Source organism: Azolla caroliniana, unplaced genomic scaffold, assembly GCF_043228905.1.
Source record: "Azolla caroliniana isolate FFs.n. ecotype wild unplaced genomic scaffold, voAzoCaro1.0.p SCAF_17, whole genome shotgun sequence".
Lineage (NCBI taxonomy): Eukaryota > Viridiplantae > Streptophyta > Polypodiopsida > Salviniales > Salviniaceae > Azolla > Azolla caroliniana.
In genome coordinates this window covers 14236022-14307709 of record NW_028230452.1, presented here as the reverse complement: position 1 = coordinate 14307709, position 71688 = coordinate 14236022, and the positions used below count along the sequence as shown (strand labels likewise).

The window sequence follows — 71688 nt, the reverse complement described above, 5'->3', positions numbered from 1 at the left end:
ACGGTGTCGACGTGTCCTTCGCTTCCCTTTTCTCCGCTTGGCCTTTAGTTGATTTGGCGTATCCAAATCGAACGCTTCTGATTCAATTCCGCTCTCATCCGAATTGGTTGTTGCAATTCGTCTCCTATCTTTAGGCCTTTGACTACATCAGACCACGTCTTGGTCTTGGCCTTTATGCCCTTCTTGGCTATATCTCCCCCTGAGTTGGCTGTCCTCGGCTCTTCCCTACGATTGTGGCCCTTGCTTTCTTCTTTGGCTTCTTTAGCCGGTCCAAAATCGAATTCCCCGTCTGATTCCCGATCACGATCACTTCGGCTGTGATGAACACCTCCGCTCCTTTCACGCTCTTGTTCCTGTTCATCGTGATCCTTTCTCCCCGTCAAGTTCGGCATGTCGAGGTGACACAACCCTAGCTCACCCAAGAAATGTCGTAACTTGTCGAGGCCAAGAGGCTTGGTGAAGATGTCGACAACTTGCCGATCAATCGGAACATGCACCAGTCCGATTTCACCTGAAAGGACCTGCTCGCGGACAAAATAGTAATGCACCTCAATGTGCTTGGTCCGGGCGTGGAAAACGGGGTTCTTCTCATGGTGGATACTGTTGAGGTTGTCACAAAAGATCATCGTCGGATCAAACACCTCTACTAGCAAATCCCGTAATAGCCATTTCAGCCAAATGACTTCGCACGTAGCAATTGTCGCCCCTCAATATTTGGTCTTCGTGCTCGACAGTGCCATTGTCGACTGCTTTTTGATGCATAATGTGATCGCCGCACTTCCTAACGAGAAGGTGTATCTAGATGTGGATCTATGATCGCTGGTGTTTCCGGCCCAATCGGCATCCGTGTAGCCGACTAACGGTTCCATTGCGCGCACTGAAAGTGTTCGGCCGTAGGCTGCGACATGAATTGACTAATTAGCCTAACTGGATAACTAAGATCCGGCCGAGTAAGCGTCAGATAGATAAGGCTTCCGACAATCTATCGGAACCGTGTCGGGTCGCGTGCCTTTCCCGAATCTCAGCGAAGCTTTGCGTTTCTATCTAGAGGGGTCGAGATGGGCTTACAGTTTGCTATCCCAAACCTGAAGAGCATATTCAACGCGTAATGACATTGGCTGATCAAGATGCCTTCGGGGTTCGGATCACTTCGATCCCAAGGAAGTAATGAAGGTCTCCAAGATCCTTCATTTCAAACGATGCCGCAAGTTGAGACTTTACGCGGCGGATTTCTTCTAGATCGGCACCGGTGATGACTAAATCATCAACATACAATAGAAGTCTTAGCAAGCCATGTCGACTTTGCCGAACAAATAATGAAGAGTTAGACTTTGATGTCGAAAAGCCCATCCTACGCAGCTATTGTGTAATCTTCGCGTTCCAGGATCGCGGGGCTTGCTTAAGTCCGTACAAGGACTTCTTCAATCGGCAAACTGCCGAGGTGTTTTGTTCGGATAGAAATCCGGGGTGTTGTACCATATACACCTGTTCCTCAAGATCACCTTGCAGGAACATGTTCTTTACATCAATCTGATGTAAGTGCCACCCCTTTCCCGCTGCTACGACTAGGAGGACTCGCACAATAGTCATCTTTGCGACAGCTACAAAGGTTTCGTCATAGTCCACGCCGTGCTTTTGCGCGTAGCCTTTCGCTACTAAACGGGCCTTGTAACGGTCAATAGAGCCATCGCCTTATACACTCATCTGCATCCGATCGGCTTTACACCCTTCGGTGCGTCAACTAGGTTCCAGATTTCATTCTTCGATAATGCGCGCATCTCTTCCTCCATTGCGGCATGCCAATTCGCATCTTTCGCCGCTTTTGCGTAGCTCTCCAGCTCACCCACTTCCACCACTCGCGTCATGTATGCGTAATGGTGCGCCATGTACTCATTATACCCATACCTCTTTACGGGGTTCTTCTGGCGGGTAGATCGGCATAATTCATGATTACTCGATTTTGTGACCTTGTCGGCTGATTTCGACCTCTTCCATGGAGGTTCCTTCTCGACTGGCTCGAGTTCAGATTCGCTTCGAACCGACTCGGCACTACCGAAATCGTATTCCGGCGTCTTCTTCTTCCCTTTCTCCTTGCGCGTAAACCGTCTCCTCGGTTCTTTACGCGGGAACATCACGGCTGAGTCTCCACTGCTCGGCGTCTCATCATCTGGTTGGCCATCTCGGCCCAACCCATCATTAGGCCCACTCAGTCGGAATGAGATCGGACTCTCTCTCAGAGCTCCGATGTCCTCATCATACAGAGGCATCTCAGCCTCGCTGACTTCGTCTTCAGAAATCGGAATGGAGTCGTGAGGTAATGGAGGAGAAGGCAAGTACCACGAAGCGGACTCGTCAAATCCGACATCGCGGCTTACGCGTACTTCCTTTGTTTGGGGGTTATAGCACTTATACCCCTTTTTCTCATCTGAATAGCCGACCAAGATACATTTCTCAGCCTTGCCATCTAGTTTCCTCCTTTTCTCCTTCGGTACGTGCACATACGCGATGCTGCCAAAAATCCTCAAATGTGCCAAGTTCGGCTTCTTCCTGAAATACAGCTCATGTGGCGACACTTCTCCATTAGCAGAATTCTGATTCTGCAAGTAGACAGCCGTCTTCACGACTTCAGCCCAATAGAATTTCAGCATATGCTTCTCTTCAAGCATTGCCCTGGCCGCTTCTTCAATCGTCCGATTCTTCCGCTCAGCCACGTTGTTCTACTGCGGTGCATATCTACATGAGAATTCGTGTCAAATTCCCTCCTTCTGTACATAACTTGTGAACTGGTCGGAGAAGTACTCCTTCCCGCCATCGAACCATAGGCATTTAATCTTACGCCATGTTCCCCTTTCCGCAAGGCTCTTCACCTTCAGGAAACATGCGAAGACTTCGCTCTTCTTCTCAATCAGGCATGCCCACGTGTGCCGAGTGAAGTCATCGATTCATGTTACAAAGTAACTGTTTCCACTGAGACTCACGTTCTATGCCGGACCCCACACATCCGAATGGATCAAATCCAGCAGACTTCGACTATCATTACGCTCATTGGGGAATGGAAGTCGGTGTTGTTTTCCCATCTGACAGGCTTCGCAGACTTGGGCATTCCGACCCCAAAACTTCGGCAAGCCGAAAACAATGTTCTTCTTCTGCATCTAACGAAGCCGTGGGAAATTTACATGGCCAAACCGCTTGTGCCATAGGTCGATATCCGATTCAGCCTTTTGTCCTTTCGCGTACAACGCAGTTCTGGCTTGAATAGTGTCGAGGATAAACATCCTCCCTTCACGGCGCCCTTGCGCGATCACTTTGCCTTCCTCTTCTATGAAGCAGTCGAGGTACGTGAATCGAACTTGCATACCTTGGTCAACGATCTGACCGACCGACAACAGGTTCTTGGTTATATTCGGGACATGTAGCACGTTCATTAGCTTCCCTTTCTACCCGACGTGGCTGAGGGGAACTTCGCCGACATGTTCGATGGTATGCGGGGTGTCATCTCCCGTTTCGAAAACCCCTCGTGATTCCGGCTTCTCCAAGTACGAGAACCATTCCTCGTGATTCGTTAGATGATTTGACGCTCTGGAATCGATATACCACACCTTGCTTGATTTCGAGGTGTTCACGGCCATTGAGTTGGTGTTATGCTTCATTACGAAGGCAGAGCCCGCTCCATTTCCAGCTCGTTCCGAGCCTTCCATGTACTGCAACTTCTGATGCCTTCCTGCGCCTCTTCTGCTCGATCCAGCTTAGTTTGTATCAACTTGTTTCTTCCAGCACTCGCTCTCCTTGTGGAATTTCTTGTCATAGTACCAACATTCTGACGCGGCCTTCTCTTGCCGTCTTCCGGCGCCACCATGATTCCCCTTGCTTCCGGAGGGTTCGGAATTGCTTCCGGCATCTTAATTATGCCGTCCATTCTTCTCTTTTCGGCCGCCTCCATTACGCGCCGATCCGCCTCGTTCACCACGACCACGGGGCCTATCATCCTCTGTGTAGAGCATCTTGCCATCGGCTTGCACACTCGTTGATGCACCCGCGTGGTTTTCTTCTACGAGCAACATTGACTGAAGCTCGAAAACCGAGGGCGTATTCTCCCTCGTGTAGACCGCCATTCAGAAAGCTCCGAACTTAGACGCTAACCCGCCAAGACAAACCTGCACCATCTCTTCCTCCTCAACGTTCACGTTGACAGAGTCGAGTGAGTCGCACATTTCTTTGATCTTGGTGGTGTAGTCAGCCACCCACATATCTCATTGTCGTACATTGCTCAACTCTTGCTTGAGTTGAAGCTTCATGGCTGTACTGCTTGCGGTGAAGAGCTTTTTGAGATTCGCCCATGCGTCCTTTGGTGTCTTAGCATCCCGAATACAGCTCAATAGTTGGTCGCTCACACAGGATGCAAAGCAGTAGAGAACTCTGCTTGCTGCTTGTTCCCAAGCCGAAAAATCTTTGTGTGTCGAATCAGGTGCTACATCATTAGCTCCTTCGACGTAACTGACGAGAACTGGACGTTCCTTATGCGCAACGCTCGGCCACAACCAAGATTCTTTTCATACACAGAAAACGGGAAATAGAACACGACACAAAGACGAGAAAGATACACCGGAGGTTAACGTGGAAAACCCCAAACTAGGGGAAAAAACCACGGCAGCCCACAGGCTGCAAACTGTCACTATGTATGAATGTACAAAACAATGAGTTCACAGAGGCAACGACCTCGGACTCACGATCTTCGCCACAAGTGGCGGTTACAACAGAGGCAACGACCTCGTCTCTCTCTCTCTCTGTGTACAGTTACGCACTCTCTCTTCTTCTTGCACCAACAAGGAAAAATAACAACAACATAATATTAGTTTGCCCTAAGTCATATTTATACTAATATGACTTTTCGGCTATTTACAAATATAGCCACAATGGGCTCTCAGAAACATATTTACAAATATGTCTCTTCCTCTGGTTCATACCGGGTCTGCACCATCCGGCTCTCCGTAACCAGGTATTCCTCATCCGGTTCATATCGGGCCTGCACCATCCGGCTCTCTGTAGCCGGGTACTCCTCATCCGGTTCATACCGGGCCTGCACCATCCGGAGGGACCTGTCTCCCAACAAACTCCCCCTTCACTCCGGCATGGGGTGTCTTACCAGTCTGATCCTCTTCCGGCATGCGTCCAGCTTGTCGGCATGCGTCCACTTTGGTCAGCATATCTGACCCGTTCTCGGCCGTGTGGATCTTCGTCAGTGCGAACTCCTGGTCATCTACTCTTTCCCGGATCCAGTGATACCTCCGCTGGATATGCTTTGTCCGGGAATGGTAGGTCGCATTCTTAGCAAGGTGGATGGCACTTTGACTGTCGCAGTGGAGTCGATATTCCTCTTGCCGGATACCGAGCTCTCCGATGAAGTCCTTCATCCATAATATTTCCTTGCCGGCTTCCACAACCGCCATGTACTCAACCTCTGTGGTTGACAATGCAACCGTCTTCTGCAGTCTCGACTACCACGAAACAGCTCCCCCTGCATATGTCATCACATACCCGGATGTAGACCGGCCGGTATCCACATCAGCCGACATGTCCGAATCGGTGAAACCATCCAGTTGAGGTTTTCCGGAGCCGAATCGGAGACACATATTTGAAGTGCCCTTCAAATACTGGAGAATCCACTTGACCGCGTTCCAATGCTCCTTGCCGGGATTGCTCATAAACCGGCTCACTACTCCGATTGCGTATCCTATGTTTGGTCGGGTACAAACAATTGCGTACATCAAGCTCCCGACGGTAGAGGCATATGGGATCTTCATCATATCCGCCTTCTCTGCTTTCGTCTTCCGGCTTTGCTTACCGGATAGCCTGCAGTTTGCCGGAAGTGTCGATCTGACCTGTTTCGCTTCTGACATGTTGAACCGGTGAAGCACCTTTGTCACGTACTTCTCCTATGATTGTTAACTCTTCGGGCTGGACAATGGCCTAACACAGGGTGTCTACGTGAGACACTTCACCAAAGGGTGTTACGGCAACCGGATTAGACTTCAACGCTTAATCCGACTTAGTTAAGTTACTTATTAGGATCGTCTTCATAACACACGTAAGATATACAATTAAGACAGAACGGCAATTGACAGAGATATAACAACGCTTAAGCTTTCATTAATTAACCGCTAACTATTACATTGTATCTGGGCCTTTAAATAGGTTTCCGGTCTGTATTACAAAACGGTGCCATCCGCACCTGTTCGGGATCGGTCCGGATCCAGAACGGCATACCGATTCCGGTCCGTCCGTCCACACTCATAGCTTAATTACAACCACATTCCTACTACTTAATTAGCTCTCCGTTTCCCACTCTGGACTCCTTTGCCGGCCGGTGACACATGGCACGCCCGTGGGACAGTACCTTGTACGTCGAATCCACAACCGACCCTTGCTATTCTTCGTCCAAAATGTCCAGAATGCTCTGTTCGAGAGGCTCCAATGGTTCACCTGGAAGTGGTTGTTGTTGTTGTTGCTGTTGCTGCTCTGTTATTGTCTACTGCGGCGGGTCCGTTGGTGGTTGCTGCGGCTGCTCCTCTGTTTGTGGCTCTGACCCCGGCGTCTCCGTCGTTGCTCCCTGCGTCGTGGTGGTCTCCGGTTGACTGGTTCCCGGCTGGCCCTCAACCGACGACGGTTCCTCATCACTAAGGTTAACCGTTGTCGCTTCCTGTGCTTTTTCTTCCCGTACCCGGGACCGCTCGTAGCTTTCAAACTAGATTTGAGCGTCCAGCCTATCATCGTCCAGCTGAGCTACGAGCTGTCTGACCTGCGCTAGCTGTTCATCTGCCAGGACTTGGAAGTCGTCGGCCAGCTTGTCCCGTGTGGCGGTGAAGTCCTCGGAAGTCAGCTTATAACAGTCATCTCCTTCCTTCCGCTGGTTTGCCACATCCGCCCGTAGCAACTGGAGTTCCGCCGCGTTTTGTGCCCACTTTGTCCACCATTTTACGGAGCTTTCATCAATCAAGTGCTTCGTCTGATTCAGCCATGCCCGGAGGATGGACTGAATCCGGCTCGTTCCCAATTGCGATTTGGTTTCTGCCGCTTGCCGTTCCTCCTTCAGTTGTTTGATGATTTTTCCGTTGTCCTCCGCCTGCGCCTTGTAATGCGTCAGTTTCCTTTGATATGTACTTTGTAATTTCTGCAATACTGTAGACGCTCTCTCTTTGTCTTCCTGCTGCTGCTTCTGGAGCTCCATCCGGACCTTCTCCGCCTCTTCCAAGCATCTTGTATTTTCCGTCCGTTCGTCGGCGATCGCCGTTGCGGCCCGATCAACTGCCTGCTGGAGCTCGGCCATCCGTTCTTTATGCTCTATTTCCAGCCATTTGTAGTCCTGGTGCAGGTGCTCAAAATCATCCATCTTTTGCTTGAGTCGTGCGTTGATCTGACGACGGGCCCGGTCCTCGCGGTCCTTCTACTGGCGGAGCTCTTCCTTTAGCCGTTCTATCTCTATTTCCGCCATTTTCCGCAGCTTGTCCTTTTCCTGCAGCACTTTGTCTTTCTCCTCCTTTAGCCGGTCGTACGCTTGATGGCCTTTCCGGAGGCTCTCCTCTGCCCGGCGGAGGTTCTCAGCAGTCTTCTTTAATTCGTCTTCAACCGCCGTCTTCAATTCTCGTTCACGGCTCCTTAGCGCTTCTTGTGCGGCAAGTTCCTCTCTCAATTCCGCAAGCTCCTGAGCTTGCGCCGCATCTCTCGCCGGAATGGTTTCTGTTGCCGGGGTCTTATTCCTATGTACAGGTCGTTCTGTTTCATTATTCTGTACACTTACCGGAGTCACCGGTGATTGGATCCGTATTTTAGCCATCTCTGTCGTGACCTGATCCAAATCTTTTTCAAGGCACCGGATTCTGGACCGGCCCGTCTCTAGTTGTTCGGTTGTGACGAGCAACCGTTCGCTTTGCGCTCTTTCTTCCGCCTCTATATACCCCACTGCTCCGGCTATCTGTTCGCCTATCCACCGGAGCCACAGGCTACCGGTGCCTTGTTGTGCTTGCACGGAGGTTTGATAGATGGGCTCACTTGTAGAGGGGTGGTCCCGCCTGGTTGCGCCGAGTTGCAGTTCCGTTTCTGCCCGTGGACCATCCTGCTGTCCTTGGTCCCCTTGCGCTTCTTCTTGGCTGACCGAGGGAGGCTGCAGTGACCTTTCCGGCTCTGGCGGAATGGGACTTGCCGGTGTTGCCGGTGGTGCCGGGGCTTCTGTTTTCGGTTCCTTCTGCACCGGTTCCAGTACCTTCCTTGGCGTAGGAGTCTCAGTATGGGGAGCCGGTGTTCCCTCCGTCTGAGGGTCCGAAAGTTTCCCGGCTGTCTCAACGGTCCTTGCCGACGACCGTCGCTGGAGGTGCTCCGTAGGCTCCTCCTCTATTTCCTCCTCCTGAGCTCCGGCATTGAGTTTTGCCGCCAAGGGGTCCACTTCTCCATTCACCGGTCGGCGGAGTGTGACCTTTACGGGTCGTGCCGGTGGTTCCTCCTGCGCCTCCGTTGGGTGCTTCCAGCTGCCACTTCCTGCTACCACCTGGTCTGCATCCACCGCCTTTCCCTTACTGGCCTTAGAGGCCAACAGCTGCTGCCGTTTGGAAGCCGTCCTTGGGGTGCCGTTTGACACTCTTCCTCGCTTCTTGGGCTGGACGGTCTGAACGGGTGGCACCAGCAGGGTGAGCCACTGCGTTACGGCGTGCCATATCCTTCGTCCGTCTCGACCTTCTTTGCCGTCTTTGCCTCTGACGATCTCGATCGCCGCACACAACCCGTCTGCAATCAATACCGGCCAATCCACCTTGATCCCTTCATAGGTGGCGATGATCATCCCTGCCCGGTTCTGCGGCATGACAGGGGGTCTAGGGTATACGTGGCCGTATTCATGGAGCACACGAGCAATTTCGCGGAACAGCATATCTCCGCCGCCCTGTGTCCGATAGCCCTTGCTGGCTAGAGAGTACTCACCAAAATACCTGATGAGTTGCTCCAGGGTTGGATTGTCGATCGTGAGTATGCCTCCCTCCAGAAGGCCTGTTAACGCTCGAATCGCCTCTGCCGTTATGACCTCTGTATCGATTTCCTTGATCACTTTGTCGGCTTCTTTGTGTGGCGGTACTTTCCTTGATCACTCTGTGTCGGGGTCGGACTGTGGTGGCGAGGATGGATGGTGATGATAGCGGGGTTGAGAAAGAGAGAGTTCAGAAGGCGGGGGTTCTCTGTGCGCAGGTTCTCTTCTGATAATCTTGCAGCGTTTCAGTGCTTCTGTGCTCCTGGGTTCGCGAAAATAGAGGGTCTCTACGCGCAATGGTTTTTGTCTGTGCATTCTGGCGCCTTTTCTCGAGTTTGTGCATGTCGTGTACTTAAAATAGCATTATGTCCTGTGGTGGCGCTTTAAATGCCCACTACGTACCTTTTCGCTCCACGCTCTTTCATCCCTTCATTCCTCGCTTTTGCATGATTGTTTTTTTTTTTTTTTTTTCAGTTATTATTATTATTAGTGTGACGTCACATGTCCGTTGGTCCTCCACATTCTCTCCGGTTACCGGCTTGCCGTCTCTGCCGTCTTCGTGGTTGCCGTCGGTCCTTTGCTCAAACGGGTTCTTAGGCATCGGTCCTCTATATGCCTTTAACCGGAATCCATTCACCCATTTGCCCAGCACTTCGCCGGCAAGTGTCCCCAACTGGTAGGACCCATTATACTCCCGTGTTAGCCAATATGGTCCGGTCCATCTAAACCTTAGTTTACCCGGCATCTTGCCCATCCGGGTTTGGAATACTAGCATTGGTTTGCCAATTGCGAACATTTTTTCGTTACCTTTCCTGTGCCGGTCGACGAATGCTTTCCGTCGCCGTTGCTCTAATTCTAAATGTAGGATGCTTGCCAACCGTTGTTCCTCCAGCTCACACAACGCTGTCAACCTTATTGTCTCCGACTCCTTCTCGTTCAGCCGTTCTCGTAGCTGAATCCGTAAGCCAGGTACTTGAAATTCTACCGGCATGACCACCTCGAGTCCGAACGCCAACCGGAACGGTGTTGTTCGGATGCTCGTTTTGTATGTCGTCCGGTATGCCCAAAGCGCGCTATGTAGCTTTGTGTCCCAATCTGTCCGGTTCTCGTTGACGATCTTCCGAAGGATGTTCTGGAGCGTCTTGTTTGTTGATTCCGCTAATCCGTTCGCCTGTGGATAGTAAGGTGTGCTTCGTTTGTGGACCACGGCATAGAAGGTCGTTAGGCTTTCCACCACTTGTCCGAGAAAGTGGCCCCCTTGGTCACTTATCAATTCAATGGGGCATCCGTAACGGCACCAGATGTACTCATATAGAAACTTTGCCATTGACGCAACGGTGTTATCCCGTAAAGCTTTGGCCTCCACCCATTTCGTGCAGTAATCCGTAGCAACGATAACGTACCGATTACCCGTTCTCATTGCCGATGGCTTGAACGGTCCTACAAAGTCCAACCCCCACTTTTGGAATGGCTTGAGTGGTAGTACCGGCTGGTGTGGCATACGAGCCTGCTCCGTTGGCTGGCCCATTCTCTGGCATAGGTCACATTCTTTTGCGTACCGTACCACATCTCTTAATGTCGTTGGCCACCATAGGCCACTTTGCCATATTTTTCTGGTTGTCACATCTCCGGCATAGTGACCTCCGGCAACTCTGCAGTGGGCTTCCCTCAGTATCAGTTCCTTTTCATCGCTGCGCACCGCCCGTCTCCATATGCCGTCAGCTCCCTTGTGGTACAGTGTGTCTTGCAGTAAGCAGAAATGTCGGTTTTGTACCGCCAGGCGTTTCCGTTCGTCCCGGTTCAGCTCTTCCGGAGGTAGTCCCGTGCTCAGAAACTGGTGCATATTTGTGAGCCACTTGTCTTCCTGGGCTACTGTCTCATCTGTTGCCGTCTCCGTAGTGACTCGAAACAGCTCCGCATCCGGAAACTCATCCGGTACTCCGTCACCCGTCTCTCCGGACTCCAATCGGCTTAAGTAATCTGCTACGGCATGCTGTATACCGGGTCGGTGGAATATTTCAAACTCGAACTCCTGTAACAGTAAGGTCCACCGGGCCAATTTGTCGGTGAGTGACGCCTTGGACACCAGGTAAAGGAGTGTTGAATGATCTACATGGAAGGAAAACTTCCTTCCCAATAAATAGTGCCGAAACTTTGTCACACTGTAGATCATTCCTAGAGCTTCCCGTTCCGTAGTAGAGTAGTTCCGTTCTGCTTGGGATAGCTTCCGGCTGGCATAGTACACTGGCCGGTACCAGTTTGGTTCCGTAAGCTGCATCAGTACATTTCCGATTGCGATGTTGGAGGCGTCCACGAACACGTGAAATTCTTTACTCCAATCCGGAGGTTGTACTATCGGTGCCTGCGATAATAGTACCTTGAGGGCCTTATACGCCCTATCCTCAGTATCGGTCCACTGGAATGGTGTCTGATGTACGGCGGCATGCAACGGTGTAGCCAGGTCGGCCAAGTATCGGAGCATCCGGCTGTGCCACCGGATCTGGCCTAAGAACCGGCTCAATGCCTTTGCCGTTGCCGGCGCCGGTGCTTCTAATGTGGCTTTCACTTTGTCCGGGTCGACTGCTATACCTTCCTGGCTTACGATATGTCCTAATAAAGTTCCATTGGACACGCCAAATACACACTTTGCCAGATTCAAGCTTAGCTGGTACGCTCTACACTTTTCTAGACAAAGACGGAGATGCTGAAAATGGTCCTCCTCCCGGCTATAGACGGCGAAATCGTCAAGGAAAACCTGCATAAAAGCCGGTATATATTCACCAAAGATTTCCATGATGATTCTTTGAAATGTTGCCGGTGCTGTTTTGAGTCCGAACATCATCACCACGGCCACAAACACCCCCCATTCGGTGACGAATGCCGTTTTCTCTTGGTCGTCGGGGTGCATCTGGATCTGATTATATCCGCTGAATCCGTCTAGGAAGCTATAGACCTCATGGCCGGCGACGGCATCCAACACTCCATCTGTGAACGGAAGTGGAAATGCATCCGTTACCGTAGCCGCATTGAGTTTCCGGTAGTCCACGCAAACTCGAATTTTTCCGATCTTCTTCGGTACGACTACGATCGGGCTCAGCCATGTTGCTTTCTTTACCGGACGGATAAAGCCAACTCTTAGCAGTTTGTCGATTTCTTCCTTGATCTTGGCAGCATAATTGGGATTCATTCGGTACCGTCTTTGTGCCATTGGTTTTGCGTCTTTGCTCAAGTGCACTTGATGCTGGTATAACTGAGGGTCGAGTCCTCGCATGTCTTCATATGACCAGGCGAATACGTCGCGAAATTCCGTGAGAAGTGTTATCATCGTCGTTTTGTCTCCGGACTTCATCTCCTTGGCGATGTGCACCGGTTTTGCTTCGTCCGTGGTGCCTAAATTCACCTCTTCCAATTGCGATGCTTTCACGCGCTGTGAAACGGCCATTTCCCGTTCCAACGCTTCCTACGCTTGCCGTAACTCCCGGATTGTGTCTTTATCCGGTTCTGCTTCCGCCTCTTCCGGTTGCGGTAAGTAAGGTGCTACGGCTTCGGCAATGTCAATTTCGAAGAGGGGTATGATCTTCGGGTTTTCCTGCAGGTATTGAGCTTCTTCTTCGTCCGCTAACCCTTCGAGCATGTTGACGCATTCCGCATACAACGGTGTACATTCCTTGACAGTGCTCGTCCTTGGCTGTGTTGGTACCCGTACCTTGGCTTTTCCTCGCCGGAAGGTAATTATATTTTTTCGCCAATTCTGTTTGATATGTGCCATTTTCAACCATGGCCGCCCCAGCAATAGTGGGTATGCGCCTTGTGCCTGTAATTGTAGCACTACGGCCGAGATGTGAAATGTATGCCCACCGACGGTGACTTCTAATTTCCGTATTAATCCTGTCGGCCGCACTGAGCTTGTATCGGCCATCCGCAACCAGAACGAACACGGCTCCCACTCGTGGATTCCTAGGTCCTCACAGGTCCGGAGGCTTATTACATTTACCCCAGAGCCTTCGTCTATAACTGTGCCGGGGAGTTCTTTCCCTTTTACAATGGCAGTGATTACCGGACTGCTGGTGTCTACCATTGTTGGTCCCTCCTCCGGTTTCGAGAAGAGTACCGGTACCGATGATGGTTCTCCTGCCGTCAAGGCCGTCTTCAGTCCTTCCGTGAATCTAGGCACGAGTTGTAGGAGTCTTCCTAGTGGTAACGTAATCTGGCATTCTTGCAACGCCTGCCATGTCTCATTCTCGGAGTGACTACCGCCGGCAAGCCCTGCAGTGTTCTCCTTTTGCTGCTGTAAGTCTGTGACATTCTATTCGTTTGCTTTCTTTACCCATTCCATTGCTTGTTTGCGGATGGTCTCCTGCGTCTCCCATTCTTTCGCCATGCCCTTCGATCTTGTGGTCACTTGCTGCAGGTCTGCCACCTCAGGGACTACCATATTTACCGCCGGTCATTTTTCATAGCTCTTCACCGGGCATTGGTTACTATAATGGCCTTCCTGTTTGCAGTAGTAGCAGTAGGCTTTCCGGGCATTGCTAGATTCGGCATTGTCTGTTGTACCCGGGGCAAGTCCTACGGTACGCACGGGGTTTTGTACCGGTTGGCTACTTGGAGCGCCTTGTTCCGGGTCCCGGGGGTAGCCGCCTTTTTTAAAATGCCGTTTTTTGTTAAAGCTCTTCTTATTACGGTACTCTTGACAGGGTTGCCCGTTATATCGGCCGTATTCCTCCCGTTGCTGACGATACCCGGGGGAGTGCTCCCGGTTGTACTGTTCGTATCGTCTATTGTAATCCTGGTGCCGATCATGCCGGTCATAGTTATCTCGCCGATCACCGTACCGGACATCATTTTCCCGTCGCTCGCCGTACCGGACATTATTTTCCCGTCGCTCGCCATACCGGACATCCTGTGCCGGTCGGTCACGGTCCATTCGCCGCCAGCGTTCGTCTTCTTCGTCCCGGTTGCTGCGTGGCTCAATTTGTCGGACGGGCGATGCTTGCCGAGTCAACAGATTATACTCGCACCTATCCGTCGTCTGGCTCTTGGACTAACAGATTACACATTGCGTCCTCATAGTGCATTCTAGAGCCGAGTGTCCGGAATTCAAGCAGGTTGTGCACTGTATTGCTTGCCGAAACCAGAGGTCTTCATCGGACGGTAACGCCCGTTGAAGTACGCCCAGTGTGAGCCAGGAGCTTGTCTTTTCCATCTCTTTCACCCGGTCAATGACTTGGTCGATGGTACTTGTATGGAAATCGATTACCGTGCAAACCGTGCGTAGGGGTTCCCGGAACACGTTTAGGAATATCGTCCGTAATTCCTCCTCCGGGGGTGCACGGGTAAGCTGACTATGCATCCGTTGAAACCGGATGACAAATTGGGGAATGCTCTCCCCTGCCTCCTGCCGGATAGTATAAAATAAGCCTACCATTACGGTCTGGTCCACCTCCTTTTGAAAAAAATGCATGAATTTAGCTTTTAAATCTACAAAGGTGTTGATGGTAGACGGGTCCTGCGTCCGACGCCATCTTGCTGTCGGTCCCTCCAATGTGACGCCAAACTCTGCTATCTTAGAGCGTTCTTCTTCCTCCGGTGTCAGTCGCTGGGACACATGGTTGGCTTCCCATGTCTGTTCAAATGCGTGCACATGAGCTTCCGCGTCCGGATCATCTCTATACTTGGAGTACTGGAACGGCATGTCGTCATCCAGTATCGGTGCGCGGGCTGGTAGTGTTGGTGCTCGTTCTGGAATTTTCTCCGGTGTCGGTGGTCTTTCCCGATTTGATTCCGGTGTCGGTTGTTTCTCTTCCGCTGGTGACAGAGGCCTCTCCTCCTCGACTTCCGGTGTCGGAGGTCGTTCTTCTTCTGCTGGTTCCAGGGTTTCCAGCGTTAGCACTTCCGGTGTCGGTAAGGTATCGGATCCTTCGTCCTCCGGTCCGCCTGGGGTTTCGTTGCTGTACGGTAGTTTGTGTGCACGCTGTATTCCCCTTCGGAGTCTGATTCATATGCTGAAAAGGCCTCTGCTTCGCCTTCTCTGTTTGCCAATGCGTGGAGAAGGGATTCGGTTTCCCGGAGGCTACTTAGGCTGCTGCCGTCGTCCGGGAGTGATGTTTGCTGTAACCAGTGGGAGTCCTCCGCTACTCTCCGAATTACGTTGGAAAACGAGCGATCCGCTCTAAATTCCTGCGCCGCTTGCTGGAAGGCCTCGCGTCTCCTTTGCCTTTCGGCAAGGCGTCGAGTTCGATCTATAACCAGGTCGTGCATTGATCTCGACATCCATCCGTGCCGTCGTTCGCTGCAAAAACAGGAATCGTGGTCGCCAAAAACTGTGTTAACTCTTCGGGCCGGACAATGGCCTAACACAGGGTGTCTACGTGAGACACTTCACCAAAGGGTGTTACGGCAACCGGATTAGACTTCAACGCTTAATCCGACTTAGTTAAGTTACTTATTAGGATCGTCTTCATAACACGCGTAAGATATACAATTAAGACAGAACGGCAATTGACAGAGATATAACAACGCTTAAGCTTTCATTAATTAACCGCTAACTATTACATTGTATCCGGGCCTTTAAATAGGTTTCCGGTCTGTATTACAAAACGGTGCCATCCGCACCTGTTCGGGATCGGTCCGGATCCGGAACGGCATACCGATTCCGGTCCGTCCATCCACACTCATAGCTTAATTACAACCACATTCCTACTACTTAATTAGCTCTCCGTTTCCCACTCTGGACTCCTTTGCCGGACGGTAACAGTGACAGCCATAATTGCTTCGCTTTCCGGTTACGGATGATGTGCATCCCCAGCATCTGTCTTGCCGGACCCAAGTCTTTCATTGAGAAGGTCCGGTTGAGAGCCTTCTTCAGCATCCGTATTTTTACTTGGTCACGTCTGACGATCAACATGTCATCCACGTATAGGAGGAGTATTAAGAAGTCGCCTCCTTCGAACATCTTCACAAATACGCAGTGATCGGCCTGTGTCTTGTGGTACCCTTGATCGTTCATGAAGGAGTCGAACTTCCGGTACCATTGCCGGGGAGCCTGCTTCAGTCCGTACAGGCTCTTCTTCAACCGGCATACCAGGTGCTCCTTCCCTTTCTCCACGAATCCTTCCGGTTGCTGCATGTAGATCGCCTCTTCGAGGTCACCGTGAAGGAATGTCGTCTTCACGTCCAGCTGCTCTACCTCAAGGTCCATGCTTGCTGCTATACTCAGCACCGTCCGGATGGAGGTCATCTTTACTACCGGGGCAAATATCTCGTCGAAGTCCACGCCCTTCTTCTGCTGGAACCCCTTGACCACGATCCTGGCTTTGTATCTCGGGGGGTTGCCGGCATCTCCCGGTTTCAACTTGTACACCCACTTGTTTCGGAGTGCCCGCTTTCCTTTCGGCAGCTCCACCAATTTGTACGTATGGTTCTCATGCAAGGAATCCATCTCATCCAACATGGCACTTAACCATTTTCGGTTGTTGGTGTCCTCCTTCGCTTCTTCGAAGCTTTCCGGCTCCCCCTCATCGGTCAGCAGAACATGCTCTACATCCGGAAATCTCCGGGGTCCCTTCTCTCTCTGAGAGGATATCTCCGTCTTCGGGCTTCGGCTCCTCCATTTGCTCTTCATCCGAATCCGATTCGGGGTCTTTGGCCGGTTCCGGTTTCAGCTTCCTCTAATTCTTCTTCTACCGGTTCGGTATCCTCACCGTAACCGGCTGGTTCCTCGAGTGCTAACCGGTCTCTTGCCGGTTGGGTCTGCTCATCGTAGAGTCTATCCTTACCGGTCGACTCAGAGTTCATTATCTTCTTCTCCGACTCCCAGTCGGCGAGCGTCTTGTCCTCCATGAAGATAATATCTCGACTCCGGAATACCTTCTTGTCGACCGGGTCCCACACTCGGTAGCCAAACTCATCGTCACCGTAACCGAGGAATATGCATGGCCGGGTCTTTGGATCTAACTTTCCTCTCCGGTCCCTTGCTACATGCACGTACGCGAGACACCCGAACACCCTCAGATGCCGGTAGGACACTTCCTTACTGGTCCATACTCTCTTTGGCGTGTCTCCGTCCAAGGGTACTGAGGGTGATCTATTTATCACATATGTCGCCGTCGACAGTGCCTCAGCCCAAAACTTCTTGGGTAGTTTTGCATGCACTAGCCTACTCTGGACCCTCTCCATTATGGTCTGGTTCATCCTCTCGGCCAGTTCGTTTAGTTCCGGCGTCTTCGGCATGGTAAATTCGAGCCGGATTCCCTTCGAGCGGCAGTACTCCTCGAACTACCCCCGGTATTCTCCTCCGTTGTCTGCTCGAACCGCCTTCAGCTTCCGGCCGGTTTCTCTTTCCACTCTCGCGTGGAGCTCTTTGAAGACGGATAACACCTGATCCTTCGTCTTCAATGGTGTGGCCCACAGCTTCCGGCTGTGGTGATCAATGAATGTCACGACGTACTGCGCTCCGGCATGTGACTTCGTGTCTACTTAACACACATTCGTATGCACCAGCTCCAGTGGTGCATTACGTCTCATCAGTGGCCTTAGTCGGAAGGAGGTCCGGTTCTGCTTACCGGCCAGACAATCAGTGCACTTCTCTAAGTGCACGTTCTTCACTGGAATGAGGTTGTCGTCTGCAAGCCTCTTCATCCCCTTCTCGCTCATATGACACAGCCTCTTGTGCCACAGCTCACCGGCAGTGTCGGATGCCACGTTCACTTCTTCCGGACATAACCGGGCATTCATCAGGTACAGTGTGTTTACCTTCCGGGCCCGAGCCACAATCAGGCTCCCTTTGCTGAACCTCATGACCCTGTTCCGGATGCTACCCGTGTAGCCTTCATCATCTAGCCGACCGGCTGATATCAGGTTCAGACGGACCTCCGGAACGTGTCGAACATCCTTCGGCAGCAACTTGCATCCGGTTGGTGTTGACAGCCACACGTCTCCTATGCCGATAATTCGACATGTACCTTCATTCCCCATCCGGACACAGCCGTGGTCACCGGCTGAGTAGGATGAGAAGCATTTCCGGTCCAGGGTAAGGTGGAACGACGCTCCGGAGTCTACCACCCAGGTCATCTCGTCGCCGGTAAGGTTTATTTCACTCTCCTCGGTGATGAGCATCAACTCTTCTTCACTTGCCGCGATCGTCGTCGTTCCCTTCCGGTCCGGCCCTCTCCGATCTTTACCGTTCCGGTTTGGGGTTTGCTTTGAATCGGTACCGTCGGTTTCTTTGTCTTTACGGAAATGCCGACAGTTCTTTTGGAAGTGTCCCGGCTTGCCGCAATAGAAGCAAGTAGGCCTCCCTCTTGACTTTGACCGTGTCCCCGACTTCTCCCAGTTCTGGGGACTACGGTTTCTCTGTCTTCCACGTTCCGATTCGGTAAGAAGCGCTTTGGAGTCGGAGCTCGTATCTTTGTCTTTCCGACGCGCCTCCTCATCTAGCAAGCTCGACTTTACTCTTGCTAGGGATAACCGCTTTCCTTCCGGCCCGGCGTTGCCCAAAGTGACAACCAATGTCTCCCAGCTATCCGGGAGGGAACCGAGCAGGAGTAGCGCTAGTACCTCGTCGGCAAGAGGTACTTCCAATGACGTTGCCTGGTGGATCAGCCCCTGGAAGGTATTCATGTGCTCCGCCATGCTAGAGCCATCTTGGTATCGGAGTCTTACTAGCTTTCGGAATACCGACACCTGATTGATAGCATTTTTGTTCTGGAACATTATGCCGATCTTCTCCCAGAGCTCATGAACCTTGCTCTCTTCATTGAAGTTGTTGTATAGGCTCATGTCGATGAAGCACCGTATGTACGTCGTTGTCTTCATGTGCATCACCTCCCATATCGCGGCGTCGATTTTGTCCGGTCTCTTGTCCCCGAACTGAACCGGCAGCCAGAGGTCTTTGACAACCAGCATGTCCCTCATCTTCGACTTCCACACTGAATAGTTGGAGCCGATGAGCTTGAACATGCCGCCAAACGATTCGTCCATTTTCTGTGTCGATTTCGCTCTAATACCAATTGACGAGAACTGGACGTTCCTTATGCGCAACGCTCGGCCACAACCGAGATTCTTTTCATACACAGAAAATGGGAAATAGAACACGACACAAAGAGGAGAAAGATACATAGGAGGTTAACGTGGAAAACCCCAAACTAGGGGAAAAAACCACGGCAGCCCACAGGCTGCAAACTGTCACTATGTATGAATGTACAAAACAGTGAGTTCACGGAGGCAACGACCTCGGACTCACGATCTTCGCCACAGGCGGCGGTTACAATAGAGGCAACGACCTCGTCTCTCTCTCTCTCTCTGTACAGTTATGCACTCTCTCTTCTTCTTGCACCAACAAGGAAAAATAACAATAACATAATATTAGTTTGCCCTAAGTCATATTTATACTAATATGACTTTTCGGCTATTTACAAATATAGCCACAATGGGCTCTCAGAAACATATTTACGAATATGTCTCTTCCTCCGGTTCATACCTGTTCTGCACCATCCGGCTCTCCGTAACCGGGTATTCCTCATCCGGTTCATACCGGGCCTGCACCATCTGACTCTCCGTAGCCAAGTACTCCTCATCCGGTTCATACCGGGCCTGCACCATCCAGCTCTCCGTAGCCGGGTACTCCTCATCCGGTTCATACCAGGCCTGCACCATCCGGCTCTCTGTAGCCGGGTACTCGTCATCCGGTTCATACCGGGCCTGCACCATCCGGAGGGACCTGTCTCCCAACAAACTGTAGTAGCCGTGACCGAGCATATACTGGTGCATCTTGTACGATCAAGATGCATAGTTGCTCCTGTCGAGCTTCTTAGTCGATAGCAAGCTTCCCATACCTATGTTCATATCTGATGTCTTTTCCTTTTCTGAAGAAACAAAGAACACCTTCAACTTTGTTTTGACGCAAGCTTTTCTTGTCGGTTGCAGAGGACTTCAACCCTTGCACTCTAATACCATGTAAAAGAACACGTAGTGGGGAAGCGTGTGCGTAAAACGCACAGTACAAAGTTCAGTAAACCCAAAAACACAGAAAACACAGAGATGGAGAGGGAGAGGGAGAGACAGAGATAGAGAGACACAATAGATCAAATTCAAAATAATTCTTTGTTCTGTACATACACCGTGCTCATTGAGTACCTTTTATATAGGCCTTGACAATAGGGCTGACACAAGTAATGGCAGTACTTGACTACTCATAAATGAGCCACGACACTCACTCCCAAAAGTATTCCGTACGACGAATCACTTTCCAATGGCCTTTTGGTTTACGCACCGATACGGCCATGTTGTGCGTACTAACTTACGTGTTCAGCCTACGCACTAAGTTACATGTCATATTACGCACCCAATGTTGAGCTTGTATCTCAACAATATATGTAGACCAAGAAGAGATATTATATCCACAATGTAGAAATACAACTAGCATATTGTCGAAAGTTTCTAATAATGAACCAACTAATCATCATATATACAATCTTAGAATACGAAGTGATGTTCTATTTATACCTACAGTAATGAAATAAGGATGAACCAACGACTTCTGTAACTCAATCCCTAGACATAAGGATATATATATATATGCATTGTAATTTTCTCACCAACTCAATGGTGTGTATACATATATTGTTATTTGTTCGTGGACCCACATAGGTATGTAAAGAGTCTCAAATATTTCTATGCTTGTATATTCAAATCAAACTGATTTATATATCTTTGACAGACATTCTTCATCAACCCACCAATCACATTATATATATGTTGCAATGTAAACCATACCCAAATTTAAGTCCGACTTGTCAAATTCGAACCACCGACCTAAGCATGTCTATACATACACTACAGTGCTCCGCTCTACCAACTAAGCTAAGGTCGGACTATGAATTTAGATTTAATTGACTACTTAATATTATCATTTTCTATTGTTTCCTTGCCGATACACGTATGAATTCGTTGACTTTATATCACCGTTTTGTTTTTCTTTCAAATGCTTATTTATAATCTCATGATAACATTTTCCGTAGAACAGAAACTGATATAATATGCAAAACGTAGAAATACAATTACCATAGTTCTAAAAGTATCTAATAATACACCAACTAATCATCATATATAGAATCTCAAAATACGAAGCGATGTTCTATTGATACCTACAATAATGAAATAAGGCTAAAACAAAGACTTGTGAAACACAAACCCTCGACATAACGATGTGTATCCATGCATTGTTATTTGTTGATCGACCCACATAGGTATGTAAATAGCCTGAAAATTTTCTCTACATGTATGTTGAAATCAAACTAATTTATGTATCTTTAACGACATTGTTCATCAACCCACCAATCCAATTATATGCATGTGGCAATGTGAAGTATTTGCAAATTTAAGTCCGACCTGTCGGATCCGAACCAGCGCCCTAGCGATATATATACGTACACTACAGTCCTCCACTCTACCAACTGAGCTAAGGTCGGACTATGAATTTAGAATTAATTCACTATTTAATATTATAATTTTCTAATGTTTCCTTATCTATGCACCTATGAATTTATTGACTTTATATCACCGTTTTGTTTTTCTTTCAAATATTGATTTATAATCTCGTGATAACATTTTACGTAGACCTAGAAGTGATATTATATGCAAAACGTAGAAATAAAAGTAGCATAGTTCTAAAAGTTTCTAATAATAGACCAACTAATCATAATATATACAATATTAGAATACGAAGTAATGTTCTATTGATACCTACAACAATGAAATAAGGCTAAACCAAAGACTTGTGAAACACAAACCCTCGACATAAAGGTGTGTATACATGCTTTGTTATTTGTTGGTCGACCCACATTGGTATGTAAAGAGCCTGAAATGTTCCTGTGCATGTACGTTCAAATCAAACTGATTAATGTATCTTTGACGACATTGTTCATCGACACACCAATCCAATTATATACATGTTGCAATGTGAACTATTCGAAAATTTAAGTCCGACCTGTCGGATTCGAACCAACGCCCTAGGGATGCATATACGTACACTACAGTCCTCCGCTCTACCAACTGAGCTAAGGTCGGACTATGAAATTAGATTTAATTGACTATTTAATATTATAATTTTATAATGTTTCCCTGTCTATGCCCCTATAATTTTGTTGACTTTATATCACCGTTTTGTTTTTCTTTCAAATAGTTATTTATATTATCGTGATAACATTTTCCGTAGACCAAGAAGTGATATCATATGCAAAACGTAGACATACAAGTAGCATAGTTCTAAAAGTTTCTAATAATAGACCACCTAATCATCATATATTCAATCTTAGAATACGAACTGATGTTCTATTTATACCTACAATAATGAAATAAGGCCAAACCAATAACTTGTGAAACACAAACCCTCGACATAAAGGTGTATATACATGCATTGTTATTTGTTGGTCGACCCACATTGGTATGTAAAGACCCTGAAATGTTCCTGTGCATGTTGCAATGTGAAGTATTCGCAAATTTAAGTCCGACCTGTCGGATTCGAACCAACGGCCTAACGATGTCTATACATAAACTACAGTCCTCCGCTCTACCAACTGAGCTAAGGTCGGACTATGAAATTAGATTTAATTGACTATTTAATAATATAAGTTTCTAATGTTTCCTTGTCTATGCACCTATGAGTTTGTTGACTTTATATCACCGTTTTGTTTTTCTTTCAAATGGTGATTTATAATATCGTGATAACATTTTCTGTACACCAAGAAGTGATATTATATCCAAAACGTAGAGATAGAAGTAACATAGTTCTAAAAGTTTCTAATAATAGACCGACTAATCATCATATATACAATCTTAGAAGACGAAGTAGTGTTCTATTTATTCCTACAATAATGAAATAAGGCTAAGCCAAAGATATGTGAAACAGAAACCCTCGACATAAGGGTGTGTATACATGCATTGTTATTTGTTCGTCGACCCACATTGGTATGTAAAGAGCCTGATTTGTTACTGTGCATGTACATGCAAATATCTTTGACGACATTGTAATCGCAATTTTAAGTCCGACATGTCGGATTCGAACCAACGACCTAAGGATGTCTATGCATACACTACAGTCCTCCGCTCTACCAATTGAGATAAGGTCGGACTATGAATTTAGATTTAATTGACTATGTAATATTATAATTGTCTATTGTATCCTTGTCTATGCACTTATGACTTTGTTGACTTTATCTCACCGTTTTGTTTTTCTTTCAAATGTTGATTTATAATCGCGTGATAACATTTTCCGTAGACCAAGAAGTGATATCATATGCAAAACGTAGAAATACAAGTAGCATAGTTCTAAAAGTTTCTAATAATAGACCAACTAATCATCATATATACAATATTAGAATACGAAGTGATGCTCTATTTATACCTACAACAATGAAATAAGGCTAAACCAAAGACTTGTGAAACACAAACCCTCGACATAAAGGTGTGTATACATGCATTGTAATTTGTTGGTCGACATACATAGGTATGTAAAGAGCCTGAAATGTTTCAGTGCATGGATGTTGAAATCAAACTGATTAAGTTATCTTTGACGACATTGTTCATCGACCCACCATTCCAATTATATGCATGTTGCAATGTGAAGTATTCGCAAATTTAAGTCCGACCTGTCGGATTCGAACCAACGCCCTAAGGATGTCTATACCTACACTACAGTCCTCCGCTCTACCAACTGAGCTAAGGTCGGACTATGAAATTAGATTTAATTGACTATTTAATAATATAAGTTTCTAATGTTTTCTTGTCTATACACCCATGAGTTTGTTGACTTTATATTGTGGTGGTCACATGGACCACACCTAGATTAGGCCCCTACCAAGCCCCATGCACCACACATAGACCACACCCAAATTAGGCCGCTAGCAAGCCTCATGCACCACACCCAAACTAGGCCCCCACCAAGCCCCATAATTAGTAGAGCTAATTGGAGCGGGAGAACACCCTCCACGCTAAGAGAGAGTCTATAAAATGTAACTTGAGACATAATGAAAAGGGGGCTATTCTTGAGAGCATTTCACATCTTGAGCATTTCACATCTTGGTGGAGATGACGACCCAATTACAACTTCCTACGAGCCACGCACCGCCCATTAAAATCCTCTTCGGCGACCAACAACGGGTGTACCACTCACATAAGCAAATCAGGTGCATGCTCACCATTAGTTTCGCCCAGATCCACCATCGTTTCTACGTCCTCCCGCGCCAGTTGTTCCCAATCACCTTGGGATGTGATTGGTTCCTCCATAGTCGAGCCTGTCTCGATTTCTCCGCACAACAGCTCATCCTCCCAAATCACATTGCGATCGCGCTCTTCACTACTCCGCGGGATACCACCCACATCAGCAACACACAGCACCTGATATCACTGGCGGAGCGTATCAACGACATCAGACGGCTCCTCGCCACCTTTCCGTCGTTGTCTACACCACCTGTAAAACCTCCCTCGGTCCGTTTTCCGATTCACCACACGATTCCTACAGGCAACGCCCGCCCCATCAACGCAGCTCCCCGACGTCGCTCGCCTCTCGACCACGAGCGCATCGACAATGCCGTCAAAACTATGCTCCAACAAGGGATTATCACACCTTCCAAGAGCGAGTGGATCTCGGAGCCACACATGGTAAAGAAAGGAGATGGTTCTTACCGCTTTTGTGTCGACTTCCGACAACTGAACCATGTCACCACCCATGACCGATACCCTCTCCCTCGTATCGATGACCTCCTCGACCAGCTTGGCAAATCAAAGTACTTCACCTCCCTAGATCTAGCCTCGGGATATTGGCAGATCTCGATGAATCCTCACGATGCACACAAAACTGCATTCCGCACTAGAAAAGGCATTTTTCAGTTCACACGGATGCCCTTTGGCCTATCTGATGCGGGAAGCACATTCCAGCGAATGGCTAATGCCATCTTCGATGATCTCATCACCCGCCGTGTCGTCATCGTCTATCTAGACGATATTCTGGTACATACAAGCACTTGGGCAGAACACCTTCAAGTCCTTCGGGAGGTCCTAACTTGTGTTCAACGCTATCGATTGCAGCTGCAATGGAAGAAGTGCCGATGGGGTAGTACGTGCCTCCGCTTCCTTGGGTACGTCATCTCCTTCGACGGAATACAAATGGACCCGGAGAAGACAGAAGCAGTCCAAAAATTCCCACGCCCCACCACAGTCAAGCAGCTTCAACGCTTCCTCGGCCTCCTCACGTTCTCTCTTCGTTTCATCCCACGGCTAGCCGACCTGTCAGCCCCACTACGCGCGCTCCTACAAAAAGACGCACCCTTCCTGTGGACCGAAGCCTGCGAATCCAGCTTCCTGCAGCTCAAGAGAACACTCCAAGCCTCTGACCTCCTGGCCCACCCTGATTTCACGAAGCCTTTCCATCTGCAGACGGATGCCTCCAATGTCGGCCTTGGTGCGGTCCTGCTCCAATCCGACGACAACGACCAACTCCGCCCGATTGCCTACATCAGTCGGTCACTTACCAAAGCCGAACAAAATTACTCGACAACTGAAAAAGAGTTCCTCGCCATCGTCTGGGCATTCCATCGTTTCCACCCATACCTTCACGGATCAAATACATCAGTCGAAACCGACCATCAGCCATTGCTCTCCCTCATAAAGAAGGCTCATCCACCCGGCCGCTTACTTTGTTGGGTTTTGGCGCTACAGGATTACACATTCACTCTGCGCTATCGCCATGGTCCACAAAACATCGTCGCCGATGGATTATCCCGCATATTCTTTCAGGCGAACCAGATCACCTCCAACACAATGAATTTCCCCATATCCTCGTCCCAAATGGCCAACATGCAACAACACGACAAACAAATCCAAGATATCTGCCACCGCCTACAAGCTGAACCGACATCATCCCTCACCAAGCAATTCATGATCCAGGATAATGTCCTACTTTTTTGTCAAGTAGGCAAAGAACCCCGAGTCTACGTGCCTGAGCAACTACGCCAGTCTTACCTTCGTTTCTTCCACGATCACCCGTTGTCCGGCCACTTGGGTTTTCATAAGGTGCTCGACAAAATTTGTCGCAAATTCTATTGGCCTGGGCTACGCCACGAGGTCGCCTCCTACATCAAAGCATGCAACTTATGTCAGGCCATCAAATCACCTCAAGTGGCTCAAGGCCTCTTACATCCGATACAAGTTCAAGCTCCATTTGAAATCGTCGGATGGGACATTATGGGCCCCTTTCCCGAGTCACAAGGAGGGAACAAATTCATCCTCATCATCACCGAGTACTTGACGCGTTGGGCTGAGACGGCCGCTATCCCAAATGCAAAGGCTATGACCATCGCCTCCAAACTATTGGAGAAAATCATCTTCCCCCACGGTTGCCCACTCCAAATCTTGTCCGATCGAGGACCCCAGTTCAACGGTGAGCTCCTACGCCTCGTTTCAACACAAGTAGGAATCCAACAGTTATTCACGTCACCCTACCATCCGCAAACGAATGGGTTGATGGAGCGCCTCAATCGAACCTTAAAACAACAAATCTCAGCCTACATCGATCCGCTGCACTCAACCTGGGACTGAATCTTGCCCTTCGTTACGCATGCCTACAACACAACTGTGCAAGCCTCTACCCGCATTAGCCCATTTCGGGCCCTTTACGGAAGGGACCCGCGCTTACCCCCAGAAGTGGCAGTCCCGCAACCAACCACACGACTCCACGCTGACGCAGTGTCTTGGTGGTCCCACCTACAACAACTCCAGCCCCTCCTCCGCAAAGCCATCACGAGCAACCTGCACCAGGCACAACTACGCCAAAAACGACAACACGATATAGGCCGTGTCGACCATCAATACCACGTCGGTGACAAAGTCCTCGTCTACTTCCCCATCCGTCGTCGCGGTCTCAGCGAATCGCTCATGCAACGATGGATCGGTCCCTTCGAAGTTCAAAAGCAGATACGCAACACTACATACCTGCTCCGCCGCGCCTCCAACAACCGCTCTACCTTTGCACACCAGTCTCGCATGAAGCCCTTCCATCAACTACCACCGCCCCCGCCCACACTCATGCCTATGCCCACGCCCCTGTCATCCCCCCGTCTGGAACCGTCTTCCACGCCTCGTCGCGCTTCGACTGCACAGTAACTTTTTTTTTACAAGGGGGAATTGTGGTGGTCACATGGACCACACCTAGATTAGGCCCCTACTAGGCCCCATGCACCACACATGCACCACACCCAAATTAGGCCCCTACCAAGCCTCATGCACCACACCCAACCTAGGCCCCCACCAAGCCCCATAATTAGTAGAGCTAATTGGAGCGGGAGAACACCCTCCACGCTAAGAGAGAGTCTATAAAATGTAACTTGAGACATAATGAAAAGGGGGCTATTCTTGAGAGCATTTCACATCTTGAGCATTTCACAATATCACCGTTTTGTTTTTCGTTCAAATGGTGATTTATAATATCGTGATAACATTTTCCGTAGACCAAGAAGTGATATTATATCCAAAACGTAGAAATACAAGTAGCATAGTTCTAAAAGTTTCTAATAATAGACCGACTAATCATCATATATACAATCTTAGAAGACGAAGTGGTGTTCTCTTTATTCCTTCAATAATGAAATAAGGCTAAGCCAAAGATATGTGAAACAGAAACCCTCGACATAAGGGTGTGTATACATGCATTGTTATTTGTTCGTCGACCCACATTGGTATGTAAAGAGCCTGATTTGTTCCTCTGCATGTACATGCAAATATCTTTGACGACATTGTAATCGCAATTTTAAGTCCGACCTGTCGAATTCGAACCAACGACCTAAGGATGTCTATGCATACACTACAGTCCTCCGCTCTACCAATTGAGATAAGGTCGGACTATGAATTTAGATTTAATTGACTATGTAATATTATAATTGTCTATTGTATCCTTGTCTATGCACCTATGATTTTGTTGACTTTATATCACCGTTTTGTTTTTCTTTCAAATATTGATTTATAATCTCGTGATAACATTTTCAGTAGACCAAGAAGTGATATCATATGCAAAACGTAGAAATACAAGTAGCATAGTTCTAAAAGTTTGTAATAATAGACCAACTAATCATCATATATACAATCTTAGAATACGAACTGATGTTCTATTTATACCTACAATAATGAAATAAGGCTAAACCAAAGATTTGTGAAACACAAACCCTCGACATAACGGTGTGTATACATGCATTGTTATTTGTTGGTCGACCCACATAGGTATGTAAAGAGCCTGAAATGTTTCAGTGCATGTATGGTGAAATCAAATTAATTTATGTATATTTAACTATATTGTTCATCGACCCACCAATCCAATTATATGCATGTTGCAATGTGAAGTATTCGCAAATTTAAGTCCGACTTGTCGGATTCGAACCAACGCCCTAAGGATGTCTATACATACACTACGGTCCTCCGCTCTACCAACTGAGCTAAGGTCTGCCTATGAAATTAGATTTAATTGACTATTTAATAATATAAGTTTCTAATATTTCCTTGTCTATGCACCTTTGAGTTTGTTGACTTTATATCACCGTTTTGTTATTCTTTCAAATGGTGATTTATAATATCGTGATAACATTTCCGTAGACCAAGAAGTGATATTATATCTAAAACGTAGAAATAGAAGTTGAATAGTTCTAAAAGTTTCTAATAATAGACCGACTAATCATCATATATAAATCTTAGAAGACGAAGTGGTGTTCTATTTATTCCTACAATAATGAAATAAGGCTAAGCCAAAGATATATGAAACAGAAACCCTCGACATAAGGGTGTGTATACATGCATTGTTATTTGTTCGTCGACCCACATTGGTATGTAAAACGCCTGATTTGTTCCTGTGCATGTACATGCAAATATCTTTGAGAACATTGTAATCGCAATTTTAAGTCCGACCTGTCGGATTCGAACCAACGACCTAAGGATTTCTATGCATACACTACAGTCCTCCGCTCTACCAACTGAGCTAAGGTCGGACTATGAATTTGGATTTAATTGACTATGTAATATAATAATTCTCTATTGTATCCTTGTCTGTGCACCTATGATTTTGTTGACTTTATATCACCGTTTGGTTTTTCTTTCAAATTGTGATTTATAATATCGTGATAACATTTTCCGTAGACCAAGAAGTGATATTATATACAAAACATAGAAATACAAGTAGCATAGTTCTAAAAGTTTCTAATAATAGACCGACTAATCATCATATATACAATCTTAGAAGACGAAGTGGTGTTCTATTTATTCCTACAATAATGAAATAAGGCTAAGCCAAAGATATATGAAACAGAAACCCTCGACATAAGGGTGTGTATACATGCATTGTTATTTGTTCGTCGACCCACATTGGTATGTAAAACGCCTGATTTGTTCCTGTGCATGTACATGCAAATATCTTTGAGAACATTGTAATCGCAATTTTAAGTCCGACCTGTCGGATTCGAACCAACGACCTAAGGATTTCTATGCATACACTACAGTCCTCCGCTCTACCAACTGAGCTAAGGTCGGACTATGAATTTGGATTTAATTGACTATGTAATATTATAATTCTCTATTGTATCCTTGTCTATGCACCTATGATTTTGTTGACTTTATATCACCGTTTTGTTTTTCTTTCAAATTGTGATTTATAATATCGTGATAACATTTTCCGTAGACCAAGAAGTGATATTATATCCAAAACGTAGAAATAGAAGTTGAATAGTTCTAAAAGTTTCTAATAATAGACCGACTAATCATCATATATAAATCTTAGAAGACGAAGTGGTGTTCTATTTATTCCTACAATAATGAAATAAGGCTAAGCCAAAGATATATGAAACAGAAACCCTCGACATAAGGGTGTGTATACATGCATTGTTATTTGTTCGTCGACCCACATTGGTATGTAAAACGCCTGATTTGTTCCTGTGCATGTACATGCAAATATCTTTGAGAACATTGTAATCGCAATTTTAAGTCCGACCTGTCGGATTCGAACCAACGACCTAAGGATTTCTATGCATACACTACAGTCCTCCGCTCTACCTACTGAGCTAAGGTCGGACTATGAATTTGGATTTAATTGACTATGTAATATAATAATTCTCTATTGTATCCTTGTCTGTGCACCTATGATTTTGTTGACTTTATATCACCGTTTGGTTTTTCTTTCAAATTGTGATTTATAATATCGTGATAACATTTTCCGTAGACCAAGAAGTGATATTATATACAAAACATAGAAATACAAGTAGCATAGTTCTAAAAGTTTCTAATAATAGACCGACTAATCATCATATATACAATCTTAGAAGACGAAGTGGTGTTCTATTTATTCCTACAATAATGAAATAAGGCTAAGCCAAAGATATATGAAACAGAAACCCTCGACATAAGGGTGTGTATACATGCATTGTTATTTGTTCGTCGACCCACATTGGTATGTAAAACGCCTGATTTGTTCCTGTGCATGTACATGCAAATATCTTTGAGAACATTGTAATCGCAATTTTAAGTCCGACCTGTCGGATTCGAACCAACGACCTAAGGATTTCTATGCATACACTACAGTCCTCCGCTCTACCAACTGAGCTAAGGTCGGACTATGAATTTGGATTTAATTGACTATGTAATATTATAATTCTCTATTGTATCCTTGTCTATGCACCTATGATTTTGTTGACTTTATATCACCGTTTTGTTTTTCTTTCAAATTGTGATTTATAATATCGTGATAACATTTTCCGTAGACCAAGAAGTGATATTATATACAAAACATAGAAATACAAGTAGCATAGTTCTAAAAGTTTCTAATAATAGACCGACTAATCATCATATATACAATCTTAGAAGACGAAGTGGTGTTCTATTTATTCCTACAATAATGAAATAAGGCTAAGCCAAAGATATATGAAACAGAAACCCTCGACATAAGGGTGTGTATACATGCATTGTTATTTGTTCGTCGACCCACATTGGTATGTAAAACGCCTGATTTGTTCCTGTGCATGTACATGCAAATATCTTTGAGAACATTGTAATCGCAATTTTAAGTCCGACCTGTCGGATTCGAACCAACGACCTAAGGATTTCTATGCATACACTACAGTCCTCCGCTCTACCGACTGAGCTAAGGTCGGACTATGAATTTGGATTTAATTGACTATGTAATATTATAATTCTCTATTGTATCCTTGTCTATGCACCTATGATTTTGTTGACTTTATATCACCGTTTTGTTTTTCTTTCAAATTGTGATTTATAATATCGTGATAACATTTTCCGTAGACCAAGAAGTGATATTATATACAAAACATAGAAATACAAGTAGCATAGTTCTAAAAGTTTCTAATAATAGACCGACTAATCATCATATATACAATCTTAGAAGACGAAGTGGTGTTCTATTTATTCCTACAATAATGAAATAAGGCTAAGCCAAAGATATATGAAACAGAAACCCTCGACATAAGGGTGTGTATACATGCATTGTTATTTGTTCGTCGACCCACATTGGTATGTAAAACGCCTGATTTGTTCCTGTGTATGTATATGCAAATATCTTTGAGAACATTGTAATCGCAATTTTAAGTCCGACCTGTCGGATTCGAACCAACGACCTAAGGATTTCTATGCATACACTACAGTCCTCCGCTCTACCAACTGAGCTAAGGTCGGACTATGAATTTGGATTTAATTGACTATGTAATATTATAATTCTCTATTGTATCCTTGTCTATGCACCTATGATTTTGTTGACTTTATATCACCGTTTTGTTTTTCTTTCAAATTGTGATTTATAATATCGTGATAACATTTTCCATAGACCAAGAAGTGATATTATATACAAAACATAGAAATACAAGTAGCATAGTTCTAAAAGTTTCTAATAATAGACCGACTAATCATCATATATACAATCTTAGAAGACGAAGTGGTGTTCTATTTATTCCTACAATAATGAAATAAGGCTAAGCCAAAGATATATGAAACAGAAACCCTCGACATAAGGGTGTGTATACATGCATTGTTATTTGTTCGTCGACCCACATTGGTATGTAAAACGCCTGATTTGTTCCTGTGCATGTACATGCAAATATCTTTGAGAACATTGTAATCGCAATTTTAAGTCCGACCTGTCGGATTCGAACCAACGACCTAAGGATTTCTATGCATACACTACAGTCCTCCGCTCTACCAACTGAGCTAAGGTCGGACTATGAATTTGGATTTAATTGACTATGTAATATTATAATTCTCTATTGTATCCTTGTCTATGCACCTATGATTTTGTTGACTTTATATCACCGTTTTGTTTTTCTTTCAAATTGTGATTTATAATATCGTGATAACATTTTCCATAGACCAAGAAGTGATATTATATACAAAACATAGAAATACAAGTAGCATAGTTCTAAAAGTTTCTAATAATAGACCGACTAATCATCATATATACAATCTTAGAAGACGAAGTGGTGTTCTATTTATTCCTACAATAATGAAATAAGGCTAAGCCAAAGATATATGAAACACAAACCCTCGACATAAGGGTGTGTATACATGCATTGTTATTTGTTCGTCAACCCACATTGGTATGTAAAACACCTGATTTGTTCCTGTGCATGTACATGCAAATATCTTTGAGAACATTGTAATCGCAATTTTAAGTCCGACCTGTCGGATTCGAACCAACGTCCTAAGGATTTCTATGCATACAATACAGTCCTCCGCTCTACCAACTGAGCTAAGGTCGGACTATGAATTTAGATTTAATTGACTGTGTAATATTATAATTGTCTATTGTATCCTTGTCTGTGCACCTATGATTTTGTTGACTTTATATCACCGTTTTGTTTTTCTTTCAAATGTTGATTTATAATCTCGTGATAACATTTTCAGTAGACCAAGAAGTGATATAATATGCAAAACGTAGAAATACAAGTAGCATAGTTCTAAAAGTTTGTAATAATAGACCAACTAATCATCATATATACAATCTTAGAATACGAACTGATGTTCTATTTATACCTACAATAATGAAATAAGGCTAAACCAAAGATTTGTGAAACACAAACCCTCGACATAACGGTGTGTATACATGCATTGTTATTTGTTGGTTGACCCACATAGGTATGTAAAGAGCCTGAAATGTTTCAGTGCATGTATGTTGAAATCAAATTAATGTATGTATATTTAATTATATTGTTCATCGACCCACCAATCCAATTATATGCATGTTGCAATGTGAAGTATTCGCAAATTTAAGTCCGACCTGTCGGATTCGAACCAACGACCTAAGGATGTCTATGCATACACTACAGTCCTCCGCTCTACCAACTGAGCTAAGGTCGGACTATGAATTTAGATTTACTTGACTATGTAATATTATAATTGTCTATTGTATCCTTGTCTAGGCACCTATGATTTTGTTGACTTTATATCACCGTTTTGTTTTTCTTTCAAATGGTGATTTATAATATTGTGATAACATTTTCCGTAGACCAAGAAGTGATATTATATCCAAAACATAGAAATAGAAGTTTCATAGTTCTAAAAGTTTCTAATAATAGACCGACTAATCATCATATATACAATCTTAGAAGACGAAGTGGTGTTCTCTTTATTCCTACAATAATGAAATAAGGCTAAGCCAAAGATATGTGAAATAGAAACCCTCGACATAAGGGTGTGTATACATGAATTGTTATTTGTTCGTCGACCCACATTGGTATGTAGAGAGCCTGATTTGTTCCTCTGCATGTACATGCAAATATCTTTGACGACATTGTAATCGCAATTTTAAGTCCGACCTGTCGGATTCGAACCAACGACCTAAGGATGTCTATGCATACACTACAATTCTCCGCTCTACCAACTGAGCTAAGGTCGGACTATGAATTTAGATTTAATTGACTATGTAATATTATAATTGTCTATGGTATCCTTGTCTATGCACCTATGATTTTGTTGACTTTATATCACCGTTTTGTTTTTCTTTCAAATGTTGATTTATAATCTCGTGATAACATTTTCAGTAGACCAAGAAGTGATATCATATGCAAAACGTAGAAATACAAGTAGCATAGTTCTAAAAGTTTCTAATAATAGACCGACTAAGCATCATATATACAATCTTAGAATACGAACTGATGTTCTATTTATACCTACAATAATGAAATAAGGCTAAACCAAAGATTTGTGAAACACAAAACCTCGACATAACGGTGTGTATACATGCATTGTTATTTGTTGGTCGACCCACATAGGTATGTAAAGAGCCTGAAATGTTTCAGTGCATGTATGTTGAAATCAAATTAATTTATGTATATTTAACTACATTGTTCATCGGCCCACCAATCCAATTATATGCATGTTGCAATGTGAAGTATTCGCAAATTTAAGTCCGACCTGTCGGATTCGAACCAACGCCCTAAGGATGTCTATACATACACTACAGTCCTCCGCTCTACCAACTGAGCAAAGGTCTGACTATGAAATTAGATATAATTGACTATTTAATAACATAAGTTTCTAATGTTTTCTTGTCTATGCACCCATGAGTTTGTTGACTTTATATCACCGTTTCGTTTTGCTAAGCTGAGCTAAGGTCGGACTATGAATTTAGATTTAATTGACTATGTTATATTATAATTGTCTATTGTATCCTTTGTTGCAGACAGCGCTCGGCCACAACCGAGGAATAGGATCAACTCACAGAAAACGGGAAATACAAAGTGCACGAGGACAATAGAGAGAAAGGTACACTGGATATTTTACGTGGAAAACCCTAAATGGGAAAAAACCACGGGAGTCCTCTAACTCCAACGATCACTATGAACAGGGATGTACACTGGTGAAGCTGCAAGGCAACAACCTTGAGCTCACTGTCTTCGCCACAGGCGGCGGTAATACACAGAGGCAACGACCTCTTCGTCTCTCTCTCTCTCTCTCTCTCTCGGCTGCTCTCACTTCGCTCCCTCTTCGTGGAAAACAGAAAAATGAGCAACAACAACAAACTGTTTGCCCTAAGTCATATTTATACACATATGACTTTCGGGCTATTTACAAATATAGCCTCAAGGGCTCTTGGCAAACATATTCACAAATATGTCCCCGCATCCGGATCTCTCTCCGGGTACATTCGTCATCCGGCTCCGTAGCCGGGGTCTTCAGCATCCGGCTCCGTATCCGGGGTCTTCATCATCCGGATCCGTATCCGGGTACTCTTCATCCGGGTTCATGCCGGGTACTCTTCATCATCCGGTTCCGTAACCGCAACCGGGCTTGCCGTCATTCATCTCCGGACATCCCATCCGGAGGGACCGAAATCCCAACAAACTCCCCCTTCACTTCGGCATGGGATGTCTCTCCAATCCGATCCTCTTCCGGCATGCTTCCAGCTTGTCGGGTGTGAGCACCTTGGTCAGCATATCCGACCCGTTCTCGTCCGTGTGGACCTTCGTCAGTACGAGCTCTTTATCTTCTATCCTTTCCCAGATCCAGTGGTATCTACGCTGGATGTGTTTCGTCCGGGAATGGTAGGCCGCGTTCTTCGCAAGGTGGATGGCACTCTGACTATCGCAGTAGAGCGGTACTCCTCCTGCCGGATACCGAGCTCTTTAATGAAGTCCTTCATCCAAATTATTTCCTTGCCGGCTTCAACAGCCGCCATGTACTCCGCCTCCGTGGTTGACAACGCAACCGTCTTCTGCAACCTCGACTGCCACGAAACAGCTCCCCCTGCATATGTCATTACATACCCTGATGTAGACCGGCTGGTATCCGCATCAGCCGACATGTCCGAATCGGTAAATCCATCGAGTTCGGGCTTACCGGAGCCGAATCGGAGGCACATGTTCGAAGTGCCCTTTAAGTATCGGAGTATCCATTTGACCGCGTTCCAGTGCTCCTTGCTGGGATTACTCATATACCGGCTCACCACTCCGATTGCGTATCCAATGTCTGGTCGGGTACACACCATTGCGTACATCAAGCTTCCGACGGCAGAGGCATATGGTACTTTCATCATGTCCTCCTTCTCAGCCCTTGTCTTGGGGCTTTGCTTGCTGGACAGCTTGCAGTTTGCCGGGAGGGTTGACCCGACCGGTCTTGCTTCCGACATGTTGAACCGGTGAAGCACCTTTGTCACGTACTTCTCCTGTGACAGCCACAACTGCTTCTTCTTCCGGTCCCGGATGATGTGCATCCCTAGTATTTGCCTCGTCGGACCCAGGTCCTTCATTGAGAAGGTTCGGTGAAGCGCTTTCTTCAGCATCCGTATCTTGACCTGGTCCCGTCCGACGATCAACATGTCGTCCACGTACAGGAGGAGTATTAGAAAATCTCCTCCTTCGAACTTCTTCACAAACATGCAGTGATCGGACTGCGTTTTGTGGTACCCTTCGTCGGTCATGAAAGAGTCGAACTTCCGGTACCATTGCAGGGGAGCCTGCTTCAGTCCGTAAAGGCTCTTCTTCAACCGGCATACCAGGTGCTCCTTCCCTTTCTTCTCGAATCCTTCTGGTTGCTGCATGTAGATCTCTTCTTCGAGGTCCCCGTGAAGGAATGTCGTCTTCACGTCCATCTGTTCTACCTCGAGGTCCATGCTTGCCGCTATGCTCAGCACCGTCCGGATGGAGGTCATCTTCACTACCGGGGCAAATATCTCGTCGAAGTCGACGCCTTTCTTCTGCTGGAACCCCTTCACCACGATCCTGGCTTTGTATCTCGGGGGGTTTCCGGCATCTCCCGGTTTCAGCTTGAACACCCACTTGTTTCGAAGCGCCCGCTTTCCTTTCGGCAACTCCACAAGTTCATATGTGTGGTTCTCATGCAGGGAATTCCTCTCCTCCTGCATGGCACTTAACCACCTGCGGCTATGGGTGTCAAGCTTTGCTTCTTCAAAACTCTCCGGCTCCCCCTCGTCGGTTAGCAGCACGTGCTCTGGTTCCGGAAATCTCCGGGGGGCCCTTCTCTCTCTTAGAGGATATCTCCGTTCCGGAGCTTCGGTAACCGGCTCCTCCGTTTCCTCTTCATCCGAATCCATTTCGGGATCGGGGCCGGTTTCGGTATCAGTTTCATCTTCCTCGGCCGGTTCTGTTTCTTCACCGTCTTCGGCCGGATCCTCGAGTGCTAACCGGTCCCTTGCCGGTCGGGACTGCTCCTCGTAGAGTTGATCCTCACCGGTCGACTTGGAGCTCTTCATCTTCTTCTCCGACTCCCAGTCGGCGAGTGTCTTGTCCTCCATGAAGATGATATCACGACTCCGGAATATCTTTTTGTCGACCGGGTCCCATACTCGGTAGCCGAACTCGTCGTCGCCGTAACCGAGGAATATGCATGGCCGGGTCTTTGGATCTAACTTTCCTCTCCGGTCCTTTGCCACATGCACGTATGCGAGACACCCGAACACCTTCAGATGCCGGTAGGATACTTCCCTACCGGTCCACACTCTCTGCGGCGTGTCTCCGTCCAAAGGTACTAAGGGTGATCTGTTTATCATGTATGTCGCCGTCGACATTGCCTCAGCCCAAAACCCCTTGGGTAATTTCGCATGCGCCAGCATACTCCGGACCCTCTCCATTATGGTCCGGTTCATCCTCTCGGCCAGCCCATTCAGTTCCGGCGTCTTCGGCACAGTAAACTCGAGCCGGATTCCCTTCGAGCGACAGTACTCCTCGAACTGCCCCCGGTATTCCCCTCCGTTATCCGCTCGTATCGCTTTCAGCTCCTTGCCGGATTCCCTTTCCACTCTCGCGTGGAGTTCTTTGAAGACGGACAATACTTGGTCCTTTGTCTTCAACAGTGCCGTCCACAGCTTCCGGCTATGGTCATCTATGAATGTTACAAAGTATTGGGCTCCGCCATGTGACTTCGTTTCTACCTGACACACGTCAGTGTGCACCAACTCCAATGGTGCGCTACGTCTCGTCGGTGGCCTTGAGTGGAAGGAGGTCCGGTTTTGCTTACCGGCCAGACAGTCGGTACACTTCCCCAAGTGTAAATGCTTTACCGGTATCAGGTTGTCTTCGGCAAGCCTCTTCATCCCCTTCTCGCTCATGTGGCACAGTCTCTTGTGCCATAGCTCACCGGCAGTATTGGCTGCCACGTTCAGCTCCTCCGGACATAGCCGGGAATTCATCAGGTACAGTGTGTTGACCTTCCGGGCCCGAGCCACTATCAGGCTCCCTTTGCTGAACTTCATGACACCGTTCCGGATGCTACCTGTGTAGCCTTCATCGTCTAGCCTCTTGGCCGAAATCAGGTTCAATCGGACCTCCGGAACGTGTCGTACATCCTTCAGCAGCATCTTGCATCCGGTTGATGTCATCAGCCACACGTCTCCTATGCCGGCAATCCGGCATGTACCTTCATTTCCCATCCGGACACAGCCGTGCTCACCGGCTGTGTAGGATGAGAAGTATTTCTTCTCCGGTGTCAGGTGGAACGACGCTCCGGAATCGACCACCCAGGTCATCTCTTCACCGGCAAGGTTCAGCTCCCTCTCTTCGGTAATGAGCATTATCTCTTCTTCACTTGCCGCGAGTGCCGTCGTTCCTTTCCGGTCCTGCCCTCGCCGATCCGGACCTCTCCGGTCCGTGGCTCCCCGGTATGCGCCGTTTCGCTCCGGTGACTTCTTCGAATCGGTGTCGTCGGCTCCGTTGTCTTTTCGGTAATGCCGACAATTCTTCCGGAAGTGCCCCGGCTTCCCACAGTGGAAGCATGTGGGCCTTCCTCTTGACTGCGACCGGGTCCCCGACTTCTCCCATCTTTGCGGACTCCGGTTCCGTTGTCTTCCCCGATCCGATTCGGTAAGCAGCATCTTCGGATCGGAGGCCGGTTCTTTATCTCTCCGACGCGCTTCTTCGTTCAAAATACTTGTCTTTACCGTTTGTAGGGACAAGTTTTCTTCGGTGCAGGAGGTGCTGAGAGTCACCACCAAGTTCTCCCAGCTTTCCGGCAATGTACACATCAGGATGATGGCTTGCATTGCATCCTCCAACGGGAACTTGATCGCCGCAAGCTGGTTCACGAATCCCATGAACGTGCTTACGTGTTCCACCATACTCTCGCCGTCCCGGTACTTGAGGTTCACTATCTTCCTCATCAGGGAGGTCCGGTTCAACGCATTCTTCCTCTCGTAGAGGCCCGACAGCTTCCGCCACATCTCATAGGCGTTCGTATCGTTCGCGACATGTTGCAGAACACTTACATCGACATATTGCCGGATCGTCGCTACGGCTTTCCGGTTCAGGAGCTTCCACTCCGACTCTATTACCCCCTTGGGTATCTCGGCATTGTCGATCGGTTCGTACAGGTCTCGGACGATGAGAAGGTCTTCCATCTTTATCTTCCAGTCGGCGTAGTTCTGTGAGTTCAACACCATCATGCCCGGAGGCCCACTACCGCCGCCTTCCATTTTCTGTGTTACCGTCGCTCTGATACCACTTTGTTGCAGACAGCGCTCGGCCACAACCGAGGAATAGGATCAACTCACAGAAAACGGGAAATACAAAGTGCACGAGGACAATAGAGAGAAAGGTACACTGGATATTTTACGTGGAAAACCCTAAATGGGAAAAAACCACGGGAGTCCTCTAACTCCAACGATCACTATGAACAGGGATGTACACTGGTGAAGCTGCAAGGCAACAACCTTGAGCTCACTGTCTTCGCCACAGGCGGCGGTAATACACAGAGGCAACGACCTCTTCGTCTCTCTCTCTCTCTCTCTCTCTCGGCTGCTCTCACTTCGCTCCCTCTTCGTGGAAAACAGAAAAATGAGCAACAACAACAAACTGTTTGCCCTAAGTCATATTTATACACATATGACTTTCGGGCTATTTACAAATATAGCCTCAAGGGCTCTTGGCAAACATATTCACAAATATGTCCCCGCATCCGGATCTCTCTCCGGGTACATTCGTCATCCGGCTCCGTAGCCGGGGTCTTCAGCATCCGGCTCCGTAGCCGGGGTCTTCATCATCCGGATCCGTATCCGGGTACTCTTCATCCGGCTTCATGCCGGGTACTCTTCATCATCCGGTTCCGTAACCGCAACCGGGCTTGCCGTCATTCATCTCCGGACATCCCATCCGGAGGGACCGAAATCCCAACATCCTTGTCTATGCATCTATGAATTTGTTGACTTTATATCACAGTTTTGTTTTGCTTTCTAATGGTGATTTATAATCTCGTGATAACATTTTACGTAGACCAAGAAGTGATATTACATGCAAAACGTAGATATAGAAGTAGCATAGTTCTAATAGTTTCTAATAATAGACCAACTAATCATCATATATACAATCTTAGAATACGAAGTGGTGTTCTATTTATACCTACAATAATGAAATGAGGCTAAGCCAAAGACTTGTGAAACACAAACCCTCGACATAAGGGTCTGTATACATGCATTGTAATTTGTTTGTCGACCCACATTGGTATGTAAAGAGCCTGAAATGTTCCTGTGCATGTACGTTCAAATATCTTTGACGATCGGACTATGAATTTAAATTTAATTGACTATATAATATTATAATTTTCTATTGTATCCTTGTCTATGCACCTATGAATTTGTTGACTTTATATCACCGTTTTGTTTTTCTTTCAAATGGTGATTTATAATATCGTGATAACATTTTGCGTAGACCAAGAAGTGATAACATATGAAAAACGTAGAAATAAAAGTGGCATACTTCTAAAAGTTTCTAATAATAGACCAACTAATCATCATATATACAATATTAGAATACGAAGTGATGTTGTATTTATACCTACAACAATGAAATAAGGCTAAACCAAAGACTTGTGAAACACAAACCCTCGACATAACGGTGTGTATACATGCATTGTTATTTGTTGGTCGACCCACATAGGTATGTAAAGAGCCTGAAATGTTTCAGTGCATGTATGTTGAAATCAAACTGATTAAGTTATCTTTGACGACATTGTTCATCGACCCACCAATCCAATTATATGCATGTTGCAATGTGAAGTATTCGCAAATTTAAGTCCGACCTGTCGGATTCGAACCAACGCCCTAAGGATGTCTATACATACACTACAGTCCTCCGCTCTACCAACTGAGCTAAGGTCTGACTATGAAATTAGATTTAATTGACTATTTAATAATATAAGTTTCTAATGTTTCCTTGTCTATGCACCTTTGAGTTTGTTGACTTTATATCACCGTTTTGTTATTCTTTCAAATGGTGATTTATAATATCGTGATAACATTTTCCGTAGACCAAGAAGTGATATTATATCCAAAACGTAGAAATAGAAGTTGCATAGTTCTAAAAGTTTCATAGTCCAGGATGGTAATCTCTTTAGGGGAGGTTGTTGATTCAATACGGATGTGTTGTTGTAGAGGCACGCCGTATTGGTGTAAGAAGGTGTGAAGTGTATCGGGGGAACCTTCCCAAACTCCTATGGCATCATCGATGTAGCGTTTGTAGTGAGTAGTTGCGGTGTTTGGAAAGCTAGGTTGTCGTCCTCTAGCTGCGAAAGAAACAAGCAAGCGTAAACAACCGCAAAATTACTACCCATCGCAGTGCCTTTAATTTGTAACCAAAAAGCATTATTAAAGGAGAGAAAATTGTTTCTAAGTATTAGTTCGGCAACACTCATAATGATTTTGGTTTTGTGTGGTGGGAAATGATGTGAAATAGATTTTTTAAAAACCAATAGACCTTCCGGGGTAGGTATACTGGGATATAGTGACACTACGTCAAAAGAAAACATCATCGCCGACATACCGACGGATCTACCCACAACCACCATCGACTTTGTGCCGGATTCTCCACCAATGACGACCAATCTCAAGCACGTCGTCGCCAACACTCAAACGACCGTTGTAAACAGGGAAGCTCACTCACCCCACCCTCTTTCTTGTCAATTTACAAATAACGAAGTCCCACATGAAATCCAACATCTATATAATGTGTGTCTTAACAACCCCAAATCCCCACCTAAAAAAATCCCCCCGCCATCTAGGATGCTACAACTAGATTTAGCCCCAACTAGCCCTAGTAGCACGCAAAGCATTCCCTCCCCCTCCCCCAAATCTCCATTTAGTTCACTCATAGAAAACTTAGAAGACCTTAAAATGGAAGGTTATAAAGAATTCATCACCAAACTCTCGCCCGCAAAGAAGGTCATCTTCTTTCAGAAGTTGTTTAATACCTTTAGCTCACCTCCCCTAGAATGGGGTGGTGGAGATCCCCTTTGCATGCCTACAATAACAAAATCTCCTTTTGAACACGCCCATGTGTCCTCTAGCGACCACCACACCCACACAAACCCACGTCCACAAGACAAAGGTAAAAGGAAAATAACAACCCCAAACACACAAGAAAAGGGAAAAACTAGCATAGAAAACTCAAACCCGCCCCTCGAGGCACAAAACTCTTTAGAAAACTTACCTATTCCCATCCACTTTGACACCATTTGCCAAGGCTCCGTATTAGAATATAAAGAACTCTTGTCTAAACGCCATAGAGCCCAAGATGTACTCAATAAATATGAAACCGATCTCAAGGAGAACTTCATCCCTAACTCCTTGCGCATTAACCCTCCTAGGGTAACGATAAATAATGAAAACGCACAAAATATCCTCAATAAAAAACTAAACGATCTCACTGCAGAATATAGAAAAAATTGCACCTTAGCGTTAATAGAGGCCCAAAAAACCTAGCTATTAGTTTTACTGAAACTATCAACAAGTTCCCCACCACGGTTGAGCAAAGACTCCAAGACATTGTATCAATGCTCTTGGATATCCCATTGCACAACCTTGTCACATCACACCAATGGGAGGAAAAACTCCAACATTGGAAAAATGAAACTTTTGCTAAATTTAATAGCCACCTAGAGCAAGCCACCTTAGAATTTAGCATACAGATTTCCTTAGAAGCTAAAACTAAAGTGGCTAATAAATCAGCCCAGGACGCCATCGTCTCGAAATCCATGACGATGGGCAAAGAAAAAACAATAAATACTCTAATAGATGATGGGCTAAAAAAGATCAAGGAAAACCCCAACACACATCCAAAAAACACGGCTATGCCCCCGACAAAAAATGGGGGCACAAGGACACACAAAGCATCAAATTCATCCCCCACTGCCCCCACCTCCTTCTTAAGGACCCAGTCCTTTATCCCAAGTTATGGACAAAGCTATGCTTATCCCGTACCACCCACACATCCCATACCCCCCACGTACCCTATATTTGTCCCGATGAATGTACCACCACCTACCTCCCTACCCCCACCTATGAAACAATCAATGTCTCACTTCGAGACCTTCAAACCCACCACACGGTCCTATCCTCGACCCTCAGTTCCTCGACCCCCAGTCCTTCAACCCCCAGTCCCTCGACCCCCAATTTCACAACCCCCAGTCCCTCGACCCCCAATTTCACGACCCACGCCTTACCCCCGGCCCACAGTCAAACGACCTACTCCTCATCCCCGGCCCCCAGTCCCGCAAGGCGCACCCAACACACGCACCACGGGACCGAAACTAAATCCTCTACCAAGAAAATACGTAGGGGTAGACTTAGAAAATTACATTGGCTCCCGCTTCTTCAACCGTTAACCTACCTCCACATTTTACTGGGAAGGCAAACACCCTCCCAGCTCGAGAATAGGATCACTAATCACTCATTGCACAACCTTTCCTCTTTCCACCTTCCTCCACCCCAACTCAAACTTCTAAGCTTAGGTCTAGACTTTATTCCCCCACCCCAACCTATTAGAAAACAACAATTGATAGATGTCGTTGTATCCTTGGATAGAACTTACTGCCTCAAATATTTCTTTAGAAACTCTACTAACATTATCTCTCCATTTAGAATACCGAACCCCAGTTGGAATCCCCCAGCCGTGCCAGAAATCACACAAACCATCACATCTATCACCTCTGCCCTCCCCTCCCCACCCACCATCCAACCTCGCCCTCATAGGAACTTTAGAACTGCACTACATAATCTCAAAAAAAATCAAGACATAGTTATTAAACCCGCGGATAAAAATCTAGGCACGTGCATTCTCTCTAAGGATTGGTACCTTAACGAATGCCTTAGACAGCTCAACGACAGAAACACTTACACCCCCGTCAAAGACGTCCCCCTAGAAACTCTCCGCAGTCGACTTGAACACCTATGTCTGAAAGCTTCCCCCCACCTCTCCAATGAGGAAATTAGATTCCTCCTTCAGAAACCCAAACATGGTTTCAGGATATGTCGTTTCTACATCATCCCCAAAATCCACAAGCCCATTGTTGTAGGACGCCCTATTTGCGCCTACAACAATTATGTTTTCGAAAGAGCCTCTAAATGGCTACACCATCTATTACATCCTGTCTTATTGTCTAAAAAACAACACCTCAAAGACTCCTTAACACTTGTTAAGGACCTAGCACACCACACCTTCCCCAAAACTTGCATGTTGTTTTCTTTTGACGTAGTGTCACTATATCCCAGTATACCTACCCCGGAAGGTCTATTGGTTTTTAAAAAATCTATTTCACATCATTTCCCACCACACAAAACCAAAATCATTATGAGTGTTGCCGAACTAATACTTAGAAACAATTTTCTCTCCTTTAATAATGCTTTTTGGTTACAAATTAAAGGCACTGCGATGGGTAGTAATTTTGCGGTTGTTTACGCTTGCTTGTTTCTTTCGCAGCTAGAGGACGACAACCTAGCTTTCCAAACACCGCAACTACTCTACTACAAACGCTACATCGATGATGCCATAGGAGTTTGGGAAGGTTCCCCTGATACACTTCACACCTTCTTACACCAATACGGCGTGCCTCTACAACAACACATCCGTATTGAATCAACAACCTCCCCTAAAGAGATCACCATCCTGGACGTCGTCTTCTTCAAAGGCCCATACTTTAAAGAATTCGGCATCCTCGACACCACATGCCACCAAAAACCTCTCAATGCCTACATGTACCTCCCGTGGAAATCCTCGCACCCCATAGCACACAAAAAGGGCTTCATCACGGGCGAACTAAAACGGTATGCTATCCGGGAGAGCTCGGAAAATGGCTACATGGAACTACACAAAAAGTTCTACGACCGCCTAAGAGCTAGGGGCTACCCATCGAAGTTCCTACTCAAGTGTTTTTCGACCGTCCCCTACTCCATACGAAACCAACTACTCTCTAACCAACCCAACAACAAAAAACCTCCACCCATTGTTTTTAAGCTTCGATACTCCCCATGTATCAAAAAACTCCAAATCGGAGCGCTCGTGAGAAACAAACTTAAACCCCTTCTAGGACAACCACAATACAGTTCCCTTACACCCCCTCTCACGTGTTGGCTAAATGGTAAAAAACTAAGAAACCACCTAGTACACGCATCCTTTCCCCCCACCTAATGTTTTATGTACTCTCACCCCTCTTAACCCCCACCTAAAGTCTGGTGTACACTCTTGTACCTTCCCTTTGTACACACTTTTGTATGTCCCACATACAAAGGACTCTCCTCCCTCTCCCTATAAAAAGAGCAACCTAGTAGGCTTAGTTTTCATCATTTGTACATCGGGCACTGAAGAGCCTCCATCGAGGCGAAATGCATTTGCCGATCGTTGCCTTATGATAGTAAAGCTTTATTTCCTTCTATGTGTTGCTCTTATCTAATTTTTTGTCTTAAGTTCTTAAGTACTTATTTAATAAATTTTTATTAAGTACTTGTTTAATCACTTTTTTATCAAAAAAAATTTTGTCTTAAGTTTTTAAGCATTTATTTATTCATTTTCTATTAAGTACTTGTTTAATAAACATTTTTATTACGTACTTGTTTAACCCCTTTTTTTTAAGTACTTGTTCAATCATTTTTAGGTTTAACTTTTTGTTTAAACATTTGTTTAAGTATTCTCCTCTCTTAATCATAATCATTCTCTTCTCAACCATGACCCCTTTTCTTTAACCATAATCCCTCCCTTCTCTTTTAATCCTAACCTTGCGTTAAGTGTTTGCCCAAGTGTTTTCTTATCTAAATATTTGTTTAAACATTCGTTTAAGTACTTTGTTTAGCAACCCCTTCCCCCTTAATCATAATCCCTTCTTAACCATAATCATTTTTTAATCTCAATCTCTCTTTTCTATTTTTATTTTTATTCTTATTTTTTATAATAATCTTTCTTTTAAGTGTTTGCTTAAGCGTGTGTTTAAACAACTCCCGTTCATCTAAGAGTGTGGTCCCGTTTTAATAATACTCTATATTGGTGTTTTAATAGTACGTTATTGTTGTCTAATAACTTAAGTTATCCCAATGATCTTTAATATATTCTAAAAACTTTGATTAGGTTTAAATACTTTTGATAATTTCAACAAGCTACACTCCCCTAACCCCCACCCACGCCCTCACTTTTCTATTCTTCTAAAACTATATCACTACTTATGTTTAGACATACAAATAAGATCTAAACTTGAGTCCACCCCAAACAACCCTCGATGAAGTGCCGCACACTTTAAGCAATCTTAAAAAAGATTTAATTGACTATTTAATAATATAAGTTTCTAATGTTTCCTTGTCTATGCACCTTTGAGTTTGTTGACTTTATATCACCGTTTTGTTATTCTTTCAAATGGTGATTTATAATATCGTGATAACATTTTCCGTAGACCAAGAAGTGATATTATATCCAAAACGTAGAAATAGAAGTTGCATAGTTCTAAAAGTTTCTAACAATAGACCGACTACTCATCATATATAAATCTTAGAAGACGAAGTGGTGTTCTATTTATTCCTACAATAATGAAATAAGGCTAAGCCAAAGATATATGAAACAGAAACCCTCGACATAAGGGTGTGTATACATGCATTGTTATTTGTTCGTCGACCCACATTGGTATGTAAAAAGCCTGATTTGTTCCTGTGCATGTACATGCAAATATCTTTGACAACATTGTAATCACAATTTTAAGTCCGACCTGTCGGATTCGAACCAACGACCTAAGGATGTCTATGCATACACTACAGTCCTCCGCTCTATCAACTGAGCTAAGGTCGGACTATGAATTTAGATTTAATTGACTATGTAATATTATAATTCTCTATTGTATCCTTGTCTATACACCTATGATTTTGTTGACTTTATATCACCGTTTTGTTTTTCTTTCAAATGGTGATTTATAATATCGTGATAACATTTTCCGTAGACCAAGAAGTGATATTATATCCAAAACGTAGAAATACAAGTAGCATAGTTCTAAAAGTTTCCAATAATAGACCGACTAATCATCATATATACAATCTTAGAAGACGAAGTGGTGTTCTCTTTATTCCTACAATAATGAAATAAGGCTAAGCCAAAGATATGTGAAACACAAACCCTCGACATAAGGGTGTGTATACATGCATTGTTATTTGTTCGTCGACCCACATTGGTATATAAAAAGCCTGATTTGTTCCTGTGCATGTACATGTAAATATCTTTGACGACATTGTAATCGCAATATTAAGTCCGACCTGTCGGATTCGAACCAACAACCTAAGGGTTTCTATGCATACACTACAATCCTCCGCTCTACCAATTGAGATAAGGTCGGACTATGAATTTAGATTTAATTGACTATGTAATATTATAATTGTCTATTGTATCCTTGTCTATGCACCTATGATTTTGTTGACTTTATATCACCGTTTTGTTTTTCTTTCAAATGTTGATTTATAATCTCGTGATAACATTTTCAGTAGACCAAGAAGTGATATCATATGCAAAACGTAGAAATACAAGTAGCATAATTCTAAAAGTTTCTAATAATAGACCAACTAATCATCATATATACAATCTTAGAACACGAACTGATGTTCTATTTATACCTACAATAATGAACTAAGTCTAAAGCAAAGACTTGTGAAACACAAACCTTCGACATAAAGGTGTGTATACATGCATTGTTATTTGTTGGTCGACCCAAATCGGTATGTAAAAAGCCTGAAATGTTCATGTGCATGTACGTTCAAATCAATCCGATTAATGTATCTTTGACAACATTGTTCATCGACACACCTATCCAATTATATGCATGTTGCAATGTGAAGTATTCGTAAATTTAAGTCCAACCTGTCGGATTCGAACCAACGACGTAAGGATGTCTATACATACACTACAGTCCTCCGCTCTACCTACTGAGCTAAGGTCGGACTATGAATTTAGATTTAATTCACTATTTAATATTATAAATTTTTAATGTCTCCTTTTCTATGCACCTATAAATTTGTTGACTTTATATCACCGTTTTGTTTTATTTTCAAATGGTGAATTATAATCTCGTGATAACATTTTCCGTAGACTAAGAAGTGATATCATATGCAAAACGTAAACATACAAGTAGCATAGTTCTAAAAGTTTCTAATAATAGACCAACTAATCATCATATATATAATCTTAGAATACGAACTGATGTTCTATTTATACCTACAATAATGAAATAAGGCTAAACCAAAGACTTGTGAAACACAAACCCTCGACATAAAGGTGTGTATACATGCATTGTTATTTGTTGGTCGACCCAAATCGGTATGTAAAAAGCCTGAAATGTTCCTGTGCATGTACGTTCAAATCAAATTGATTAATGTATCTTTGACGACATTGTTCATCGACATACCAATTCAATTATATGCATGTTGCAATGTGAAGTATTCGCAAATTTAAGTCTGACTTGTCAGATTCAAACCAACAACTTAAGGAGGTATATACGTACGCTACAGTCCTATGCTCTACCACTTGAGCTAAGGTCGAACTATGAATCTAGATTTAATTCACTATTTAACATGATAAGTTTCTAATGTTTCCTTGTCTATGCACCTATGAATTTGTTGACTTGATATCACCGTTTTGTTTTTCTTTCAAATGGTGATTTATAATCTCGTGATAACATTTCCGTAGACCAAGAAGTGATATTATATCCAAAACGTAGAAATATAAGTAGCATAGTTCTAAAAGTTTCTAATAATAGACCAACTAATCATCATATATACAATCTTAGAATACGAAGTGGTATTCTATTTATACCTACAATAATGAAATAAGGCTATGCCAAAGACTTGTGAAACACATACCCTCGACATAAGGGTGTGTATACATGCATTGTTATTGGTTTGTTGACCCACTTTCGTATGTAAAGAGCCTGAAATGTTCCTATGCATGTACGTTCAAATATCTTTGACGACATTGTATTCGTAAATTTAAGTCCGACCTATCGGATTCGAACCAACAACCTAAGGATGTTTATACATACACTACAGTCCTCCGCTCTACCAACTGAGTTATGGTCGGAGTATGAATTTAGATTTAATTCACTATTTAATATTATAATTTTCTACTGTTTCCTTGTCTATGCACCTATGAATTTGTTGACTTTATATCACCGTTTTGTTTTTCTTTCAAATGGTGATTTATAATCTCGTGATAACATTTTCCATAGACGAAGAAGTGATATTATATGTAAAACATAGAAATACAAGTAGCATAGTTCTAAAAGTTTCTAATTGTTGGGAAATCGGTCTCTCGGGATGGGTTCCAGTGATGAATAAATAGAATCCCGGGAGAACTGGAAGAGATTAGGAAACCGGAGGAGACCCGGTGTGAACCTGAAAAGATCCAGAAACTGAATGGGTGGACCCGATGAGAACCGGAAGAGACGATAGATTTGTTAATATTTCTTGAATAAGCCCATTGAGGGTATATTTGTAGATATTCCTCAGTGCATATAACTATAAATAGGACTTAGGGCAATCACTTTAGTGTATGATTGTGTTGTTGTCATATTGTTATAACGGTTGTACAGAGAGAGAGAAGGTGAGAGAGATACAGAGCGATACTTTGTCGTAACCGCCACTGATCGAAGAAACAGAGCTCGACGTTGTTGCCTCCGAGTCTCTGATTGTACCCCTTCTCTTCATAGTGATAGTTCGGAGTCTGTGGGCACCCGTGGTTTTTTCCCTTGTAGGGTTTTCCATGTAAACATCCTGTGTCACTTTCTTGTGTACCCTGTAAAAACGAAGGTGTGGAAGCGTTATACAACCAGCTTAGCTGGATAGCAAGAGAGAGAGAGAGAGATTAACACACAAAAGGTACGCAGGAGGGATAGAGGAAGAGGAGAAAAACTCAAATCTATTATCAACAAGTATGTAAAATTCTCTGTACATACAACGTGCTCAACAACACTATTTATACAAGTCCTAAGAGGACTTACAGAAGTACAGTGTACTTCAATGCTCACACGAGCGTCTAACACTAACTACGAGACATTAACTACCTAGTAGTCTCGGCTGCTACTAGGCTTCCGGTTATTGCTTGATCTGGCGAACCGGCTCCCCAGCTCACCGGCTCACTTGCTCCGTCTTATGTTTTCGGATGTCAATCCGGCTCAGGCTTATTCATCCAATCTGGATCCGGTTGAGCTTCCCACTCAGCACTCCCCCTCAAGCTGAACTTGAGGTCGGATCGTAGTGTCAGTCTCCATGGTAGCCAGTCTTTCCACCCGGCTCCTTCTGGCGTCACTCCGCCTTGCTCATGCTCCTCGTCCGGTCCGGTCTCGTTTGCCGCGACCCTTCTGATTTTGCGCACCTCGACCTACTCGATTGGCTTGTCTGCTCAACAGGCCCAATTTAGGTTCCTCGCTGCTATGACTTTGGCGCTTGAATTGATCCGGTTCTTCCGAATCCGTCTGTTGAACCGAATTGGTTGTCTCCGATTCGTTCCAACTCTTGTCCGCATCGGTCGCTCCCAATTTGTCTTCCGGTTCCAGGCCTGTCACCACATCCAACCATGTCTGGGTCTTGGCGTTCTTCTTTTGGTCGGCTCTTTCCTTCTTGACTCTGCCACCGCTGCAGCTTGTTCTGACTTGTTCGGATGTGTCAACTTCCTTTGTCGACTCGGCTCCTTTCTTCTTCTTGTCTCTCCCTTTGTCGGTTCTTCCCTCACCGGCGCAAACGGCAGTCTCTTTGCCTTTGCCTATTCCGGTGTCTTTGCCCGTTCTCCCCCTCAAGTGTGGCACATCGAGATGCTGAACACCAAGCTTTTCGGTGAAGTGCTGCAACTTGTCCGATCCGAGTGGTTTGGTGAAGATGTAGGCAACTTGTTGATCCGTATGAACATACCGAAGTTCGACTTCACTGCTAAGGACACGCTCATGCACAAAGTGGTAGTGCACTTCTATGTGCTTTGTGCGAGCATGGAATACAGGGTTCTTAGCGAGCTACATGCTACTTATGTTGTCGTAGAAGATCAGGATCAAGGTCGGCACCTCGATCTACAGGTCTTGGAGCAGCCGCTGAAGCCAAATGGCTTCACAGGTGGCAACGGTAGCGCCCCGGTATTCAGCCTCAGTGCTCGAAAGGCCCACTGTTGCCTACTTTTTGCTGCTCCACGCAACAGTCGCGCTACCAAGGGAAAACATATAGCTGGAGGTGGATCGGCGATTGCATCGTCGGCCCAGTGGGCATCGGTGTAGCAAACTAGCTCTTCAATTATACCATGCCGGTATTACAGTCCCCTGTCCTTCGTGCCGCTCACATATCACAAAATTCGATGTGCACACAGAAGGTGCTCCACGGTCGGCTTCTGCATATATTGGTTTGATCAAGCCAACCGGATAACTTATGTCGAGTCGGGTGATTTTCAAATATATAAGGCTTCCAACGATTTGTCGGAACCGCTTCTCATCGCAGGCCGATCCGAAGTCGGGACGGAGCTTCTGGTTCGGGTCCAGGGGTGTGGAGATCGGTCGGCATTCCGTCATGCCGAACTTGTATAGCATATTCAACACATAGTGTCTTTGTGAGAGCAGTATGCCGTCGACGGTTTGGATCACCTCGATCCCTAGGAAATAGTGAAGGTTCCCCAGGTCCTTCATCTCAACTGCGTCCAACAGTTGGGACTTAACTCGGCTAATTTCACCAAGTCCGGGTCCGGTGATGACTAGATCATCAACATACAACAAGATGCAAACCAGACCGTCCGGACCTTGCCAGATGAACAACGAAGAGTCGGACTTGGAGGCCGCAAACCCCATCTTACGCAACCGGTGCGTGACCTTCGCATTCCAGGCTCAGGGGTCTTGCTTCAAGCCATAAAGTGACTTCTTCAACCGACATACCACCGACTGGAAACCGGGGGGTTGGGTCATAAAGACCTCTTCTTCAAGATCGCCTTGAAGAAATGCATTTTTCACGTCCATCTGGTGAAGATGCCACCCCTTGCCGCAGCAACCGCCAGCACCACACGAATCGTCGTCATCTTCATTACCGTAGCGAAGGTCTCGTCGTAGTCGATTCCGTGGGTCTGCGCGTATCCCTTCGCCACTAATCGGGCCTTGTACCGGTTAACCGAACTGTCGGCATTGTACTTTACCTTGTACACCCACTTACATCCGATCGGTTTACAATGTCGGGGAGGGTCAACTAGGTCCCATGTGTCGTTGGCATCAAGTGCCTGCATTTCTTCCTCCATAGCGGCACGCCAATTTGCATTCTTTTTCGCTTCTACGTAGCTCTCCAACTCATGCACTTCCGCCACCTTGGTCATGTATGCATAATGATGTGCCATGTACTCATTGTACCCGTACCGCTTCACGGGGTTCTTCTGGCGGGAAGACTGGCGTAACTTATCATTACCCGGTTTGAGGCCCTTCATGGCCGGTTCGGTCTTCGTTGCCAAAGATCCGCCTTCTTCTTTTTCGGAGTCGAATCCGCTTCGATCCGACTCACCATTGCCGGTTTCGTGTTGCGGCATCTTCGTCTTCCCCTTTTCCTTGCGCGTGAACCGTCTCCTTGGTTCCTTGCGTGGGGGGAACACATCAAAGTCTCCACTACTCACCGGTTCATCTTCCGACTGGTCTATCTGATCCAGTCATTCGTTCAGCCGGCTCAACCGAAACAATTCCGGACTCACATCTAGAGTCTCGAACCCTTCGTCTTCTAACTGGACCGGTTCAGGCTCACTAGCCTCATCCTCGTGTATCGGGTCGGGGTCGGAAGTCGGAGCCGGTAAGGCATACCATGATGCCGTCTCATCAAACTCAACATCCTGGCTAACTCGGACCTGTTTCGTCCGTGGGTTACAACACTTATACCCCTTTTGCTCATGCGAGTAATTGACCAGGATGCATTTCTCCGACTTTGCATCCAACTTCCTCCGCTTCTCATCCGACACATGCACATATGCAATCCTAACGAATATTTGAAGGTGTCTCAAATTCGGCTTGCACCCGAAGTACGGCTCATGCGCGGACACCTTGTCACCAATCCGGTGTCGTGAGAATCCGTCACTATGTGCGGATCGCGAGACGGAACCGTCGGGGTTCTGGACTAGTGCAACACGTACAACACAAGCAAAATTCACATATAAGACGAGTAGATGAGAGAAAACGTTCGTTTATTGCATAAGAAAATAGATTCTTTTATAATTCAAGAATCTTGTTACAACGGGTTGGAGATGAAAATGAGAGATAAAATTTTTAAAGAAAGGAGCCAACAACCATATAAGGAGTGGTCCAATATGAATATGAGAGATTATTCTTGAAAGGAAGGACCCAACAACCATGTAAGGAGTGGTTTGATATCAATATGAGAGAGATTTCTTCCCCAAGGAATGGGAGAGAGAAGAAGAATGGGAAAAAAAAATAGAGGGAAGAAAAAATGGAACATATATCGAGCTCTTTGTTGATCCTCCTTCCCAATGTTACTTTGCATGTCCACTTTTAGTTGCATGGCCTCTATTTTTAGTTGCATGCCCTCTACTTTTAGTTGCATGCCTTTTACTTTTCATTGCATGGCCTTGGTTTTTAGTTGCATGCGACCATCCGTATAATTCGGCCAAATGACCCAATCATCCATAAAGTTTAGCCTGTGCGTAATCTGTACGTGTGTCGCAACCAAACAAAAGTCCCGACCGCGCCTTGTACACATCAGTGTGCTCGTCTCCACACACGCGTCTGTCCGAGCATCCCACCATACCTACATGCGTGGGTCCATCCAAAACGTCCACGTGGCCGTGCACACATACACCCGAAACTTACACATGCGTTTACGTACGAAAATGTGCACACGCACGTACGTCCGAAAACACCAACACAGTCGTGCACACGCTCGTACGCCCAAAACATGCACACCACATAGTGTAGCCCAAGTCACCTTGACCATTCTGTGCTCCACACATTGATATAATGAACATGTTTTTGTTTCCCTTATATATCCTGGGTTCCAATGTTGTCCTATCTATGTGGGATATCTCACAGTTTTGTCTTTTCTTTTTTTCTTCAAACTTAATACTCACATAACTTGATACTTATTTATCTGTTTCATGCGTAGTAAAATACGTTATGAAGCTCTTGAAGAAATCTATCTTTCCATATCAATCCATTAAGCTAATCTTAAATACTTATTTTACTAGTTTTCATATCGTGTGTGAAACCACACGACATCGGTTTTGGATATAAACGGTCGTCCGGATCGTCTTAGCCCAATAGAAATGGGGCATGCTCTTCTCCTCCAACATTGCCCTTGCCACATTGACAATCGGCCGGTTCTTCCTTTCGGCCACACCGTTTTGCTCTGGTGTGTATCTGCAGCTGAACTCTCTCTAAATTCCTTTTTGCTGCAAATAACTGTTGAATTTGCCGGAAAAATATTCTTTTCTGCCATCCGACCATAGGCACTTGATCTTCCTCGTCGTTTCCCGTTCAATCAAGCTTTACAGGTTTTGGAAACACTCGAAGACTTCACTCTTCCGCTCAATGAGGTAGATCCATGTGTGTCAGTTGCAGTCGTCAATGAAGGAGACGAAGTATCGACTCCCGCCAAGACTAACGTTCTATGTTGGTTCCCATATATCCGAATGAATAAGGTCGAGCTTGTTACGACAACGGTTTAGTTCGGTGGGGAATGGAAGCTAGTGTTGCTTCCCAAGTTGGCAGGCTTCACATATTTGGACCCTCTGGCCACTGAACTTCTGCAAACCGAAAACAACTAGTTTCCTTTGCAGGTCTTGAAACCTCCGGTAATTGACGTGGCCGATCAGCTTGTGCGAGAGATCAATATACGATTCAATCTTCTGTCCTTTGGCAAACAAAGCGGTGCCGACGTCATTGGTGTCAAGATGAACATCCTCACATCTCTGCGCCCTTGCACAATAATCTGGCCCTCTTCCTCGTCATGTGATTCGTCATGTGGCTCGTCATGTGATTCGACGCACCGGAATCAACGTACCACACTTCCTCCAATTTTGAAGTGGTCTTCTTCATCGAGTTAGCCTCATGTTTCATCACCAAGGCTAGCCCTTTACCGGCTTTTCCGGTTTTGGATCCTCCCGATCCTTTTGCATAGTGCGAGTATTGCCCGTTCTCTTTGCCGGCCTTGCCGGATCCGGATCTGTCCATATCGGCCCGCTTCTTCCAACACTCTCTTATTCTGTAGCCCTTTTGACCATAGTACCAGCATTCCGTGTCAGCCTTTCCTTGCCGGCCTCAGACACCGGCTTGACTCCCCTTGCTTGTGGAGGGTCCGGAACTACTATCGACATGTTCTTTGTGCCTTCGGTCCTGCTCTTGCCGGCCGCTACCATTGCGAGCCAATCCGCCTCGTCCAACACACCCACGGGGCCGATCTACCTCCATGTACAGCATCCGACAGTCGGTTGGTGCACTTGTTGACGCACCGGCGTGGTTCTCCTCTACAAGGAGCATCTACTGTAAGTCAAAAAACAACGGCGTATTCTCCAGTGTACATACCACTGTTCAGAACGCTCTGAACTTAGACGCTAGGCCGCCAAGACAGATCTGCACCATCTCATCTTCCTCTACATTGACGTTAATAGAGGCAAGTGAGTCACAAATCTCTTTGATTCGAGTCGTGTAATCGACTACTGACATGTCCTTCTGTCGGACATTGCTCAACTCCTGTCGGAGTTGTAGCTTCCAGGTCGTAGTGCTTGCCGTGAAAACCTTCTCCAGGTTTCCCCAAGCTTCTTTTGGCATCTTGGCATCTCAAACATGGCTCAGTAGTTGGTCTCCGACACTGAACGCAAAGCATTACATCACTCTGCTTACCGCTTGTTCCCACACTAGGAAGTCCTTGTGTGCCGCATCAGGTGTTGTGTCGTTAGCTCGTTCGACATAGCTCCAGTAACCATGCCCAAGCAAGTATTGGTGCATCTTGTATGACCAAGATGTGTAGTTGAAACTGTCGAGCTTCTCCACTGGAGTGAGCTAGCCATTCCTCTGTCCATCACTTCTCTTTCTGTTCTTACCGGGTCTTAGGGTTTGTCTTCAGATGCTGATGTCAGCTGGAGAGGTTCTCAACCCTCACGCTTTGATACAATGTAAAAACGAAGGTGCGGAAGCGCTAGGCAACGAGCTTAGCCGGATAGCAACAGAGAGAGAGAGAGAGATTAACACATAGAAGGTATGCAGGAGAGACAGAGCAAGAGCAGAACAACTCAAATCTATTATCAACAACTCTGTAAAATTCTCTGTACATAAAGCGTGCTCAACAGCACTATTTATACAGATCCTAAGAGGATTGACAAAAGTACAGTGTACTTCAATGCTCACACGAGTGTTTGACACTAACTACGAGACATTAACTACCTAGTAGTCTAGGTTGCTACTCGGCTTCCGGTTACTACTTCATCCGGCGAACCGGCGAACCGGCGAACCAGCTCCCCAGTTTACCGACTCACTTGCTCCGACTCATCCTTCCGGATGCCGTTCCAGATCCGGTTGAGCTTGCCGCTCAACATACCCTCTACTTCCCATTTCTGTGTTTGATTCTTATAGAAGTGATTTACTACTCGGTTGTGGCCGAGCGATATTCCGTGCATTTCTCTTCAAATTGGTATCAGAGCGAACAACACAGAAAATGGAAGAATCTTACAACGGCATGTTGACGCTCACCGGTTCCAACTACTCAGTGTGGAAGTCGAAGATGAGGGACATGCTAGTGGTTAAAGATCTTTGGTTGCCAGTTCTATTCAGGGACAAGAGACTAGATAAGATCGATGCCACGGTGTGGGAGGTGATGCACATGAACACGATGGCATACATTCGGTGCTTCATCGACATGAGCCCGTACAACAACTTCAATGAAGAGAGCAAGACCCATGAACTTTGGGAAAAGATCGACATCATGTTCCAAAACAAGAGTGCCGTTAATCGGGTTTCGGTATTTCGGAAGCTAGTGAGCCTCCGGTGTTGTGTGAATCTTCACACACTATGTAAAAAAATAATGAAATAATTATTAAAGATTAGATTAGTAGCTTACTATACAAAGATGGATATACTCAAGAGCTTCAAAATGTATTTTACTATATACAAAATAGAGAAATACATATCAAGTTATGTGAAAATGAAGTTTGAGAAGATAGGGAAATTAGAACTATCCCACATAGATAGGAAACTTAAGGCCCTAGCTACATAAGCACCTTGAGCTCCCTCATTTTTCATTTGTGCTAAGAGCACTTTGGCCACTTTGTCTTGATAGATGATGGTGGCCAAGTTCCCAAAAACCGAAACCGGTCGGCAAGCAAAACCGGAATCGGCAAGCAAACTGGAAATCGGCTGGTAAGCAAATCCGAAAACCGGCCGGTAAACAAAACTAGAATCAGAACCAGTCGGTAAGCAAATTCGGAACCGGTCGGCAAGCAAATCCGGAAACCGGCCGGTAAGAAAATTCGGAAATTGGCTGGTATGCAAACAAGAAACCGACTGATAAGCAAAACCGAAATCCGGAAACAAACCAGCGAGGGATTCGGCGATCGGGCGGAACCGGCTACCGGACGAGGTTGGACGCGAACGAACGGAAGATTGGATCATGCAACAAACTAAAGTAAAGTGAAGAGAACTAAAGTAAAGGCCATGTGGATGCAAGCAACTAAAGTTGGAGTGCATGCAAAAAGTAAAGGTCATGTGGACGGTTGCATGCAACTAAAAGAAAAAGCCATGCAACTAAAAATAGATGCAACTAAAAGAAAAAGCTAAGCAACTAAAAGTAGAGGCCATGCAACAAAAAGTGGACATGCAGATGATCAAGGGAGAATAAAATTCCATTTTTTTTCCTACACTCATGCTCTCTCCATATTATCTTAATTTTTTTTTTCTTTTCCTTCTAATTTCGCGACATCTTTGGTGAACCCGACGTGAAACGAGGCAGTAGGAGGATATCAAGTATGAAGACAGCTTCGACAAGTGGAACTCAAGGAGAAGAATTGACGAAAGGCATGGTGTCCGTCGTCGAATTCATGCTGAAAGAGAGAGATCGCGAGGCTTTAGTCGACAAAGCTGTTGACCGAACTGTGGAGACAGCTGGAAGATTCAGTGGCAAGAACATCACAAATTTCCTTGCTACCTATCGGAACGAGATGTAACAAAGAGATGTCCATGATCTAAAACAAAATTCAAGCTTAAAGCGTGTGGTAGAACCCGAGATCCGTGAGCGCGTGATGGAGATCCAAAACGAGCATGCAACTTGGGCGGAGTTCGAAAGAGCTCTTCTCACTGAATACATGCTTGAAGACGCATCACGGATGACTCGGCATACGTTAATGAATTGGATCGAGAAGAAAGGGAAGAATTTGTGTGCATCGGGAGTTTATGCCGAATTCGACCAAAAGTACAACCGACTTCCGAGTGTCGAGCAACGAGTTCTCGACGGAGATAAAGTCTTACTATTCCTAAAGGTAGTGGATGCGAAAGATCGGCGAGAATTGGGTAGCTTCTTGGAGGACGAAATGCAACCAAATGGCTTGGTAGTGGATTGGGCGACAGTGAAGAAGGCTTGCAGCCGTTTTGATAAGCGGCGACAATGGCAAGAGGAAGCTGAGGTCGAGAATCCACAATTGTGGAAGAAGGCACCTACGACGATTGAGCCTAGTAAGCCGATCAACAATTTCGACAAGAAAGCAATGGAGGAGTCTATAATCGAAGAGCTCTCCAAGAAGTTTGAAGCAGTATCGCTAGCCAACTTAGGTCGACGCGGGCCCAAGGGAAAAGAAGCGTATAGATGTGTGTGGTGCGATAGCTTCGAACACTCACGAAGGGAATGTGCTAACTTGCAAGATGCGATCCGCAAGAATGTCGTCTATTTGGACGACAACATGATTCACTCGAGCGAGACCCGGAAACAACTATGAGTGAACATCGGAAGAGGTGGGCTGAAAAAGATTGTAGAAGAAGAAGTTGCAAGGCATGTGGAGACTATGCACTATGCCGCTTCGGCTGGGATACGAGTTGGAAAAGAGAATCTTAAAATGATCAAGCCAAGAGCTGGGTTTTGGCCAACGGTCTTCAAGTGCGAAGGAAAAGGCAAAATCAATTCGAAGGATCTAAAACTTGCTGACCGAAACATGCGACGAGCTACCAGATGGTCAGATCCAATCGACGAAAACACAAGCTTTGCGGAGGTTGTGTGTGACACCTATGAAGCCCTTGTCGAAGAGAAGAGGAAAAGAACCGGTGAAGAAGATGGCACATCAAAGCGTCCTAACACGAGGAACGGAGGGAAAGAAGGGCCACCCCAACCTATCCCAAGAAAAGAGATTGGTGAAACAAACATGAAGCCCAGTGGATCAACCCAACCTGCTCGGATGGAAGTCGAAGAATCAACGAAGAAAGGAAAAGAACGAGCGGCACCGACTTACAAGCTAAGGTCAAACATAGAACAAACAACTAACTTGCGGAAGGTCCTTGAGGAGAAGGTTTTAGACAGTCATGTCGACCTTACCTTGAGAGAGCTACTTGGGATCGCGAAGAAGGAGTTCCATGATACTATCGTGGACCTTATTAAAAGGAAGCAGCAACAATCTGATGAAGAGGAGGTGAAAACAAGTGCAACAACCATGGCAAGATCGGAAGAGGAGGAAGAAGAAGAAGTGGTGGCGGATAGCCATTACTCTCGGCCTCATTGGGCAAGAGCGACAACGGAGACGCCGGTGAAGATCGGGGAGAAGAAAGAGACCGTGGTCGCTTTGATTGACTATGGCTCAGAGATCAACCTCATGTCGACCGAGTTCTACAAGAAAGGAAGATGGCTGATTAATACAAACCACGGATGGAAGATTCAAGCAACGACGAAGGCTATGGAGGACTTGTACGGAGCTTGCCCCAACGTTAAAGTCACGATTGGGGATGTGGAGATTGATCAACACTTATTCGTGCAAGACTCGGCTTCGCATCCTATCATCCTCGGACAACCGTATATAACATCGTCCCGGATGGAGACCAAGGTGTTCGATAATGGAGCAGCCTTCGCGCGCGTCAAGAGTCTTGATAGTAAAAGATCTGTTCAATTCCTGATGGTGCGAGCTAATCATGAAAGGAACCGAGATAGCCTTGGAGGCGAATCCTCGGATTTTTAAAGAGAACTATTGAAGCATGGGGCACAAATTGCCCGAGCAATCATAAGTCCCCACAAGGAAGCAGAGTGTGTGGATTGAAGGGAGAAGCAACATGCGTCACACCTAGCGGCGCATGCAAACTAAGACTACTCAACAAGAAGGAAAAGTGTCAGATACAAGACTTTGAGGAGGTGCTGAAAGAAGAAAGCATAATCGAAGAAGAAGAATTCGTGTCATATATTCTGGAGGAAGCCTCATTTAACGACACCATCGGCGAAATCGAGGAAGTCGTGGACTTGAGCTATCCTCATCATCAACATGTGATTTCGGTTAACTCCGTCAACATGTATACTATCATCGATGAATATCATCAAGGCATCTTGATAGAGGAAGCCGAAGTCAACACAAAATATAAAACCGTGGATAGGAAGATCAAGCCAGTTGCAGTTCCGCTACCGGAAGATAGCTGGCAAAAGATGAAGGAAGTTGCAAAAGATCCAAGCTTAAGGAACCCAAATACAATTGGTCAAGTTTTCACTGAAGAGACGAAGGGAAAGCTACGAGTTGGAAGGGAGGATTTCCTCCTCCCTGAAGAGGAGCGGATGTTTCGTGGAATGCTTGAAAGACATGGGAAGGCTTTCGCGTTTTTCCCACAAGAAATCGGGTGTGGTAATCCAAGGACGGTAGAACCGATGGTGATCTTCATGGTGCCGCATGTGCCTTGGAATTTGAAACTGATACCGGTTCCGCGAGCACACCTACCGAAGCTGATCGAGCTCTTAAAGGAGAAGGTGAGGATGGGAATTCTAGAACCGTCGAACGCTCCTTATTCTAATAGATGGTTCACGGTGCCAAAGAAGAATGGATCGTTGCGATTCATTCAAGATCTTCAACCTGTCAACAAGGTGACAATTCGGAATGCTGGAATCGGTCCGAGTGTGGATGAATTTGCCGAGGCGTTTGCGGGCCGGTTCATCTACTCCATCAACGATCTCTACTCTGGCTACTATCAAATCCAGTTGGCGGTCGACAATCGTGACATTACAACCATGTGAACTCCAATCAGGTTGGTGCGGATGTGTACCTTACCTCAAGGCACAACGAACTCAGTGGCTCATATGGTGAATGCCATGAACAAGGTCTTGAAGGATTGCATCCCAGATATCACGATGCCATTCTTAGATGATATCCTGATAAAAGGATGTTCAAATGAAGAGAAGGATGAATCAAAAGATAAGGATGGATGTAGAAAGTTCGTCATGGATCATATGAAAGATTGCAAGAAGGTGCTCCAAAGGCTCGAAGATGTGAATTTGACATTTTCGGGAGAAAAATCCACATTCGGGCAATCGGATATCCTGGTGGTAGGTCACTTGTGTGGAGCATACGATCGGAAGCCTTCGCCATCCAAGGTGAATGCAATCCAAGACGTGAAAGAAGAATGCGTAACACAAACGGAGGTTCGAAGGTTCCTTGGAGCATGCGCATTCTATCATATTTGGATTCCACACTATGCCCACATTGTTGAGCCATTATATGGTCTACTAAAGAAGAAGCGGATGTTCGAATGGACGAGCGAGCATACAATCGCCATCCGAAGGTTGAAGAAATTATTGATGGAGGCACCTGCATTACGGAAAGCGGACTATTCATACGGCAAGCCCATTTTCGTGACTGTGGATACTAGTCCAATCGGAATTGGATGGGTTATCAACCAAGAAGATGAAGATTGCAACCGATATGCAATTCGGTTTGGTGCGAAAGTGTTAAGTGACAGGCAAAGAAGGTATGCCCAAGTGAAGAGGGAGCTATGAGGAATCGTCTCGGCAATCAAATCTGATCGTGATTACCTTATTGGAGCAGAAGTCATAATTGAGACAGATTGCCTGCCAATTTTGGGTATGATATCTGGTTGTAATATACCAGATATTGCCATGTTGCGTTGGATTGCATATATCAAATCACTCAACCCGGAGATCCGTCATGTAGCTGGGAAGCGTAATGTCGTTGCAGACATGCTATCACGAGCGAGATACGACGGAGAAGAAGATCGACATTCTGATGAAGATGATGTTGGCTTGGATTTCTTTGCAAGTTCCTACGCTCGGGTGTTGACTACTTTCATAGAAGAGGACTACGAAGGCGAATTCGTGGAGATCGGGAAATACTTGAGTTCTCTCCAAAAAGATGAATCATGGTCGACGGAAGACTTCCATCGAATTCGGAAGAAGGCATACAAGTATTTCCTTAAGGATGGAGCTCTTTGGAGGCATGCAAAAAAGAAGAATGGGACTCTGATGAGAGTTGTCTGCAAGCTAGAAGACCAACAAAAACTAATGTCTGAATTTCATGATAGTGTTTTTGCAGGCCATCGAGGAATATGGGCTACGTTTGCGAAGCTTAAGGAGAAATATTGGCTGTCGGGCATCTACAAAGATGTAGCAGCTTATGTGGAAACATGTAAGGAATGTCAAATGTTTTCGAATATTCGCCATCAAGATGGACTTCATCCGACTTACCCATTGGCTATGCATTACAAGTGGATGGTGGACATCATGATGATGCCAATGGGGCGATGGCAGATGAAGTATCTTGTGCTCGCGAGAGAGGATCTTACCAATCAAGTTGAAGGGCGAGCATTAAGAACTAAGGAGACATCATCGGTATGTTGATTCCTTCTTGAAGATGTTATTTGCAGATATGGATGCGTCGGCAAGATAGTGGCTGATAGAGGCGAGTTGGACGCCAATGAAGCTAGAGAATTCTTCTTGAGGATGGGAATCAAATTATATCTTACCATGGCGTATAATCCAGAAGCAAATGGGAATGTGGAACGTGGACATGGACCGATTGTGAAGGCTCTAGTGAAAGCTTGCCATGGGAAAAATAGGAGAATGGCCGCGTCTATTGCCATTTGCACTATGGGCTGACAGGACTACTCATAGCACGGTGACGGGATACATGCCGACAGAGCTCATATTCGGACAAAAGCCAATAATGCTTGTAGAACAAAGTATTATTTCATGGTTTGCATTGCCATGGCAAGATGAGATAAGTAGAGAAGATCTTCTAGCATTGAGGATTCGACAATTAGAGCGGAATTTGGAAGATATAGAGGTGGCTAAAGCGTAGCTAAAGAATGCAAGGATAAAGAACAAGAAAGACCTCGATAAATGACATCGACTTCGGACGAGGAAAATCGTTGAAGGAGATTGGGTGCTAGTCTATGACAGTAGCCTAGATAACCAACATAGTACGGCTCGAAAATTCTCACAACGATGGTTTGGGCCATATGTGGTGAAGAAAGTGGAAGATAATGCAACATATCATTTAGTAGAACTGGATGGTACACCACTTGCCTTGCCAATTGCCAGTAAAAGAATCAAGATCTTCAAGAGAAGAGATAGAATAGAAATTGGATTCGAAGCTTTTGACGATTCAGTCTTAAGCATCGATGAAAAAGTATAGTAAACAAAAGTGGAGCATCACCAAAAATTGGCACATACCAGTGGATGTGCAAGTTTGGTGGGGGCGAATGTCATGTGAATCTTCACACACTATGTAAAAAATAATGAAATAATTATTATAGATTAGATTAGTATCTTACTGTACAAAGATGGATATACTAAAGAGCTTCAAAACGTATTTTACTATATACAAAATAGAGAAATACATATCAAGTTATATAAAAATGGAGTTTGAGAAGATAGGGAAATTAGAACTATCCCACATAGATAGGAAATTTAAGGCCCTGGCTATATAAGCACCTTGAGCTCCCTCATTTTTCATTTGTGCTAAGAGCACTTTGGCCACTTTTCTTGATGGATGATGGTGGCCAAGTTCTCAAAAACCGGAACCGGCTGTCAAGCAAAATCGGAACCGGCAAGCAAACCAACCGGTAAGCAAATCCGGAAACCGGCCGGTAAACAAAACCGGAACAAGAACCGACTGGCAAGCAAAACCGGAACTGGCCAGCAAGCAAATCCGGAAACTGGCTAGTAAGCAAATCTGGAAATCGGTCGGTAAGCAAATCCGTAAACTGGCTGGTATGCAAACCGGAAACCGGCCGGCAAGCAAAATTGGAATCGGGTGGCGAGGGATTCGGCGATCGGGCAGAACCGGCTATTGGACAAGGTTGGACGCGGACGGATGGTAAAGTAGAGTGAAGAGAACTAAAGTTAAGGCCATGTGGACGCAAGCAACTAAAGTTGGAGTGCATGCAAAAAGTAAAGGTCATATGGACGGTTGCATGCAATTAAAAGAAAAAGCCATGCAAATAAAAATAGATGCAACTAAAAGAAAAAGCTAAGCAACTAAAAGTAGAGGCCATGCAACAAAAAGTGGAAATGCAGATGATCAAGGGAGAACTCCATATAAAATTCCATTTTTTTTCCTACACTCATGCTCTCTCCATATTATCTTAATTTTTTTTTCTTTTCCTTCTAAGCTCTCTTATCTTATCGAAGCCAAGAATCCTAAATTTCCTTACGGAAGTCCTAAACCCTAATTTTCCCTATGGAAGCCATATAATTTTCCTATTGAATCCGTATCTTAGTTTTTTCTAATCTATTATTCTAGTAATCTCCATAAGCTAAAACTTTTGTAATCCCAATCTTGGGATTGATTGTAATTTTTCTTTTCTATTTATTAATGAAATTTGTCAATCTTTCTCATTTTCCATTAATTGTTTAATATAAGCATACGAATTTGATATCTTCCGGTCGGAGGCCCCGAGGTCTTGCCTCAAATTTCATGTATCCTCGTCGTAATTTCGTGACACCGGTATTAAGATGGCTCCAGTATGGTGGAGCACATGAATGCCTTCCAGGGGCTGATACACCAAGCAACCTCGTTGGAAGTACCTCTTGCCGATGAGGTACTTGCTCTACTCCTGCTCGGTTCCCTCCCGGATAGCTGGGAGATGTTAGTTGTCACATTGGGCAATGTAGGGCCTAAAGGAAAACAGTTATCCCTAGCAAGAGTCAAGTCGAGCTTGCTAGATGAGGAGGCGTGGTGGAAAGACAAGGAGGTGATCTCCGACACCAAAGCCCTCCTAACCAAATCGAAACGTGGAAGACAAAGGAATGGAAGTCCTCAAAACCAGGAAAAGTCGGGGACACGGTCAAAGTCAAGGGGCAGGCCCACTTGCTTTTATTGTAGCAAACCGGGGCACTTCCAGAAGAACTGTAGGCATTACTGGAAAGACAAGGGAACTGCCAATACCGATTTGAAGAAGTCACCGGACTAAAACAGTTCGGATCGATGAGGCCCGGACCGAAAGGGAACGGCGGCGATCGTGGCAAGTGAAGAAGAACTAATGCTCATTACCGAGGAGAGTGAGTTGAACCTTGTCGTCGATGAGACAACGTGGGTTGTCGATTCCGAAGCGTCGTTCCATCTTACCCAGGAACGGAATGCTTCTCATCCTACACAGCCGGTGAGCACGGCTATGTCCAGATGGGGAATGAAGGGACATGCCGGATTATCAGCATAGGAGATGTGTTGTTGACAACATCAACTGGATGCAAGTTGTTGTTGAAGGATGTCTGACACGTTCCCGAGGTTCGACTGAACCTGATATCAGCCGGTCGGCTGGATGTTGGAGCTGGTGCATACGGATGTGTGTCATGTAGACACGAAGTCACATGCTTGATCGCGGTACTTTGTGACGTTCATAGATGACCACAACCGGAAGTTATGGGTCTCACCGTTAAAGATGAAGGATCAAGTGTTATCCGTCTTCAAGGAGCTCCACGTGAGAGTGGAAAGAGAAACCGGCTAGAAGCTGAAAGCGGTTCGAGCACATAACAAAGGAGAATACCGGGGGCAATTCGAGGAGTACTGTTGGTCGAAGGGAATCCGGCTCGAATTCACTGTGCCGAAGACGCCGGAACTAAACAGGTTGGCCGAAAGGAAGAACCGGACCATAATGGAGAGAGTCTGGAGTATGCTCGCACATGCCAAGCTACCCAAGAAGTTTTGGGCTGAGGCGCTGACGACGGCAACCTATGTGATAAACAGATCACCCTCAGTACCCTTGGACGGAGACTCACTGCAAAAAGTATGGACCGGTAAGGATGTGTCTTACCAGCATTTGAAGGTGTTTGGGTGTCTCGTATACGTGCATGTGGCGAAGGACAAGAGAGCAAAGCTTGATCCGAAGTCCCGACCATGCATATTCCTTGGATACGGCGATGAAGTTCAGTTACCAGGTATGGGATCTGGTCGATAAAAAGGTGTTCCGGAATCGAGACATAGTCTTCATGGAAGACAGGACCATTGCCGACTGGGAGTCAGATAAGAAGGTAACAAACTCCGGATCATCCATTGAAAATCGGCTTGAGGACAAAAGGATATACCCGGTTGAAAACTGGATGTTAGTCGGTAACCGGATGACACTCGACGAACTGGCCGGATACAGACAGGAAACCAAACTGACTGAAGAAGAAGAAGAAGAAGAAGAAGACACTGGAACTAGACAAGATCCCGAATCGGATTCGAATGAGGAACAAAAGGAGGAACCAGCAGTCAGAAACCAAGGACGGAGATATCCTCTACGGGAGAAAAGAGCCCCCCGAAGATTTCCGGATGCAGAACATGTGTTGCTAACCGATGAGGGGGAACCGGAAAGCTTTGAAGAAGCAAGGGGAGATACCCACAGCCGCAAGTGGTTGAGTGCCATGCAGGATAAGATGGATTCCTTGAATGAGAACCACACATACGAATTGGTGGAGTTGCCGAAAGGAAAGAGGGCACTTCGGAACAAGTGGGTGTACATGTTGAAATCGGGAGACGCCGGAAATCCACCAAGGTATAAGGCCCGAATCGTGGTGAAGGGCTTCCAACAGAAGAAAGGAGTGGCCTTCGATGAGATCTTTGCCCCGGTAGTAAAGATGACATCCATCCGGACGGTAATGGGCATAGCGGCAAGCATGGACCTTGAGGTAGAGCAACTGGACATCAAGACAACATTCCTACATGGAGACCTCGAAGAAGAGATCTACATGCATCAACCGGAAGGATTTGAGAAGAAAGGAAAGGAGCACCTAGTGTGTCGGCTGAAGAAGAGGTTATATGGACTGAAGCAAGCTCCCTGGCAATGGTACCAGTAGTTTGACTCCTTCATGACCGATCAAGGGTACCACAAGACGTAGGCCGATCACTACGTGTTTGTGAAGAAATTTGATGGAGGAGATTTCCTGATATTGCTCCTGTACATGGATGACATGTTGATTGTCAGACGAGACCAAGTCAAGATACGGATGTTGAAGAAGGCCCTTAACCAGACCTTCTCAATGAAAGACTTGGGTCCGACAAAATAGATACTGGGGATGCACATCATCTGGGACGGGTCGAAGAAGCAATTGTGGTTGTCACAGGAAAAGTATGTGACAAAGGTGCTTCAACGGTTTAACATGTTAGAAGCAAAACCGGTCAAATCAACACTCCCGGCAAACTCCAGATTATCTGGTAAGCAACGCCCGAAGATAAAGGTAAAGAAGGAAGATATGGTGAAGATTCCATTTACCTTTGCGGTCGGGAGCTTGATGTACGCAATGGTGTGTACTCGACCGGATATTGGATACGCAGTCGGAGTGGTGAGTCGGTTCCTGACCAACCCCGGAAAAGAGCACTAGAATGCGGTAAAATGGATACTCCGTTACTTGAAGGACACTTCGAGTATGTGCCTCTAATTCAGTTTTGGTAAACCCCTCATGGAAGGCTTTACCGATTCGGATATGTCGGCTAATGTGGACACCAGCCGGTCAACTTCCGAATATGTCATGACCTATGCAGGGGGAGCCGTTTCGTGGCAGTCGAGGTTGCAGAAGAGGGTTGCGTTGTCAACCATGGAGCCGGAGTACATGGCAGCCGTGGAAGCCGGCAAGGAAATATTATAGATGAAGGACTTCATCGGAGAGCTAGGGATCCAGCAAGAGGAATACCGACTCTACTGCGATAGTCAATGTACCATTCCAGAACGAAGCACATCCAATGCAGGTACCATTGGATCCAAGAGCGAGTAGAAGATCGAGAGCTCGTGTTGACGAAGATCCACACGGAGGAGAACGGGTCAGATATGTTGACCAAGGTGCTAACACCCGACAAGCTGGACACGTGCCAAAAGCGGATCGAACTCACAAGACATCCCATACCGGAGTGAAGGGGGAGATTGTTGGGAAATCGGTCTCTCCGGATGGGATCCGGTGATGAATAAAGAGAACCCGGTGAGAATTGGAAGAGATCCGGAAACCGGAGGAGACCCAGTGAGAAGCAGAAGAGATCCAGAAACCGGATCAGTCGACCCGGTGAGAACCGGAAGAGAAAACAATTTTGTAAATATGTCTTGAATAAGCCCATTGAGGGTATATTTTTAAATAGTCCTAAGTTCATATAACTATAAATATGACTTAGGGCAATCACTTTAGTGTGTGATTGTGTTGTTGTCATACTCTTGTAACTTTTGTACAGAGAGCGAGAAGGTGAGAGAGATACAGAGCGATACTTTGTCGTTGTTGGGAGACAGGTCCCTCCGGATGGGAAGAGAGAAGAACAGTGCCGATGAACAAACTCGGTCGAGGCCGATAGGCCGAGGCCTAAACCGGATGAGGAGTACCCGGCTACGGAGAGCTGGATGACACAGACCCGGTGAGAACCGGATGAGGAGTACCCGGCTACGGAGAGCCGGATGGTGCAGACCCGGTGAGATCCGGATGAGTACCCGGCTACGGAGAGCCGGATGGTGCAGACCCGGTGAGAACCGGATGAGAAGTACCCGGCTACGGAGAGCCGGATGGTGCTGACCCGGTGAGGAATGCTCACCGGATGAAGAGACATATTCGTAAATATGTTTCTGAGAGTCCATCGAGGCTATATTTGTAAATAGCCGAAAAGTCATATTAGTATAAATATGACTTAGGGCAAACTTTTAGTTACTGTTGTTGTTGTCATTTCTTGTTGGTGCAAGAAGAAGAGAGAGCACGTAACAGTGTACAACGAGAGAGAGAGAGAGAGAAAGAGGTCGTTGCCTCTGTTGTAACCGCCGCCGGTGGCGAAGATCGTGAGCACGAGGTCGTTGCCTCCGTGAACTCACTGTTTGTACATTCCAACATAGTGATAGTTTGCAGCCTGTGGGCTGCCGTGGTTTTTCCCTTAGTCTGGGTTTTCCACGTAAACATCCTGTGTACCTTTTCTCTCCTTTGTGTCGTGTTTTCCGTTTCCTGTTTTCTATGTATGATTCTAAGCTCGGTTGTGGCCAAACGTTGTGCATAAGGAGCGTTGAGTTCCCGTCAAGTGGTATCAGAGCAAAACGACACAGAAAATGGACGAATCGTTTGGCGGCATGTTCAAGCTCACCGGCTCCAACTATTCAGTGTGGAAGTCGAAGATAAGGGACATGCTCGTGGTTAAAGACCTCTGGCTACCGGTTCAGTTTGGGGACAAGAGACAGGACAAAATCGACGCCGCGATATGGGAGGTGATGCACATGAAGACAACGGCTTACATACGGTGCTTTATCGACATGAGCCTATACAACAACTTCAATGAAGAGAGCAAGGCTCATGAGCTCTGGGAGAAGATCGGCATAATGTTTCAAAACAAAAATGTTGTTAATCAGGTTTCGGTATTCTGGAAGCTAGTAAGACTCCGGTACCAAGATGGCTCCAGCATGGCGGAGCACATGAATGCCTTCCAAGGGCTGATCCAATAGGCAACTTCATTGGAAGTACCTCTCACCGATGAGGTACTAGCGCTGCTCCTGCTCGGTTCCCTCCCGGATAGCTGGGAGACGTTGGTTGTCACTTTGGGCAACGCCGGGCCGGAAGGAAAACGGTTATCCCTAGCAAGAGTAAAGTCGAGCTTGCTAGATGAGGAGGCGCGTCGGAAAGATAAAGATACGAACTCCGACTCCAAAGCGCTCCTTACTGAATCGGAACGCGGAAGACATAGAAACCGTAGTCCCCAGAACCGGGAGAAGTCGAGGACACGGTCAAAGTCAAGGGGGAGGCCCACTTGCTTCTATTGCGGCAAGCCGGGACACTTCCAAAAGAACTGTCGCCATTTCTGAAAAGACAAGGAAACCGACGGTACCAATGCGAAGCGGACCCCGGACTAGAACGGTAAAGACCGGAGGGGGCCGGACCGGAAGGGAACGACGGCAATCACGGCAAGTGAAGAAGAGTTGATGCTCATCACCGAGGAGAGTGAGATAAACCTTGCCGGCAACGAGATGACCTGGGTGGTCGACTCCGGAGCGTCGTTCCACCTTACCCCGGACCGAAAATGCTTCTCATTCTACGCAGTCGGTGATCACGGCTGTGTCCGGATGGGGAATGAAGGTACATGCTGAATTGTCGGCATAGGAGACGTGTGGCTGAAAACACCAACCGGATGCAAGTTGCTGCTGAAGGATGTCCGACACGTTCCAGAGGTTCATCTGAACCTGATATCAGTCGGTCGGCTAGATGATGAAGGCTACACGGGTAGCATCCGGAACGGTGTCATGAAGTTCAGCAAAGGGGGCCTGATTGTGGCTCGGGCCCGGAAGGTCAACACATTGTACCTGATGAATGCCCGGTTATGTCCGGAAGAAGTGAACATGGCATCCGACACTACCAGTGAGCTGTGGCACAAGAGGTTGTGTCACATGAGCGAGAAGGGGATGAAGAGGCTTGCAAACGACAACCTCATTTTAGTGAAGAACGTGCACTTGGAGAAGTGCACTGATTGTCTGGCCGGTAAGCAAAACCGGACCTCCTTCCAACCCAGGCCACCGATGAGACGTAATGCACCTGGTCCACTGGAGTTGGTGCATACGGATGTGTGTCAAGTAGACCCGAAGTCACATGTCGGAGCGCAGTACTTCGTGACGTTCATAGATGACCACAGCCGGAAGTTGTGGGCCACACCGCTGAAGACGAAGGATCAGGTGCTATCCGTCTTCAAAGAGCTCCACGCTAGAGTGGAAAGAGAAACCGGCCGGAAGCTGAAGGCGGTTCGAGCAGATAACGGAGGAGAATACCGGGGGCAGTTCGAGGAGTACTGCCGCTCGAAAGGAATCCGGCTCGAATTTACCGTGCCGAAGACGCCGGAACTAAACGGACTGGCCGAGAGGATGAACCGGACCATAATGGAGAGGGTCCGGAGTATGCTAGCGCATGCAAGACTACCCAAGAAGTTTTGGGCTGAGGCACTGTCGACAGCAACATACGTGATAAACAGATCACCCTCAGTACCCTTGGACGGAGACACGCCACAGAGAGTCTGGACCGG

The 71688-nt window shown here is 45.8% G+C and overlaps 16 non-coding genes across 16 annotated transcripts; all 16 read right to left on the bottom strand.

Moving 5' to 3' along the window:
• Positions 1–21992: 21992 nt before the first annotated feature.
• On the bottom strand, positions 21993–22078 carry TRNAY-GUA (transfer RNA tyrosine (anticodon GUA)). The gene is given in 2 exon segments: positions 21993–22028; positions 22042–22078. It is a non-coding gene; the product is annotated as a tRNA-Tyr (tRNA).
• Positions 22079–22516: 438 nt separating this feature from the next.
• Positions 22517–22602, bottom strand: TRNAY-GUA (transfer RNA tyrosine (anticodon GUA)). The gene is given in 2 exon segments: positions 22517–22552; positions 22566–22602. It is a non-coding gene; the product is annotated as a tRNA-Tyr (tRNA).
• A 1050-nt stretch (positions 22603–23652) lies between these two features.
• Positions 23653–23738, bottom strand: TRNAY-GUA (transfer RNA tyrosine (anticodon GUA)). Its single transcript is given in 2 exon segments — positions 23653–23688; positions 23702–23738. It is a non-coding gene; the product is annotated as a tRNA-Tyr (tRNA).
• Positions 23739–28951: 5213 nt separating this feature from the next.
• On the bottom strand, positions 28952–29037 carry TRNAY-GUA (transfer RNA tyrosine (anticodon GUA)). The gene is given in 2 exon segments: positions 28952–28987; positions 29001–29037. It is a non-coding gene; the product is annotated as a tRNA-Tyr (tRNA).
• Positions 29038–29489: 452 nt separating this feature from the next.
• Positions 29490–29575, bottom strand: TRNAY-GUA (transfer RNA tyrosine (anticodon GUA)). The gene is given in 2 exon segments: positions 29490–29525; positions 29539–29575. It is a non-coding gene; the product is annotated as a tRNA-Tyr (tRNA).
• A 451-nt stretch (positions 29576–30026) lies between these two features.
• TRNAY-GUA (transfer RNA tyrosine (anticodon GUA)) lies at positions 30027–30112 on the bottom strand. The gene is given in 2 exon segments: positions 30027–30062; positions 30076–30112. It is a non-coding gene; the product is annotated as a tRNA-Tyr (tRNA).
• Positions 30113–30564: 452 nt separating this feature from the next.
• On the bottom strand, positions 30565–30650 carry TRNAY-GUA (transfer RNA tyrosine (anticodon GUA)). Its single transcript is given in 2 exon segments — positions 30565–30600; positions 30614–30650. It is a non-coding gene; the product is annotated as a tRNA-Tyr (tRNA).
• Positions 30651–31102: 452 nt separating this feature from the next.
• Positions 31103–31188, bottom strand: TRNAY-GUA (transfer RNA tyrosine (anticodon GUA)). Its single transcript is given in 2 exon segments — positions 31103–31138; positions 31152–31188. It is a non-coding gene; the product is annotated as a tRNA-Tyr (tRNA).
• Positions 31189–31640: 452 nt separating this feature from the next.
• TRNAY-GUA (transfer RNA tyrosine (anticodon GUA)) lies at positions 31641–31726 on the bottom strand. The gene is given in 2 exon segments: positions 31641–31676; positions 31690–31726. It is a non-coding gene; the product is annotated as a tRNA-Tyr (tRNA).
• Positions 31727–32178: 452 nt separating this feature from the next.
• TRNAY-GUA (transfer RNA tyrosine (anticodon GUA)) lies at positions 32179–32264 on the bottom strand. The gene is given in 2 exon segments: positions 32179–32214; positions 32228–32264. It is a non-coding gene; the product is annotated as a tRNA-Tyr (tRNA).
• A 452-nt stretch (positions 32265–32716) lies between these two features.
• On the bottom strand, positions 32717–32802 carry TRNAY-GUA (transfer RNA tyrosine (anticodon GUA)). The gene is given in 2 exon segments: positions 32717–32752; positions 32766–32802. It is a non-coding gene; the product is annotated as a tRNA-Tyr (tRNA).
• Positions 32803–33314: 512 nt separating this feature from the next.
• On the bottom strand, positions 33315–33400 carry TRNAY-GUA (transfer RNA tyrosine (anticodon GUA)). The gene is given in 2 exon segments: positions 33315–33350; positions 33364–33400. It is a non-coding gene; the product is annotated as a tRNA-Tyr (tRNA).
• A 452-nt stretch (positions 33401–33852) lies between these two features.
• Positions 33853–33938, bottom strand: TRNAY-GUA (transfer RNA tyrosine (anticodon GUA)). The gene is given in 2 exon segments: positions 33853–33888; positions 33902–33938. It is a non-coding gene; the product is annotated as a tRNA-Tyr (tRNA).
• Positions 33939–41062: 7124 nt separating this feature from the next.
• Positions 41063–41148, bottom strand: TRNAY-GUA (transfer RNA tyrosine (anticodon GUA)). Its single transcript is given in 2 exon segments — positions 41063–41098; positions 41112–41148. It is a non-coding gene; the product is annotated as a tRNA-Tyr (tRNA).
• Positions 41149–47002: 5854 nt separating this feature from the next.
• On the bottom strand, positions 47003–47088 carry TRNAY-GUA (transfer RNA tyrosine (anticodon GUA)). Its single transcript is given in 2 exon segments — positions 47003–47038; positions 47052–47088. It is a non-coding gene; the product is annotated as a tRNA-Tyr (tRNA).
• A 1050-nt stretch (positions 47089–48138) lies between these two features.
• TRNAY-GUA (transfer RNA tyrosine (anticodon GUA)) lies at positions 48139–48224 on the bottom strand. Its single transcript is given in 2 exon segments — positions 48139–48174; positions 48188–48224. It is a non-coding gene; the product is annotated as a tRNA-Tyr (tRNA).
• Between the last annotated feature and the right edge of the window lie 23464 nt (positions 48225–71688).